The sequence below is a fragment of the Prunus persica genome, chromosome G3 (genome assembly GCF_000346465.2).
Source record: "Prunus persica cultivar Lovell chromosome G3, Prunus_persica_NCBIv2, whole genome shotgun sequence".
In the NCBI taxonomy this organism is placed as follows: domain Eukaryota; kingdom Viridiplantae; phylum Streptophyta; class Magnoliopsida; order Rosales; family Rosaceae; genus Prunus; species Prunus persica.
The window spans coordinates 13,899,609-13,969,568 of NC_034011.1; the positions used below are offsets into that span (position 1 = coordinate 13,899,609).

The 69,960-nt window shown below is 38.2% G+C and overlaps 7 protein-coding genes and 1 long non-coding RNA gene across 28 annotated transcripts; 5 read left to right on the forward strand and 3 right to left on the reverse strand.

Annotated features, from left to right (window-relative positions):
* Window positions 233–22,368, forward strand: LOC18766095 (phospholipid-transporting ATPase 2). Of its 2 annotated transcripts, XM_007198885.2 has the most exons (25): window positions 239–485; window positions 597–817; window positions 1,377–1,590; window positions 4,416–4,532; window positions 6,255–6,347; window positions 6,469–6,643; window positions 7,835–8,001; window positions 9,020–9,124; window positions 10,685–10,782; window positions 10,888–11,030; window positions 11,845–11,941; window positions 12,065–12,174; window positions 12,252–12,416; window positions 14,624–14,778; window positions 14,943–15,023; window positions 15,192–15,312; window positions 15,960–16,066; window positions 16,486–16,617; window positions 18,165–18,318; window positions 19,684–19,801; window positions 19,954–20,127; window positions 20,277–20,328; window positions 20,757–20,884; window positions 21,144–21,294; window positions 21,752–22,368. In XM_007198885.2, the coding sequence occupies exons 2-25, from the start codon at window positions 693–695 to the stop codon at window positions 22,088–22,090; spliced, it is 3,321 nt and encodes a 1,106-aa protein (XP_007198947.1). In that variant the 5' UTR covers window positions 239–485; window positions 597–692; the 3' UTR covers window positions 22,091–22,368. The 2 variants fall into 2 exon arrangements, with proteins under 2 accessions (XP_020416388.1, XP_007198947.1); XM_020560799.1 differs by lacking the exon at window positions 20,757–20,884 and having other exon boundaries at window positions 233–485; window positions 21,752–21,862.
* On the reverse strand, window positions 24,872–26,951 carry LOC18766134 (zinc finger CCCH domain-containing protein 2). The gene has a single exon (XM_007198905.2). It carries the CDS (start codon window positions 26,797–26,799, stop codon window positions 25,243–25,245), a length of 1,557 nt encoding a protein of 518 aa, XP_007198967.2. The 5' UTR covers window positions 26,800–26,951; the 3' UTR covers window positions 24,872–25,242.
* LOC109948285 lies at window positions 47,993–51,698 on the forward strand. 20 transcript variants are annotated; one of them, XM_020560801.1, is made up of 8 exons: window positions 48,000–48,347; window positions 48,588–48,731; window positions 49,131–49,227; window positions 50,313–50,339; window positions 50,513–50,554; window positions 50,634–50,714; window positions 50,832–50,985; window positions 51,292–51,698. In XM_020560801.1, the coding sequence occupies exons 2-7, from the start codon at window positions 48,629–48,631 to the stop codon at window positions 50,935–50,937; spliced, it is 456 nt and encodes a 151-aa protein (XP_020416390.1). In that variant the 5' UTR covers window positions 48,000–48,347; window positions 48,588–48,628; the 3' UTR covers window positions 50,938–50,985; window positions 51,292–51,698. The 20 variants fall into 20 exon arrangements, 4 of the variants coding, with proteins under 4 accessions (XP_020416390.1, XP_020416389.1, XP_020416391.1 ...); XR_002270895.1 differs by lacking the exon at window positions 50,313–50,339 and adding an exon at window positions 49,419–49,501 and having other exon boundaries at window positions 48,004–48,347; window positions 48,582–48,731; window positions 50,637–50,714; XR_002270901.1 differs by lacking the exon at window positions 50,313–50,339 and adding an exon at window positions 49,419–49,501 and having other exon boundaries at window positions 48,004–48,347; window positions 48,582–48,731; window positions 50,513–50,531; window positions 50,637–50,714.
* Window positions 55,367–57,799, forward strand: LOC109948056 (vicilin-like seed storage protein At2g18540). The gene is made up of 6 exons (XM_020559961.1): window positions 55,367–55,807; window positions 56,030–56,197; window positions 56,354–56,488; window positions 56,564–56,626; window positions 56,729–56,791; window positions 56,884–57,799. The coding sequence occupies exons 1-6, from the start codon at window positions 55,367–55,369 to the stop codon at window positions 57,772–57,774; spliced, it is 1,761 nt and encodes a 586-aa protein (XP_020415550.1). The 3' UTR covers window positions 57,775–57,799.
* LOC109948286 lies at window positions 58,245–58,735 on the forward strand. The gene is made up of 3 exons (XR_002270911.1): window positions 58,245–58,422; window positions 58,528–58,614; window positions 58,712–58,735. It is a non-coding gene; the product is annotated as an uncharacterized LOC109948286 (long non-coding RNA).
* On the reverse strand, window positions 60,250–60,984 carry LOC109948057. The gene has a single exon (XM_020559962.1). The coding sequence runs from the start codon at window positions 60,982–60,984 to the stop codon at window positions 60,250–60,252; it is 735 nt and encodes a 244-aa protein (XP_020415551.1).
* Window positions 60,712–62,488, reverse strand: LOC109948058. Its single transcript, XM_020559963.1, has 3 exons — window positions 61,456–62,488; window positions 61,170–61,301; window positions 60,712–61,098 (listed from the first exon to the last, which is right to left on the reverse strand). The coding sequence occupies exons 1-3, from the start codon at window positions 62,486–62,488 to the stop codon at window positions 61,028–61,030; spliced, it is 1,236 nt and encodes a 411-aa protein (XP_020415552.1). The 3' UTR covers window positions 60,712–61,027.
* On the forward strand, window positions 67,015–67,971 carry LOC109948059. The gene is made up of 2 exons (XM_020559964.1): window positions 67,015–67,587; window positions 67,705–67,971. The coding sequence occupies exons 1-2, from the start codon at window positions 67,015–67,017 to the stop codon at window positions 67,969–67,971; spliced, it is 840 nt and encodes a 279-aa protein (XP_020415553.1).

Here is a 69,960-nt window from a genome sequence, read left to right on the forward strand (position 1 = left end):
ACCCGCAGCTCGCCTGGACAAGCTTGGCCTGCTGGAAGCGCGCGCCTGGGCTTGGGCCCTGTCCTGCCAGTGCTGGAGGATGGAAGCACTCTCATACAGCAGCTCGGGCTATCTTACCTTGGGCCTTGCCCGGGCTTGATGGACCCCAACTCTTGCCCAGGGTGGATGTCACCGCTGGAGCTGATTGGGAGACCAGGGGGCCTTTTGCCTGGGTTGGACTGTCCTCCTCGAATCCATTCGTCCAAAAAAGTCCTCTCCGAACCCAATATCTTTCTTCTCCTTTATGCCGAGGGACCAAGAATCAAACGTGGGTTCATCAGTTATTGCCCTCTCCCTCATGTACCCTCGTTTGCTCGTCTGCGGAGCAGCGACCTCGTCTATCATGTGTTGTTCTCGCCTCTGGAACTGAGTCGTTAAATCTTTCGTTCCAGATCGATACCGTACCGTGATTGGGTACGCTCGATCCAGATCGAAATTCGTAGGGGGTGAGCGAATTAGGCAACTCCTTACTTAGTTTCCATCTTAGTGTTTGTTCCCGGTATAAAATATCTGATATTCTTGTTCACAGTCTGATTCATTCATTTTTTTTCTTTCAGTCCCTCGTTTTTTGTATGGAGCTTCTACATGCTGCCAAGCACTGTAGTGAACTTGGAAATAACATTTGAACCTCGCCATGTGCTTGTAATTCAGCAATGAAGCGCTACATCTACATCAATGACGATGAATCATCGCACCATCTTTACTGTGACAATCGCATATCAAATAGAAAGTATACTTTGTTGAACTTTCTCCCAAAGAATTTATGGGAACAGTTCAGGTGATTTAGGAGTTGATACTTTTGTTTTTATATGTGTTGAATAAACTATTGGTTAGTTATATGTTTGAAAATTTTATTTGGGAGGGTTAATTCAGCGGAGTTCATTCAGTTAATTTGCAATGCGTTAAGACTCAGAAAGATCTCTCACTTTATTGGACTTCACTGCAATTAAGCTTTTCTTGAATCCATTATAGCATATATGGAGATATTGGGGATAATATGATGGTTCTTTAATTATATAAAGGAAAATGCGGTGTTCTTTTTTTCCATCAATAATTTCTGGATATTTCATTACTGTTGTGGTGCATGTTATGATATTGTGGATAATATGGGGCACAAGTTTTGCTAATTTTATGATTTGTATCCCCTTGGTTTTAATTGTTGTGGTCTTGCTCTCAGCTCTTTTTTCTTCTTCTAATTTGTTTTGTTTGTCCCTTTTTAAAGTCACCTTTTTTGTTCACAAATCTGGTATATAGGCTGAATGTATAAACATAAAGATTTTGAGATGTCTTCCCGCACCCATCCCCGCTTCTCTAACAATTATTACATTTGTTTTCAGCCGCTTCATGAATCAGTATTTTTTGCTGATTGCTTGTCTTCAGCTATGGTCACTTATTACTCCAGTAAATCCTGCCAGTACATGGGGCCCGCTTATCTTCATTTTTGCAGTCTCTGCAACGAAAGAGGCATGGGATGATTACAACAGATATCTCTCAGACAAGAAGGCAAATGAGAAAGAAGTTTGGGTTGTTAGGCAAGGCATCAAGAAACATGTATTACACTTTCTCAATCCTATTTTATTTTTCAGCAGTTAATGTTGTTTAACTTCTGAAATTAAATAGAATAACAAAGTCAATTAACAGTTGTTGTCAATCTATAAGGTGGGTTAGCTTGCTTAGTATTGATTGGCATTCTTTAATCCTCTTCATGTATTAGCAGTTCCTGAGATTTCAACTACTTGTTGGATTTTCCAGCCATGATGAGTTTCCTAAGCTTATTAGGACTAATAGTCTTGGAGAATAAGAATCCTATTCCTAATTGGTGTTGTTTTCCCAATTGAGGAGGGCTTAAAATACTTGGTAAGCAGATTCCTATTAGTATTAGATTTCCTAATTGATGAAGGCCTTTATCATGGCTATATAAGGAGATCTGATGTGCTAGTTTACAAGCATCAGCATCAACAAGCAAGAGAGAACAATATTCGGAATTCCATTCCACAGAGAGAGAGAGAGAGAGAGAGAGAGAGAGAGAGAGAGAGAGAGAGAATATTGAAGGGAGTTAGAGTGAGAGAATATTAATTACCATTCAAAAAGTTAGAGTGAGAGAATATTGAAGGGCAAAGTGTGTGTGAGAGATAAGAACAGAGATAAGAGTCTTTTTTTGTTGTCTTGTTCTTTCTAGTTGTTCATCAAGTCTTGAATCTAGAGGCTTGATAAGATAATTTGTTGTACCCATTATTCATATAGTGGAGATCTGTTGTTTTGTCCTGTGGACGTAGCCATATAGCCGAACCACGTTAATTCTTGGCGTTCTTATCTTCTTGCTTTTTTCCTTGGGTTTCCTGAGTTCGTTTGTTTTTCCTATTCTTGAACGAGTAGCACAATACTACTGTTTTCTTATAGTTAATTGTGATGGAGGATTCTGACTTAAAGGATGAGAGCATGGTATCAAGCCTTGTTAAATCTAAACCCTAAACCCTTGCCTATCAGCTGTTTTGAATAGGATTTACATGAGAAGACTCCCAATGACTCCAACAACACATTTTCTATGACAGCCAATTAACTCAGTAAGCTACCCCGCCTCCTGATAATTTAGATTTCTTCTAAACCCCAAATCCCAGCTCAAAGGAAAAGGGATAACCTGTGTAAACGAGGAAAGAGATTGCAGAAAGCTGTTTCCCCTCTTTGTCCGTTTCCCATCCCAAATTGACAAAATATGTCAAAGAATGAAGACCTCATCATTCAACCCCTATTTACACCTACAGCATATCAAAGAGCTCTCTTGTGAAAGCCTCCATAACCATTTCTGTTAAAATAATCCACACACTAGATCTTGTTCTTTAATGTAACCGACAGCAATAGACTAAACTAGCAAATATTAGAAAAGTTAGAAACACACAAGAATTATACTGGTTCGGCAGAACTTTTGCCTACGTCCAGTTGTGATTTCTCTAGGTAGAGAAATCACCACTCCTTTGATTAATAATAGAGATTACAGAACTTTTGCAACCCTAGAACTAATCTCAAAACTCTCGGCTGTCTCTGGCTGTTTTTCCTCCCTAGAATAAGCCCTGCCGCACCCTATTTATAGATATAGAGTTTTCTTACATGTCCCAAGGCTGATTGAATTCCTGTTCCTAAGTGGTTAGGAAATTACACTTATCCAAATCCAAATAGACATCTAGAAATCCAAACCTAAATTGAATAAGGAAAACTGAAATTCTTTCCTAATCCCTCTAGGACAAGAATCGGTATACCTCTAATTTTCCTAAAACAATCCTAAACCAACTAGGACATATTTGACGAGCCAAAATCCTAACAATTTCCCCAGTAAAGCTTCATTTTTCCTTACTAAATTGTCAACACCTAAACCCCCCGTTTCCTTCAAATGCATTGCTCAGTCCCTTGTAACCAAATGATCCTTCTTCCCTTCCATTATTCTTTCCCACAGAAAATTTCTCATTAAACATTCAATTCTTTTTGACACTTCAACAGCAATTTGAAAAAGTGAAAGGTAGTAGATAGAAATACTAGTAAGAACAGATTGATAAGTTTTAATCTTCCACCTCTAGATTTACAGTGAAGAACTGAATAAAAAAGAAAAAGGAATAAATGTTAACCATGTACCTCAGGATGTAACCTTTATGAACAGTAGAAAACTTAGTTAGAAGAAAAGATGGAATGAGTATATTTGTACTTATGTATCATTTAGTGGAGCAGATGTCATTATACTAGATGCGGGGCACTGAAAGGAGTTCCCAATACCCAATAAGAGCAATCATGTTAAGATGTAGACACCGAAGAATAATAGATCAATGCTAATGTTAGGAGTCTTATGACGTATGAGGTCATTTAAACTGGTTCATGAAGATTAGTGACCTGTTTGGTTATGGAAGTATTTATTTATTTTTTTGGTCTCCCTCTTTTTTTTCCTTCATGTACTGTAAGAAACTCTCCGTTTTAGGAGTTAATATGGGAACAACAAAAAATAACTCACAGACCAATAAAAGAAAACTGGAAAATTACACTATGCCATACCTGTTGCAAATTCCACCGAAAAAGAAAGCACGTGATTCATATGTGACCTATTTTGACATCCATAATATAGTTGCACACTCGTTTTAAAGATACGGAGTTAGTCATAGGTGGCAGGCACATTTCCAGAAATTAAGGTAGCAAGTGTGATTAATTTTTTTCAAGGTTGCAATTTGCAACAGGGCCCCTAGTCCAGGTGGTATTGATATAATCTTTAGTTCTCAATTTTTTTATTTATTCAACAGTCTCATGGATTAGATATTTGTCATCCACTTTTCCTTAGATTTTGCTGAACTAATAGCTTGATGTTTCTTTTTTCTTTGTCTGGTTTCATCTACTCTCAGATAAAAGCGCAGGATATTCGTGTTGGTAACATAGTTTGGCTTCGAGAGAATGATGAGGTGCCTTGTGATCTTGTTTTGATTGGCACCTCAGAAGCACAAGGCCTGTGCTATGTAGAGGTAATAATCCAACCATTTGTCTGATTCTTATTGTGAATTTGGCAAAGTTCTAAGTAGAAATTTTATTAACTCTCTCTCTCTCTCTCTCTCTCTCTCTCTCTCTATATATATATATATATATATACAATATAAGCTTATTTGAGGGGACACTTTGTAGGGCCCACTCCACATTGTATATCAATGATCTGAACCGTCTATATTTCAACTCTTCATTCATAGATCATCTTTGAAATAAATTAGACAAATCGTAAACCATTAAGATATCTAATTGTGACGAAATAAATAGAAAAACATTGTGTGTCCACAAAAAACACTAAAATGACTACCATTTAATCAAATGGTTATATGTTTTCCGATATATGGGTGACTTTTTGCAGAGATGATATTTGAGGGAAGACCTAAAAAATTGATCATTCAGATCATTGAAATACAATGGATCGTATGTCCTACAAGGTCACATGTGAGCCTAACTCTAAATCCGCTGCAGTAATCCAAACCTCCCATTTGTTAGTATCAATTCAAGGAGCAACAATATAAAACTTCAATAAAATGAAAGATCATTAAGTTATCTTATTATGACCAAATAAATAGGCTAACACAGTGTTCCAATTAAAACTAAAATGTTCATGATAATAATTGAATGGTCAAACTATTTTCCATTTTGTTGGCAGGCATAATTTTTAAATGGGGATGTAAAACTTATGACGGTTCAAATCACTGAACCGCATTGTAGAATGGCTCCAAAAAACATGATCCCTTCTAGATTCTCGTCTAAGGGGACCTATCTTAAGGAGGGTCACCTTTGTAGGGCCCCAAAATGTATTTTATTTTAATGACCCGAACCATTAATTATTGAGGTCTCCCTAAAAGATGGCCTTTGCAAAAAATCTTCCAAACTAGAAACTATTTAATCATTGTAGTGTTTTTTTTTTTCTTTCTGAAAAGCCGTTTTTGTCTATTTATATTATCACAATTAGATGTCTTAATGGTTTACAATTTATCTATTTTTTCTTCTCAAGTATGATCTATGAATGAGAACTTTAAAAATAGACGGTTTGGATCATTCAAGTACGATTCTGACTTGAGGGACGCATTGTGGGGGTGCACCTCCCAGTGTAGTTCTAGGATCTGATTGTCCAATTTTTAAATCTCCATTCAAGAATCATCATTGCCAAAATTAGGCAAATGGGAAACCATTTAAAGAGATGATTTTTTGCATGTATGACCCTTGAATGGACTTGAAAAATGGACGGTCTGGATCATTAAACCACATTTCAAGATGGACCTACAATGCGATCCTTTAATAACATAATTTAAGGGATCCCTCAATATAATGTTTGTGTGTGGACATATATATATGTTCAACATGATCAATGGTCCACATTCAAAGAGAACGTTTCCCGCTATATATGAAATTAGTTAAGACAGTTCCATTGAAAGCCAAGAGGACTCACAATTTTAGAATCTTACCAAATATTCAAGCAAGCATGAAAAACATAATTGGATGAAATTCTAAAAGAGTTTATGTTGGGCTCTATTTTTTTTAGTTTTTCTGAATTATGATTTGAGTAAGTCTAAATGTGACTGCAACTCTACAATTAAGTCATTACATTGTTTTCCTTTTCTTTTACTTTGTTGCAAGTATGATGTCCTTAAGCATTTGAAGGACCTAATATGTTTTTGCTCTCTTTGACGGACCTAATAAGATAGCGTATTTTGCAGACTTCTGCCCTAGATGGAGAAACTGATCTGAAGACCAGGGTTATACCCCCAGCTTGCATGGGGATAGATCTTGAATTGTTGCACAAAATTAAGGCAAGATTTTCACATACCTAATTAATAATCACAAGTAGAGGATTTCTTGTTCTGTTGGTATATTTAATCATCATATTATCATATTTTTTATTATTTACTTGTCAATACTGTTTCCATGCAGGGTTTAATTGAGTGTCCTAATCCTGATAAGGACATCAGAAGATTTGATGCAAATCTGCGGTTGTTTCCCCCATTTATTGATAACGACCTGTGCCCATTAACCATAAAAAACACACTACTTCAGTCATGTTACTTGCGGAATACAGAGTGGGCCTGTGGAGTAGCAGTCTACACTGGCAAGTACTTATAAACAAAATGTCAAGTTAGCTAATCATATGCTAGTTTGTTTTATTTGTGTCCTTTTATCTGGACTTTTTTTTCTTTCTAATTCTTGGTGTAAAATTTACTAAGAATTGAAGTTGTTGAACATATTTAGAATTGACAAACATTTTCTTTCTTGACATTGAGTACTTAATTTCTTGGTACATTTTTCAGCCATTTTCCCCCTTGAACTTTACAGAACTGGTCAATCTACCCTCCACCGTCAGAGTCCTGGCAATTCTTCAAGATGCCATCAAATAAAGTTACATGTTATCACTTTTGAAAGCCTTTTAGTCATTTCATGCCATATCCTTTACAAATAGTGGCCCTAAAAGTCATTAAAATGAGGAAGTGATGAGCACCTGACTTTCCAAAATGACATATGACGCGAAATAACCAAGAGGCCATCAAAAGTGAGTCACGTGTGACCGCATCTTGGATGGATTTTCTAGGAATATGATGGTAGTGGGTATATTGACCAGTTTTGTATAGTTCAAGAGGGAAATTGACTGAAAAAAAAGAAAAGGGGGTGGGGGGAAATTGACCTCTTAAAAGGTGATAAACAGATTTTTGGTTATGAGTTTGTCCTACTTTTTGTTGGTTGACACTGTAAAATAAAGAAAGGGATTTGGGTTGCATGTTGATCCTGTTGGATGCAGTGAAGGAATGCATAGATTTATTTAAGCTATTTAACAATTTAAGTTTAGCCTACCCCTTCAATTGTAGATTTGGTACTACCTGGTGCCAGCATGATAAATATGATTTCTTTTCTTTTCTTTTCAAATTTCGTCCATTTCCTGCTGCGCTTTGCTTACTTGACAAGGAAAGGAAAGTGGTGGGGGAAATTAACTTTCCTATATGTTTCCTGTCTTGCTTAGCAGGAAGGATGTGAGCTATATGCAATACAATTTTACCACAGGACCTAGCTTTCCCACAAATCTTATCGTGAAAATTTGATGGGGTTTTTGAGAAAATAGAAGAAATGTTATGAGTATAATTTTTGTTACTAACTTTTCTGGCCAAACAACCATAATTTTATAAGAGTCTTTATCTTGCGAACCAAATCCAATGAAAGTACTCTTCTTTTATGTTGTTATGCTTGTGATGATCTCATCAGTTAAAGTAGTTGATTTACATCTCTTCTTTAATTCTGTTCTATCTTTTAGGCAATGAAACCAAGCTGGGTATGAGTGGGGGCATACCTGAGCCAAAGCTTACAGCTGTTGATGCCATGATTGACAAGTTGACTGGAGCTATATTTGTTTTCCAAATAGTGGTGGTGATGGTTCTGGGCGTTGCTGGTAATGTATGGAAAGATACAGAAGCAAGGAAGGTATGTCACAACTTGAAAGATTGCAATTCTCTTCGAGTGTTTGACTATAAAAACTAGTTTTGTATGCAACAGTTGAGTGTACATGTTTTAGAGGTGCAGACTATATATTGATCAAAGATGACAGTGAACTAAATGATCACATATGATTCACTGAGTATAGGAGTTTCAGTTCACCTTCTATCATACTAATAAAGGCTTTCATGAATCATGATAGGAAGCGCTTTATGGCCACTGCTTGTCTATCATTAACTAGTTTCAATACATCACCAGCGACTTAAACTACTGGGATTATGGAAGTTGAGGGGGATTGGGAATTGTTCTTACTTTTTGGTTTAATTGAAACTGGTTTTGATGCTCTTGGAAGTTGTCAGGTTATTTATGTTGTATTCAGTGGGCAGCTTGTCTGCAGTTTGCTGTACTTCTCTTTGTAGATTACAAATAAAATATTTGTGTTTCTCTTAACAAAACTATCGAGTCTATTTTAATAAGATAATTTTCTTCAAAGTTGTGGAATGGTCGAATTGAGCTATTCATGAATTATAATCATACTGCCAATTAAACAGTGAACTTATTAATTGCGTGTGTGCATTGGTTTCCTAAGATGATTTCAAGCTTTTTCCGCAGTTACGGGCTAGTTTTGTTCCCTACAAAGTTTTCGCTTGAATAAGTGAAGTAATATGGTCTATCCTGTTAGTTAAGAATTGATTTGACAGACAAAATTATGTTTTGAGTGATTTTGATTAATTTATTCTGGGCGTGTATCTGCAGTGGTATTATTGTGAGGATTGTCATCTTCAATTTTTTAAAGCATTATCTTGTCTACTTGATTTTTTTAGCCGAGAGTGACTCAACTCTGATTTGATTGTTTTTTACATGCCCTATCTGAAAGCACATTGTTCTTCTCAAATTTTCATATACATGTACACTAATTGGTTTTTAAAACGTCTTTTACCTTTCTCGTCTATTGAATCTTATCATCAATCATATACCCAATTTTCTTTTTTTGTTCTTTTTGTAGCAATGGTATGTTTTATACCCAGAGGAAGGTCCGTGGTACGAACTATTAGTAATCCCTCTTCGATTTGAACTACTATGTTCCATCATGATACCCATATCTATTAAGGTAAGCTTGTGAGTTTTATGCTGATAGTTTTGGTTGTCTGCATTGTTGTCCCGTGGTTTAGTATGTTGCCATTTTTTTGACATGCAGCCAAGGCCTGTTTTGGAGAACATGTTTTTTTAAGAGCTTAAGACTCTCTTATAGAAAAAGATCTTAGGACTTTCATCTTTTCTTTTCTTTTGTTTTTGGTTTTTAACTATTAGTTCCCTGATATATTTTTTGCTTGTAAAAATCAGAATATTGGTAAAATGGTTATTTTCTCTGTTTTGTATTTTAAATAGGTAACTCGTGGGCAGTGCAGTAAGTGACAATATATCTAGGGGTTAACTATGTACCTCTCTACCCAACAAAATAAATAAAGTTTGAAAAAGAAATTTAAAAATTCAAAGGGTAAACTTTATACCTCTACCCAACAGCATGGACAACTAACCAAATTGCTACCTACCACAACCAAAATAATGATGATGATGAACAACAAGAAGAGGAAGTACATTTACAAAGACCCCATCTTTTCCTCATTTTGGATGGCAGATGTTTCTGATATGTGTCAATGCCGTGAAATCGTGTTTCCACTGATTGAAAGGACATACTCGCTTTCATGTTACCAAGTTCCCAAGAATATATGTGTCCCAGGGATTGGAATTAGTTGATAGGATAGTGAAAGAATGGTCTTTCTCTCATGTATGGACATAAAACTCTTACAAATCGTAGATAACGCCCCAAAAAAATTTCAAACATGATATTAGGGAAGTAGAACTGTTTGAGAAGAGTTTTTTCAACTGCACTTGTTTATGCATATAATGAGGGAGCCAATCCTTAAAGGATGTACTTTCTTGGCAGGAAATCTAGGTGGTATTGTGAACAATTGATGAAATTTTTGGTTTGGTTTTACCAAATCGGTTTGAATTACAATTCGCCTGGACATTTCTGTTCCTATATAATTTGCGATTTCCAACTCCCACAGTTGACATAGGAAATGTCAATAAACATCTCTCATTCCCATATAAGAACGGCTTATGTGACACCCAAAATCAACTTTTTATCAAACAAATAGTTATAAGAAAGTAAACTTTGAAAAATAAATTCCAATATACTAGTAAATAATGTGCAAAAGATTTTTTCATCATTTTAAATATATAGAGAACAACTAATTTATAAGTAAGAGTTTGTTTTGATCTAATGAAATTTAACTTCTTCTTTTTTAATACTTTATTTGTAGTTGAAGATCAGTTCAAATTAAAAGCATAGGAACTGAAATTTATCAACTCTAAAGAACTGTAGCTGTTATGAGTTTGAGTTCTATATAACAAGTTATTAATTGCTGCAAGAACAAAGTTTTTTAAATTTCAACATAAGTTTGAATAGCAGGCTGTCTGGGGTAGCCTGTTATGTCTTTCTTAGTCTGGATGTATTAACTATTAAGGTGATATTTATTCTTAATAGTTAATGCTTCTAAATCTGTGTTCTTTATAGTAACTGCAGATTATTAATGAATTTTTGCAGGTCAATTTTGTGGACTGCACTCCTTGCTTTTTAAAATAATGAAATGTTTTGTCCTCATAGGTATCTCTCGACCTTGTGAAGAGCTTGTATGCGAAGTTTATTGATTGGGATAATGAAATGATTGACCAAGAAACGAGTACTCCAGCCCATGCAACAAAGTAAGTTGAAGTGGTATTAAAAGAACAAAGCCACTCATTTTTATTTCATAAAATAATCAAGTTAGATTGTGATTGTATATAAGAGGTGTATGTTTTATGTGGCAGTACAGCAATAAGTGAAGACCTGGGACAAGTAGAGTACATTTTGACTGACAAAACGGGTACCTTAACCGAAAACAAAATGATATTTAGAAGATGTTGTATCAATGGAATTTTCTATGGGAATGAAAATGGGAATGCCTTAAAAGGTTTGGTTCTTTCTATTTTTGGAACTTTTCCTTGCTTTCCTGTTTATTGTCATGTGTATTTTTTGTATTTGAACCTCTAGATTTGTTGTAAAGATATTATGTAACATGAGATGGCAAAAATATAACTAAATCATATTTGTTGTAAAGATATTATGTAACATGAGATGGCAAAAATATAACTAAATCATTCTTATCCCGATATATGAGGTAGCTAATAGATTATACGAATGAATTTCAAATATGGGCCACTTGGATATGCCTTTACTGATGAGTTGGCTAAATGGGTTTCTCCCTTAAAGAGTTGACTTCTGGTAGTTCAGAAATATTCATATATCATATATGTAGGGCATGAGTTGCTGACAATATTTTATAAATAAGTCTCCCTTTAATTATTTTTCCATGTTTCCTGGTTGCGTCTCTGGTAGTAGAAGCTGGGATAAATATTGAAGAAAGCCGTCAAATGAGGTTGGACTTATAATTATAATTCCACCCTGTCATTGCTATGAAAATCTAGTGAGGCAGCCTTCTGATATTCTTAGGGGGTCTAACATTTGTTATATAAAGATTTGTTCCACTATTTTATTTTCCTTTTGGTTATTGTAGGATTGTGAAATTGTCGCTCTGTTAGGCGTGTATCCTATCATCAATCTAAATGGAACATTAAGTGCAATGAAGCATATTCTGTTACAAACAGAGGAGATGCTTATTTGTACAGATGGATTTTTTTTTTTTGACAAATTTTAGGACCTCTTTCATATTTTCAGAACAATGTATGAACTTCAGTTTCTGATAAATTCAATCCTTTGACATGCAGATGAGGAGCTCATAAATGCTGTTGCCAGTTGTTCTTCAGATGTTATACGTTTCCTTACAGTTATGGCAATATGTAATACAGTCATACCTATTCGAAGGTAACCCTCACATTTTTCTGTTACTGATTGGATTTGAGGTTCTGAGATTTTTTGTCTAAAACAAAAGCATACATTAATTACTTTTGATGCACTTATTGTATGCACCTCGTCTATTGTTTGTAGCAAAAGTGGAAGTATCTTGTACAAAGCGCAATCTCAAGATGAGGATGCTCTTGTTCATGCTGCGGCTCAGCTACATATGGTTTTTGTCAATAAAAATTCAAATACTCTTGGTAAAAGATTTTGGCTATTGCAGTAGATTGGTTCTACTTGTGGGAAAGATGATATAATTTTCACTAATAAATTGCAGAGATCAAGTTCAATGCTTCTACAATTCAATATGAAGCCCTGGAAATTCTGGAGTTCACTTCTGATCGGAAAAGAATGTCAGTAGTGGTGAAGGATTGCCAAAATGGAAGGATTATCCTTTTGTCAAAAGGAGCAGATGAAGCAATTCTCCCTCATGCATGCGCTGGTAATAGATTTTCTTTTTCTTTCTTTTTAGTAATATGTACTTTGAGAATTCTACTTAGTACTACTCATCACTTTTCAAAAAGTTTGTCTATGAAAAAATGTTAAATGTATTAGTAGGGATGCCCTTCCAAACTAGGTTCCCAGATTTGAGATAAGCTCTGTTGCACCGATATGCCGGATTTTGGGGGTATGCTTGTATCCAATACGGCCCTGATACGGTACGGCATCGATACGTATCCGATACGCCACATGGCGTATTGTAGGCTTTTCTGGGATGTTGACTTTACGATACGGCTCTGATACTCCACTGATACGGTCACGATACGCTGGCTATACTGCCCCGATACATCAAGGGGTAACTTTGACGGCAACCAAAAGTGAAGAAGAAGAAAAAGGAGGAAGAAGGAAGAATGAAGAAGAAAAGAACTTGCGCCTGCAGATTGCAGCTGCTGCGAATCTGCAGTTGCAGACAGTTGCTGAGGCGGCTAACTAGTGAAGAAGATGATGTTGCCCTAATTACAATACGCAGCGTTTTAGTTACATGTTAGGTGGCCTTTGTTAAAAAAATTGTCTTTTACCTTAAGTCTGATGCATTCATTTGGGCCCAGCCCAAAAACTGAAACAAGTCATATATGGCCTAGAAAAACATAAATAACCAGAAAAAATGGCCCAAAATGCTAATTTTACGCACACACATATATAATATATAATTTTACATATATATGTTTGTATATTTATGATTTTTTATTTTTATATTATTTTAATAGCCGTATCGGTGCCATACCCGTATCCACTTTTTAGAGATTTGCCGTATCGGTGTATCGTATCGTATCGCCGTACCCGTATCCGTATCAGTGCAACATAGATGATAAGTCATTCACATGTTGATTCTTATAACTGGCCTTGCCCGGCAGACTTAATATGGATCATATATTATCCTACTAGCTTCTGAGATTTGATGATAACCGACAAGTCAGTCACATGTTGATTCTTATAACCGGTGTTGCCCTCTGCAAGACTTTATATGGATTATATGTGTTCATAGTGTGAGGGTTTTTAGGGTGTCATTTGAATATGTATTGTCATCTCTAGTGATTAGAATAGTCTACTATTGTGGTGGGTAACTGGGAAAGGTAATATTTTCAGAGGATTGTTGGCTGGAGGAAATTACTCTGTAGATGCTGTTTCCCATGTTGCATTCTCTTTCTAGAAAACATCATCAAAGTATTTAAATGGAGATGCTATCTATTTTCCTTATAAAATTGGGATTTAGGCTTTAGGAGGAGTCTTAATTATTTGGAGGTGGAAGAGTTTGCTTCACTGGAAGGTGCTCGCTTGTTTCCTTCAATAGCAGATGTTACGAGTTGGAAGATAGATTGGTGAGGGAGATTCCCTTGCAAATCTTATAATAGCTTCTTATGCATCAGAGCAGTTCTATCTCACTTGCCACCTTATACTCACATTTGGAAGTCAAGGGTTCCACTGAAAGTTAAAGTTTTAGCTTGGTAGGAGGCTTGTGAGAGGGTTAACACCTGTATCAGATACAGAAGAGAAGGCCCTACAATTTTTTTTTCCTCCTTACTGATACATCTTTCATAAAGAGGATGAGAAGAGTGTGGATCAAGTGTTTCTCCACTGTCCGTATCCTTAAATTTGTGGTGGAAGTTGTTTAAGGAAATTAATGAGTGCTGGGTCATTCCAAAGGGGTGTTTCAAGTCTTTGGGGATGGGCAGGATTGGATGTTTGCAATCTTTGGGTAATTTGGATGGACTGTAATAGAAGATTTTTCGAGGATTCCAAAGGGTTAGGTCTGGAAGATCTTTCCGCTATAGTATTTTGATCAGCATTGTTGGCATCAGTTTATGCAGACTTTAGGGGGATTCTTTATTTGTCAATTCTGTTGGATTTGTTAGCTGTGGTCGCGTGATAATTTCTTGTGATTTGTTTAATTGTGGTTCAGTTTGTTCTCTGATGATGTGAAATGTGTTGTCAACTTAGGTTTTTTTTGCTCTAATTATTTCTTCAGTTACCTGTGGTCTTCTCATCCATGTGCATGTACATAATTTTTTCCTTTACTACAGATCGTCTCTTTTCCAAAAAAAAAGGAAAAAGAAAAGAGCAGGGACATGTCAATTACATTGAAAAGAACTTTTTTGTTACTGTATATCAATTACATTGTCATTCAGTAATCCCAGTTTTATACTTCAGGACAGCAAACAAGGACATTTATTGAAGCTGTTGACCAATATGCTCAATTGGGATTGCGCACGCTATGTCTTGCTTGGCGTGAACTAAAAGAAGAGGAATATCAAGAATGGTCTTTGATGTTTAAAGAGGCTAGCAGCACATTGGTTGATAGGGAGGTAAAGTGCACATCTGAATGTGTGTTTCTAATATGTGATTATTTATGTATGTATTGTTACATACATATTTTCCATTACATTTGTGATTGGGTATGTACATACACTAATACACATCTATGTGCATCTATACATTTCCTCCTCTAATATAACAATTTTTTTTGCAGTGGAGACTAGCTGAGGTCTGTCAAAGATTAGAACATGACTTTGAAGTTCTTGGAGTTACTGCCATAGAGGATCGCCTACAGGTGAATGTTACCATAGAGCTTTGAAATATAATTCTTCCTACATGTAGGTTTGCTCAAATTTTTAGTGATTGCTGATTGTGGAAAGATGATCTGCTTAGTGTTGAATATTTTTTCCTGGTAGTTTTTGGATTCTTGAACTGATCATTTTGTTGGTATTTAAATTTTCAGGATGGTGTACCGGAGACAATTGAGACCTTGAGAAAAGCTGGTATAAATTTTTGGATGCTGACTGGAGACAAACAGAATACTGCCATACAGATTGCTCTTTCATGCAATTTCATTTCCCCAGGTAGTTGAAATTATCTCTCTTGGAGCACTTTATTGTATATTTGAGTTTGCACTTGTTCCAGTTTAATTGTGTGTACTTTTTGTGACAAACCATTCAATGAATGAGTAAGGCTGTTTATAGCTGATTGAAAGCAGGAAGGGAGGTGTATAACTATCTTGTTGATGACTCATATTTTAATGCCTCTTTTTCTTGAGAATCTAGGCTAGGCAAATTGGTTAATTCCAATAAAAGCTTTAAGAAGCAATCCAATGAATTCCAACCAATTAAATTCAGATAATATAATTTTTCAAATTGAGCAAAGCACCAACATTGGTGCAATTCAACAACCCCCCACCATTGATCTAGAAAAAAGAAGAAGCAAGAATTGTATAACAATAACAACAACATTATTCACAAAGTTGATGGCACAAACAAGACAAATAAAAAACCCTAAGAACTCATGTATTTCTTCTTAGTGTCAAGCTCATTTCTAATCATTTCACTACATTTGGTCTTTTTATATAAATTAACCAAAAGATAATTTCCGCATGGTGCAAAATTTTCTGGTCCACGTGACGAAGTAGATGCAAATGAAGTATATGGTTTTTCCACTTCTACATATTCTTTGCACCATTAATCTTTGCTTGTTCATCCTCACTCTCTGACAGAGCCAAAAGGTCAGCTTTTGTTAATTGATGGCAAAACTGAAGATGAAGTTCGTAGAAGTTTAGAGAGAGTTTTACTTACAATGAGGATAACAACTTCAGAACCTAAGGTACCGCGTTTACTGATGGCTTATATTATATATAATACATTTAAGTTTCCTTATTTCTTTTGCAATATAAGGGAAGTTGCAGATATTCTATGAGAAAATCTAAATCCTGAATTCGTAATTAGTTAGCCATGCTAGAATTTTGGTGATTATTCTGTTCTGCTACAATTCCAGGCATTTTAGGCGATTGAATGTGAATATATATATTTTTCTCTGAATTACTTCTGCAAAGTGTGTGCATTACATTAGGCATATATGTGTGTATATATATTTATATTTCTTTTTGGTACAAATGTGTAGCGGTTACACCTTAATTTGTTCTAATGACTTCTGTTAAAAGTTTCAGGGAAGAACTTTCTTAATTTTTTTTTAATCTCCCTATTTTATTTTATTTTGTAGTTTATATTTTCCCTTCTTAACAGGATGTGGCATTTGCCATTGATGGCTGGTCCCTTGAAATCGCACTGAAGCATTATCGGAAAGATTTTACTGAATTAGCAATATTGTCAAGGACTGCTATATGTTGTCGCGTAACGCCATCACAAAAAGCTCAGGTGTTCTTTAGCTTTTGTTTCTTTGGTTTCATTTCATTTTTCTTTCCTTATGTTATTTTTTCTTTTGAAGCTTGATCCATAGATGCAGAATTTTAAGTGTTGTAAGTAGTTTTGTTTTTACTTAATCTCAGATAGTTATGTATTCTACAGTTCTAAAAGGGAAGTTTCCTATGCAAGAAAATATGCACTGAATAAGAGCTGGGCGATTATCCCTACCCTCAGTAGTTTACGAGTTTACAGCAGTCTCCTTTCAATATCTCCCATTAAGCCGTGTTGTGAAAAAGAAAAGGAAACTGAGACAGTTTTTGGCCTTGGACATAGATTTGTCCCAAAGATAATTAAAATGCGTTTTAGAAAAATCTTCTCTTATGGTAGCGTGCTCAGTTCCCTTGGAAAACTTTCATCGTTGGGATAGCCATACACATTTACAGAGCAATTCACATTTTTTTTAAAAAGAGAAACATAATTTTATTAAGTAAGAAAGCTAATACAAAGAGTGGATAAGGAATCCACAATCTGAAGAGAAAAAAGAAAATACAATAAAAGACCACCCAAAGAGGTAAATTAGAAAGAAAGAAAAATATCTAAACTGGTCTCACTTCACAGCTGCTAACAAATCCAACATTATAGAAGAATTCGAATAATCCCTAAACTCAGTAGAAACCAATGCCCATAAAGCTTCCCAAGACCTCACTCTGTCCCAGAGTTTGTAGCAATTCATCTGGCATCATCAAATGATAGGGACCTAGCACCAAAGAATGGGTCTTTCCTTTTGTTATCACTTCACCTTTCATAGGTTTTCCTAATCAATGAAGTCCTCTTCTAGCAAACTCATAACTCTAGTTTATACTGAACGGAAATGGGCTAGGCAAAGTCATGGGTCCAAATCATGTCATTTCTACCTATTACTTCAACTCTCGGAAGTAATGAGGCACCTCGAAATTAGTCGGTTTTATTGAGATTGGGGCAGATCTACATGAGCTTATCCCATTTTCAATATGTTGATCTTGTAAACTTGACTTCTAGTTCATTGCTTAATAATTAGATTTCTCTAATAGAAAAGGCTTGAAAAATAAGAAAATAGACGTTGGTTCCTTTTTCCCTCTTATATTGATGATTTGCTGCCTGTGCATCTTTCTAGATGTGTAACTAATGTTTAAAGTTGACATGCATCACAATGAACAGTATTCGTGATGAATTCTAGGATTTATTTGGCCATGGTACTTTCATTTTCTTGATATAGCATCATCGGTACACGTCCATTTCTTTAAGTGGTTTTAAGGGGCATCTGAATCGTGCTGGTTATAGATTCTTACAATTCTACTTGATAGATATGCTATTGAATACAGAATTCTTTCGAAACTATGAACATCTTTCTGCAATTGTAGAAGCTCTGTATTTAATATACTGCAATATGTGTCATATGAATAATTAATGTTCTTTAATTGTATGATGGAACTGACTGGTATTTGATATTGTCTGTGTGATTCTGTTCAAAAGGAAATATTGGAAGACCATTTGATTTATGTACTGCTTATATTCTGCAGCTTGTGGAGATTTTAAAATCATGCGACTATAGAACATTGGCTATTGGGGATGGTGGAAATGATGTTAGGATGATACAACAAGCTGACATTGGGGTTGGCATTAGTGGGAGAGAAGGACTGCAAGCAGCTAGGGCAGCTGATTATAGTATCGGGAGTAAGTTAACCGATACCTTTGTGTTTGTGTGGGGTGTGCATTTGTTTTCTGCGCTCTAAAGATATATTTTGTTCTGATTATATTCCTAGAATTTGGTTTGGCTATAAAGTTTGGACGCTAAGTGGAATATTTATGTACCTAGAAAAAACTTCTCCACAACCCTTCCATTTTTTGATATCTGTTGTATGTCTGAAGGACTCAACATGATTCTTGCACATGAACATCTCATGTTTGTTTGCAGTCAAAATGTTAAACAAACATGATTGGATCATGTACATATTTTTGCTTTTTTGTTTTTTGTTTTTGTAAAAGCTTTTGTTTAGTATCAAGAAAAAGAAGCAACTGTTTACACTTGTGGTGTATGGTAAGCTATTGAAATTGAGTTCATGTAAAAGATTTTTATTAAAAGTTGTAGATGAGAGACCTTACAAAGTACTTTTCTTGTAAAAGGCTCTACGATTCTTATTCAAAATGTGATTGTCATATCACAAATGTAATTCAACTCCCCTAAGCATGACCTTTCCTTGCTTGGTACCTTTCAAACTTCTTTATGGGAAAATCAAAATCTTTATATAGCATTTTGATTATAATAGAGAAGGTTGAACTTGATGAAGGTGATAGTTATAGTATCCTAAAATCTTTAAAATCTTGTAAAATTCTCAATTCAAATAATTTGAATGCTAGGGAGTTAAAGATTCTCAATTCAAATAATTTGAATGCTAGGGAGATGTTTCTCTCTCTCTCTCTCTCTCTCTCTCTCTCTCTCTCTCTTGTTTTTGTTTTTGTTTTTTTTTGTTTTTTGTGGTTCTTAGGAGCTGTTACTCTTTGCTGTCTGTACTCTTTCTGGGTAGGGGAGTTAAGAATACAGTAGTAATTTAGGTGGTATGGGAGGAAAGAAACAGAAGGATCTTCGAGGATAGAGAAGATGTGGACTCTCTGTGGGACAGGAAGACATTCCTGGCTTCTCTTTGAGCTTCCTAGTCCAAGCACTTTAAGGATGTTCCTTTTAGTTTGGTCCATTTGGAGTGTCCTTGCTTTGATTTGGTGCGGGTCTTTGGGTTGTATTTTTAGGTGTTTGATTCTAATGGACTCCTTATCCATTTTGTTATGTACTTATCTTTTCTCTATTCAATAAATTTATTGTTTCTTATACAAACAATTAAAAAAAAAGGGCACATGTCTGGTTAATTCTAGGATGAACACAACCTACGAATGAGATCAGCATTCTTTTCATCATATTGAATGCAGTTATCAATTGTGTAACTGTAACTATGTTTCCTGTCCAAAACATAAAGGAGAAATAAAAAAATTTAAACTCTGTAATTGCAAGTCCCTGACAGTATGACTGCTTCTCCTCATTTGCAGAGTTCAGGTTTCTGAAAAGGTTAATACTTGTGCATGGGCGTTACTCATACAACCGTACCGCATTTCTCTCCCAGTATTCTTTTTATAAGTCTCTGGTTGTCTGCTTCATCCAAATTTTGTGAGTTTCCATGTACAATGGTTCTTATTTACAGCTTATTCTCAATTTCAGCTCTTCTCGATAGCATTTTTTGTTGGAGATTTACTGGAATCTTCTCTTTGTCTTCAGCATCATCACTATTTTCTGGTACACTGACTTTGGAACAATGTCAGTTTTTCTTTTGTTTCAGGTGTCTCTGGAACCAGTCTTTTCAATTCTGTTAGCTTGATGGCTTATAATGTTTTCTACACCAGTGTTCCTGTTCTAGTCAGTGTTCTTGATAAAGATCTTAATGAAGATACTGTGATGCAGCATCCACAAATTTTATTTTACTGCCAAGCGGGGAGGTTTGTTTTTAAGCTGCACTGTCCTTGTTTTGTTTGCAGTTTATATGTGCAAAACCTTTTCACTTGAAATTGTAGTGGGCCATCTGCTGTGCCTGCTAACTATTACTTCAGTTTGGTCAATGTGAGTGAACTTTATGTTCTTGAAACAGGCTTTTGAACCCTAGTACATTTGCTGGATGGTTTGGGCGATCCCTTTTCCATGTGAGTGTTTGTGAACATAGTTTCATTCTTTCTGCAATTATTGTCACTCTCTTGGTTTTAAGTCCAAAGTTTTCCCTTGAAAGTTTTGTAATCGCAACTGAACATAGAGGTTGTTCCAGTGACTGTTCATAATAGATAGATAGATAGTTGAAGCCCACTGTTACTCATAAGAAGCTCATTAAAACTGTTAGAATTTTATGGTTACCTTGGTTAATGTGGAATATATATTTGACTTGTTAAAACTGTTGGATGTAGCAGTCAGATTCCAAAGACAATCTATCTGAGGTCACTGTGGCATGTCAATAAAAGGCTTTGTAACTCATGTCAAATCAGCTCTAGTTCCTATAAATTAGTTGTTCTTCTCTGGTTTAAAATTTTGCCCCTGTTACTTTTCTCCATTGATTCTAATACCAGTTATGGGTTGTCAGGCAATTGTTGTGTTTGTGATCAGCATACATGCCTATGCCTATGAAAAAAGTGAAATGGAGGAGGTTTCAATGGTAGCACTTTCCGGATGTATTTGGTTGCAGGCATTTGTATTGACATTAGAGACAAAGTAAGTTACATCATGACTGGCACTTGTATGGTGTTAACTTGTTTCCAAGTAATTATCTATCTTTCTCAGTCAAGGTGTGAGTGTCTTGGTAATCGCTAGATAATTGTTCAAGTCATCTCCTGGTAAAAGAATTATAGGAACCTTAAATGTAAACTGTTGATTTTTCTTGACTAGACGCTTCAAAAGCTTAACTAAAAACTTCCGAGCAAAAATGATTTTGAGTTTGCTCTGACTGCCTGGGTTTGTTTGATTTCTACAGTTCCTTTACAATATTGCAACATCTTGCTGTATGGGGAAACTTAGCTGCCTTCTATATCATCAACTGGATCTTCAGTGCCATTCCATCATCAGGGATGTATACAATTATGTTTCGCTTGTGTAGACAGCCATCTTATTGGATGACAATGTTGGTAAGTTTGCCTTTGCTATTTTTGCAGTTATTTGTTGTGTGGCTTCTTTCTAAATATCATCATCATTAGTTTCTCAGTTATGTAATTGCATCATTCAGAGTCATGTTATGTTGGGGTGTGTGTAGTCTCTCATAACTATTTTGTTTTTCTGGGCAATATTTTGTAAACGTGGCTTCTTTTGGTTGAAGTGGCGGGTGGTGATATGGAACCACCAAAATGGTCTACTGAGAGATGAACCATTGTTCACTCAGTTACCCTTGACTATCCAACGGATGATTTGATTTCTACTTACAATTTCATGTTCTCATCTGAGTTTTGAGGTACCACAACAGTACTGAATCAAGGAACGGACCAACTGTTCGTCCCCCTTGATGCAACCTGTGGTTGGTAACCTGGAAAGCCAGAATATGGTGCGTATAGTTCCTAGGAGCTGACAGAAACTTTACGTGCATTGCAGCTCATAGTTGCAGCAGGGATGGGTCCGATTCTAGCTCTGAAGTACTTCCGGTATACTTACACACCAAGCAAAATCAATACACTTCAGCAGGCCGAACGGTTGGGAGGGCCTATCCTGTCGATTGGGAGCATTGAGCCACAACCAAGAACCATAGAAAATGATGTTTCTCCGTTATCAATAACTCAACCCAAGAACAGAAATCCAATTTTTGAACCTCTACTATCAGATTCACCAAATTCTACTAGAAGGTCTTTTGGTTCAGGAGCACCTTTCGATTTCTTTCAATCGCAGTCCAGATTGTCTACTTCCAACTACTCAAGAAATTGTAAGGACAATTGAGTTGTATAATTCTTTTAGAGGCATTAAATCAAACACAACTCATTATACGTGCGAAAAGTTGAACTGTAGTGTCAATTTTTTTGGTAAATCAAGCATTGTACGTAGCAGGTATCGATGTGAATACACCTCAATTAAATTAAAGAGTAACCTCTTCCTTTTTTAGGGTAGAATAAAAGATAATTCAATCACTGAAAATCGTGTCTGCTTACTTCTCTTGTAGAAATTATTGTATGGTGTTGGAATACATCCACGTGGTATAATCCATTCACGTTTTATAACATGCGTGGACAACATGGTTTACATTTCCCATTTTTAAGGAGGCATAATTAATAAATATTAACTTATAACACATGACATAGACTAGTTATACTACGTGGTCATATTCTAATACCTTCATATTTTGTGTTCTTGCATTTAAGAGCAAAATGGAATTGGGCACATTATTGTTTGCTTATTATTCGCTCAAAACCTTACCAATGTGATTACAAAAAATAAAAAACAAAAAATCTTACCAGTTTGACTGCCAAGAAAACCAAAAAAGTTACCAATTTTGGAAGGAAAATGCCGTACTTATTTTTTTGGTTGTTAAATTTAGTGAAGTGGATGAGGAAACTCACATACAGCTTGAACTCAGGATCAATCCAACTCAAACCCCTTCATATTTAGAATATTGCAAGCTAACGTTGTGAGGTGGCAATAATAAAATATAATTGATCTTGTAACAAAATAATTGAACAAAAATACCATTTACAGTTGCAATGCACTGATTGGTCTAGACTAGAGGTATGCACTTCATCTTTTGGAACAAAATTTATTTTTGACACAAGAAGTTTGGATCCCAAAACATAATAAAATTAAACACCCTCATATATTATTCTACTTGCAATTCAATTCATGTCATGATGAGCTCACAAGTTTGATCTGTCCATCTTTATCTGCATAAATGTCAGAAAGATTCACCATAAAAGTTCCTCTGTCATCTGTCCATGCAGAAATAGATGGATCATAAATGGCTGGGCCCACCCTCTTCACAAAAATGTACCCATTCACACGTGTCAACCATACCTTAGCCATAAGCATTACTTATCAGCAGCATGGGCCTTTTGTCCCCAAGCAAGCACAGCTTTTAATTTGAACCCAAAAAAAAAAAAAAAAAAAAAAAAAAAAAAAAAAAAAAAAGCCAAGAAAAAATAAATTAAATAAAAATTGCAAATTGTGACCCTTTGGGGTGGTCATTTTATCATGGGTTGCTCCCCCACACCCACACCATTTATTTGTGAGGGTGTTCCAAATCATCACCTAATTCAGCAGCAGCATTGCACCTAGCCAACAACAAGAAGAAACAAACAGGCCCTACTAGAATTTAAAGCTGTGTATATTTTCTTTTTTCTTTTTTCTTTTTCTTTTCTTTTTCTTTCTCCTTTTGGGTGCAGATGAGAGAAAAGTTGTATATTCCGAACACAAGCTCATGGGGCATTTCCCTACCATCCTAGCTGTGTTTCAGATAAGTAGCCCTCCTAGGAAACAAATAGTATGCCATAATAGAGTGGTACATAATTCCCAGTACTTGTAATCTAGTAGTACTGTCATGTATCTTAAGATTCTCACGCTCTATGTGAGATTTCAGTACTGAATTTCATGCTCATATCATGGCCGTTGATGATCTTCGGGCTGTCGGAAAGAACAACCATGTTCGCAGACGAAAGGTAATAATGATAACAATACTCTTCAATCACTTTGTTTTGCCTCAACTTCAATTTAGCCATTGTGATTTTCTCAATTTGATCATTGTGTTTGAATTTGAGAAAAATAAAATGTCGTGACCAAAATTGAAATCGAGGCAAAACAGGAATGACTAAAGTTGACTTTTACCCTAAATTGGATTTTGAGAATGATAATTCCTTATTAATTTGATCTGGAACATTACAAGATCAGAAACTTTAGACTATATGAAATTTGAAAAAGTAGTATATGCTAATAACTTGTAGTCCTTTTTTCGATTTTAGAATGTAAACTACACATTCAGAATCATTAACGAGTGTTATACTGATTAAACTCTTGAAGTCAAAATAATTGACAAATGACAATGTGAACTTAAAATATATCTATACCTCATCCCTCCGATGTCATTTGAATTAGGACATGCCAATTGAGTGATTGGACTCATGGTGACAAATCGTTCATGTGAATGGGCTGCCGACACTTTCTCCTTGTGCCGTGTTTGGAGAACACAGGCGAATTCTTGTGTTCGAATCCCCTCCAGAATATCGCTTATGTAAGAAAGAACTGAAAAGTCAAAACAGAAGAAAATAAATGAATAAAGCCCAGCTCCTCTCTTTCTGTCTTCCTCATCCTACCCTCGAGCAAAGCCTTCGGATTGTCGAGAACTTGAGAGAGAAAAAGAGGCGGTGGTGGTCCGGCAATGATGCCGATGCCATTGACGGCTGGCTGTTTTGTGACTGCGAATTTGTTGTGGAGGGGTGGAGGAGATTATGTTTTCTTTCTAATTAAAGCCATTTTTAGGCAAAAAATAAAGTGCATCTTCAGGTACCAATAAAATTCCCCATATAGAGCACTTGAAACACAAACCGCCGAAAGATATGAAAACTTCAAATCAGGCCAGGCCAAAAAAGAACAAGTACTGCATGCTTGCCACGTTGCTAATGATGAATCGCCATGCCACCTATTCACACAAAATCTCACCCAAAAAAATAATAATAATAATCTCACCCATATATCTCAAGGCTAATTAGGTTGGACACGCAAATATTGTACGATATTTATGCAGAAAACAAAATTAACTCAGTGAAAAACAAAAAATAAAGAAACAAAAAAAATAAAATCTCTTAAAGAATCCCAAATCCATACATCACATTCCTGTTCTCTAACTTCCTCTCCAACTTACAAAACAAACATCACAAAACAAAACATAGTAATCAACAACAATGCTTAAAATTTTCAAACAATAACATCAAAAGCAATAATAATTTACACCCAATCCCGTACATATATGTACACATATATATACGGCTGGTGCAATATATATACACTTGCAGATGGATGGATTGATCGATCACCATCTTTTTATTCTGTGGCAGTGGCACATAATATAAATCATCAGAGCGCCATGTCTGTCGGATCAGAGTCTTCCTTTACATCAAGAGCTCATTAACCCATCCAAGATCAGGGTCTGAGGAGCCAGATCCAGACCCTCCTCCTCCATCGATGATCTCATCATTAATATTGTTGAGCTTGTAATAATTGTCATCAAAACCCAACAAACTGCTTTTTCTCGATGAGCTATTTTCATCCCCATCCGAAAAATTAATCCCACGTCCTCCAAACGGCCTGCTTGGGCTTGGAGTAGACGGCGAAAGAATAAACTGTTGTTGCTGATCGACATCATCAGTAGAATTGAATGAAACATCAACCCACCTCGGCGCATTTGGGTTAATAGGTGAAGAAGCAGCAGCTTCACTGAATTTCACGGCTTCCAAAGAGTTCACCAGCTCAGCTAGCACATCCTTGTAGCTCATCATTCCGCCCGTGCTTGCATGCATCTGATCCAACCCCAACCCCAACCCGCTACAGCGAGACATAACCGGTGAATTATGAAACCCGTTCACAGACGAGCAGTGGTTACCTGCGGGCGACAGAGGTGGCGACAAATGGGACATACCCAACAGAGTAGAAGTTGGAGAGGACGTCGTCACGGCAGAGTGACAGAAGAGACAGCAGTGCTGGTTCGAGCCCGGCGAGCCCACGGAGTTGCTCAGGTGGCCGTACTTCTTCTTGGGAGTGGGAGAGAGCGCGGCCGCCGTATGATCTGCCGAAGATTGAACTGGCAAAACCCGGAGCTGATGTGGCGTGTGTGCGAAAAAGCACACCTTTCTCTTGCACTGCTTCCCGTCTTTGCAAGCCTCGGTTCTGTACCTGGCCGGGTGGAGCCAACACTCGAACACTCCGTGCGCGAACTCGCAGCTGTCGCCGCGGCTGCACGACCCACGGCGGTAGTCCGCGCACACGGTGCCCGAATAGTGGTAGCGGCGAGGATCCCTGCGGCGGGCCTTCTCGCCTGGGTGGGCGAAGGGGCAGTCGGTCCAGTCGTGGCTGCGGCTGCGGGTGCAGCGGCGGACTTTGAACTCGAACATACGGAAGTGGTCGGAGGAGTAGGGGTCGGAAGAGTGAGCGTCGTCTTCATCGGAGTCGTCAGCTGCGGCGTTGTAGGGGAGGAACTTGCGGAGGAGGGCCTCGTCGGCGGTGGAGAAGCGGGGGGAGTACATATCAGGAGAGGAGGAGGGGAAGTCTTGGGTTTGGGTGCGGCGGGTGAGGAGCTTTCTGGGTGGGATGTCAATGGTGGTGTTGTGGAGAGACTTCTTGGATGAGAGGAGCTGGTGGGAAGGGTGGAACTTGTGCTGCTGCTCAGCGCACACACTAGTCATATAATTAGGTTGGGTGTGCAAATTATATTCCGGGAAATAGCAGATCAGAAAGAGAGAGATATTTGGGTGTGCAGAGTGATAATGAATGTGGTGGTGGTGGTGGTGTTGATGAAGAGGGGAACAAGGTGGGTTATATAGGTGTTTTGAGGTTGAGGGAGAGAATTTTAGTGAGAGAGAGAGAGAGAGATGATGATGACAAGGATGGAGAAAGGAGGGGCATGGGATGGGCAGAGAGATACGTGGCTGCATAGCATTTGGGATCAGCATGCAAAATGGGGTATGTGGCAGCTTCACAGTTCACTTGGCACGCAATACTTTGGCTATGTGTTTCCTCATTGGGACATCCTCCATCTTTTTTCTTCTTCTTTTTCTTTTTTATTTTGTTTTGTTCTGTTTTTTCAAGAGGACGTCATCATTTAATTTATATCTCAGAAGAAAAAAGAAAAAAAAAGAGAAAAAAAAAGAAAAAAAAAAGAGGGTTTTTGGATTTTGTTTGGGTAATGTTGGGATTGGAGGGCTACACCTTACGCCTACTAATAAAATACATGGTCATATATATCACCAATCTCTGTGTAGGGATTTTTCACTCTAACCTTTTTCTTAAATCTTTTGACCAAAACAAAAAACAAAAAAACCTTTTCTTAAATTTGTCATTTCCGTTTTGGGTTACCGACTTCCATGATCGACATAAAAAGGTTCTAAATTCCTTCTATAGGGTCGGACGTCCAATTGGGTCATTTCAAAAATACGTTTTTAGTTTGGGTCAATTAAGTTATTTACGCTAATACTCTCTCATATATATTTTTAACTTTTTTTCATAAAACTTCTTGTGGTTTTGTAAATTACACAAACATCCTTTAAGGATTCAAATTATTTTCAAAAAACTAATTTTCATTGATTGTTCATCCAAAACTTGATTTCATTTTAAAAAAAGGTTAATTACATTTTTTTGTCACTGAGGTTTGGCTTGAATTCAAATTTGATCATCATATTTGCAGTAGTTAACAAATTCATTCCAATGCCTCAATTCTGTCAGTTTGTTTAATTAAAAAATATTTAATATTTAGTTAAAAAACAAAAAACTTAAATATAATATTTAATATTTAAAAAAAAAAAACAACATCAATCATAGTCGCCTGTCCACTGCCGACGAGGCCCGACCCCCATCCCCACCCAACCACAATTGCAAGACCACCATCAGCCACCATTTTTCCACTGCATCGGCATCACCACCATCCCTCCCACCCCAAAATGAGTATTAGCCACAATCCTTTTTAAAGCTTTGACATTCTGACATAGAACATCAAAATAAAACTTTTACAGAAATTGAAAATCTCAACCAACATTCTAGTGGGATTGAACTTGCCCACCCATTGCCCAAAATCATCAAAATAAAAAACTGAAACAAGTCTCATACCAAACACATACTGTTCGAGTAAATATCCACACGGGAAATATTCGTGGGTTGATTTTTCACCCTTTCAGATTCCTTCTCTCTCCTCTTCTATGATCCCTACGAAAAAGATTATAGTAAATAGACCACAGTCGGGGAGTGTTGGCCAAAGGCCATCCGATGCATAAGTCAGTTAGATGATCTTGAGAAAAATACGAAAATAACAGAGAAGGTCAGAATTTTCTCTACAATACAAGAGAACAGGGTGGTCGGAGCCGTGTGTGAGGATGGGCGGAGCCATATGTGAGGGTGGCCAGAGCCGTGAGGGAGAGAGGAGAGAGTGGCGTGAGAGAGAGGAGTTTCTTGGGTCAAAATTGGATTACCCCATATGTGTGATGTAGCCGTGTATTTATAGTGCTCTTGGCTTCTAAGGTTTAAAGAATAATCCTACTTAATTATGATTATTCTTACCCAAAAATAGGAGATTGGAATTAATCAAGGAGATTTGTTGGAAATCTCATCCTTGATTTAGCCATATTCTCATCTTAAATCAATTACAATTTTCCTAATTAAATAGTATTTAATTAGGGTAACTAATTGACCTAGGGAATTTCCCTTTTCCACGTGTCACCTACTCATTGGTTTCCGAAATATATGCTCCAACAAATGTCCCCCAGCTTCTGCATGGGGCGTATGTGGTAGGGAAATACAAGTCTACTCTTTGGGCTTTCCAACCGCGTTTGGGCTTTTGACTTTTTCTTGGAGTTGGGCTCTCAATTGGAATAGGCTTGTGATTCCTTCTTGACATAGGATGCCTAACCATTATAAATATAAGGCTTATCTTCACTCCTCTTCAAATTGCAAACTTGTCTTCCTCTACTTTCTAGCTTGTGAGAAAGATCTTGGAGGAGTGTACTACTTGTCAAGGAGAGAAGTTGCCATGCACACCAAGGTTGGTCACACTTGGTTTTTGTATTTTTTTATTTATTCTTTGCGGCGAGGACTGGCTAACCTTGGTCGACTGGTTGTCGTCGTGATACGGTGGTTGCTAGCGGCACTGGGTGCTGTCATCACAGTTTTTTCTTTTCCTCAGTTTGGGCCAACTAGCCTACGCTTGTGTCTACTGATTGTTATCGCAGTGCGGCTCCCTTTTTTTTTTTTTTTTTTTGCTGTGCTAAAGCTTGGGCCGCATGGCTCCTTCTCTTTTTTCTTCAACTGCAAATTACGATTTTAACTTTCGAATTAATTTATGAATTTATCTTTATTTTGCACTTACTCAACCATCGTGTCATCTAACAAGAAAAGCCAATCTTCTGGTTCCCAAGTACCCATGTATTTGTGGGGTGGCTCCAAGGTGCATAAGAGGATATTCATGGCGAACTTGCATCGTATCACGATCGAGTCCCAGTTTCAGAAGTGGCGCACCACCTTTGCTTCTGCCATATCGGATAATGTGCATGTCAGGTTGGTAGAGCCTTCGACGGACAATATGGCTTGCACGGACTCTAATGATCTGGATGCAAGGATCATCACTTTCTGCCCATTCCACTTATCTTTGTCGAAGGTTCGTCAAGCTATAAACATTCCTACGAAGTTTCGCGAATGGCGTTGGCTGTTGAGCAACACCGAAGGAAAGTAGGTGGTCAGCCCCCGGCTGGAGACATTGAAAGGTGGAAGCTACACGGCCCTGACTTGGATGATCGGCCTGACGAATGGGAGAAGTCCTCGACCGAACTCTTTGGAAAAGGGAAGGCTACTCCCAAGCTTTCCAAAGATGATGTTGCGACCTCACGAGCAATGGATGTGTCTTCGTTAAGAAAGAAGTCGAGACTTCCTTCTGCTGTGATCAAATCTCCTTGGAAGGAGGTCTCGTCTGCTAAGAAAACCCAAGTGAGAACTGTTCCTTTATCATCTGCCAGGATCAAGCACACTGTGGGCGTTAATAGCAAGAAGGTGTGCAAGACCCGTGATCTGCCCTGCAAAGACGTCTGCCCTCGAAAGGGTTGCTCCTCTACCCTGGCAAACGCGCGCCATCTGTCAAATCACGAGCAGTCAAACATGGAGCTGATCCAATGTCGTTGACTCCGTTGGAGGCGAGGGTGGCTGTGGCTAAGAAGGTTAGGGAGTCGTCTCCTCAAACAGGTGTGCAAACTGAGAAGGTGACAAGCTTGGCTTTACTGGGGATGCATGCATGTCTGATTTGCTCAAGACGAACTTCTTGTCAAGCCCATCTGCTTGTGCCAAGTTGGCAGATCACATACATCAAGCTAGTGATATTGGCACGTTCTCGAGCCTTTCTTCGAAGAAACAAAAGGAAGCGGCGAAGGTTTTTGGAGTCAAATTGGTGAAGTTCGGAATTTCTAGAAATTTAATTTTGAATTTTTGGAGTTTATTTTAATTTATATTAAGTGTTGGAGAATTTTTCCGAAAATATTTTGAAGGATTTTGGAGAAGTAAAGGTTACAAAAAAATTGTAGAGGTTGAGACGAGTCCGTAGGAATTTTCAGGGAATTTTTCGGAGCTTGGAGCTATTTCTAGTTGATTTTAGAAGTTCTAGAAAATAAGAAAAATTGGAAAATAAAAATTAAATCAGGAGGGACACGTGGCGCAATTTGGAGCATCGAAGGTGCGCTGATCCGACGAACGAGTGATGTTAACAGGATGCTGATGTGTCGTGACGCGACTGGAGACAGATGCTGACATGGCACAATATTAATTACCCACGTAAAAACCCAACTTGAATTAAGATCCGCTCGTCACCAAAATGGGTTGTGCTGACCCCAGTTCTCTTTTAATCATGGAGCGATGTGAGTTAGTGATTGTATATGACATGTCATGTGCCACCGTGGTGCAGCCAATTCTTCATTGTTTTCTTCGATATTTGGCGCAATCTGGACCCTTCAATCAAATTTTTGGGTGAGATCCAACGGCCCTACCACCCATCTCCTATGATCTAAGCCTTCCATTTTCTCCAAATTTTGTATTTCTTTCCATCCTAGCGCTTCATTTGCCATTCTTGCCTATAAATACCCCATTTCAACCATTTTTTCTACCCCCTTGGCCGATGGCAAGTTTGAGAGCCTCTCTCTCTCCTAGTTTTGGTAAGTCTTCTTTTCTCTCTCTAGTTTCTATTTAATTTTATATATTTTAGTTTAAGTTGTTTTATTTAGTTTTAATTATAGTTTATTTTAGTTAATTTGTTATAATTATTTTTTTGTTCAATTAATTAAATTAAATTAGTTTAATTTTATGTTTTAGTCTAATTTATTGTTTTTGTTTAATTAATTATCTTAATTATTCCAAAAATAATTAATTGTTTAGTTAATTAATTTTGTAACTTCCTAATTATGTTTAACTAGTTTAATTTTGTAATTAATTATTATTTTAGACTTATTTAACGACTTTATTTCGTAATTAGACTTTATTTAATATTTATTTAATGTTGAATTATTATATTTAATTTCTGAAATTACTTAATATTTAGTAAATAGTTGTGTTTTATTATTTTAAATTAAGTTTGGGCTTTTGGAAAATAGTTTTAAATTTTCAAATTTTGTTTTAATTATTCAAAAATTATTTTGAACCTTCGAAAAATATTTTCAAGTACTGAACCAAACGCTAAAGCTTTGGACCACCTCTAAACCTGTTCCTAACCTAAAATGCGATTAGGGTTTTTGACATAACCCAACCTGGGGTTTTAACATAAGGTTTTCACGTTAAGTTTCTGACAACAACTTAGGATTCCGAACTAGGGTTGTACTTCGACCTAGGGGTTGTAAATTGTGTTCGGCCTAACCCTAGCACGTTAAGAGGTTATTTTCGTCTTGGTTTAACACGTTGGTTGTGGTACGATTAGAAGCTCGAGTTAGTTGAATGTGTACGTGATGTGGTGTGAACCTGATTTGGCAAGTAAAATGTAATGACCCAAACCTAAAATTCATATTTAATTAGTAATTTATTTTGCGGAAAGACAATTTTGCCCTTTGACTAAATTATGAACTCAAAGTTGACTTTTTGACCGAAAAAGAATTTGACAATTCCACATACACCGTTGCGTAGAGCACGATGACACGAGTTCATAGACACGAAGTGAGCTCGAATCGGAGTTTTAATGAAGAAAATACGATTAAAATATCACGATAGGCAAAATGGTAATTAGGAAAATCAGATTTTTTTTTATAACCTCAGTTTCTTCCTCTCTCTCTCTCTCTCTCTCTCTCTCTCTCTCTCTCTCTCTCTCTCTCTCTCTCTCTCTCTCTCCCTCCCATCGACATTCCTCTCCCGTCACCTTTCCAAGCACCATAACTTCCGCCACCGACCACCTCTGCCCCTGCCGTCGGCGCCAACAGAACCAGCTCGGTTCCGTCTTCAAGCCCCGACCACCCTCCGCTGCTAGCCGTCGCTGTAGTCGCCGGAATCCGTCCAAAAACGAGTCTGTTTTGTCAAAACTTCAAACCGTTCGTTCTCCTTCAATTCTCCTCCAAATTTGTCGAGTAAGGTATGGATTTCTACCTATTTTCCATGCTCTAGCTGATGATTGGGTAGGTTTGCGTTGATTTTGACCGTAGCTAGCTCAGTTTGCAAATTGAAATTCGGCCGACTTTCGGCCTCCGTGTTCGGCCACTTCCGGTCAGTTTTTGGGGTAGGTCCAAGAACAAAAGTGGTTCCAAATATGGTGTTATACCTAGGATAGGAGTTTGGAGCCTTGATTTTGAGATTTTCCGGCGAGGCGTTATCGCTTTGGACACCCATCGCTGCCGGCGCGTGCGGCGGCGCGTGGGCGAGGGTGGTGCCATGACACTGTAATCTGATGCGATCCTTAGGTCGTCATGAGCGCATAGGAATTCGCAGATCTCAATTTGGATACCGTTTGAGCCTCGAACGGATTTTCCATATTGTGCGATTATCGGGTTCAATACTGTTGAGCCGTTGGATCGTAATCACTTTTAGATATGTTATTCGAGATAATTTTAGAAATGTGTAGGATTCGACGGATTGTGAATCGGAGTCCCGGATACTCCGAAATCGCGAACCCTAGGGCTAGGATTTAGAAATTATGCGATTACACGATCGTGATTAATCCGACCGTCCGATCGACATCAATACCCTCAGGACATGTGTCCTAGACATATTGGACCTTCTAGCGGCATCCGGATCATATTGTGAGGTCATGGACCCGTGGGGTTCCGGATTGACGTTTTGGACTTTAGAGCTTTTTGAGTCCCAAGATACCGCTAAACTATCTCACGTGGAAGGAAAGCTGTGATGGGCATAGGGATCACTTTAAATTGACGCACGTACTTTTAGGAGCCGGGGTTAGGGTTTTTAATTTAATACTATATTGTATTAATAGACTATTATGGTCATTGAATCAGGCACCCGGGCACCAGTTGACCCGCATGAGGGACCTTCAAGAGGTCTAGCGAGCTCAGACTATCAGTGAGTGGACTCTTTATTTTAATAAATGAATTTAAACAGTTCAGTTTCAGTTAGCAGCTGTTTATTCTGTTAAATATTTTATGTTGCATGCTGCCGAGTAAAATTTCCGTTAAAGAATATAAGAACAGATATTCTCGTTCATTATTAGATAAATGGCAGTAGAATTTTAAATGTTACAGAAAGTTATTTATTCATAAGATTTTCTTCAGAAACTTTATATTTTCTTAAACCACCTTGTACCCAGATATGACATGTTGCCTTCGGATTATATTTGTTGCCTTCGGTTTAGTCAGCATGCTTGACAATTGCCCCACGAGTTCCTTGGTACTCGAACTCGTGTGGAGCGAGTAATGCGGATAAAGGTGGATTACGGTCCCCTGAATCCTGCGAGTTGCGGCTCGGACTGACCTCGTGTCACTGAGACCTGCGAGTATGTGTCACCCATGGTGATGCAAGGAATTGACGGATATAAGGATTTGACGGAAATAAGGGTACACCTAAGTGATAGTTTTCAACTGTTTTCAAATGTATAGTTATATACATGCATTGATTTCAGAAATAAAGAAAATAAGCTAGTTTGTATAACTGTTTTTACAGTGGGGTTAGTATGTTCATATGGTATTTTCTAAACTTTGTTTTTGGGTCCACTCACCCTTATTGTTGTTTTGCACCCCCAGGCAGTAGACATGCACAGGAATCCACCACCGGGCCACTTCCCATCTTCCGCCCCTTTCTTTGATGTAGGATTTGTATTTTGTACAAAGATTCACTCTTTTGTAAATTCTTAGTAGTCGCTCTGATGTTTTGCCCTAGATTGAGCTTTGAACTCTTGGCATGTGTATATATATGTATGCTAGCAGTTGGTTGTATATATATACTTGTTTTGACAGGTGTAAATGTTTTGGTATTGAGCCAGTTACAAGGAAAACTCTGCCGGTTTTTCGGTAAAAGTCAACCTTGTTATTTTTATCATGTTTTGTATAGAATGGCAAATAGGTCATTTGTGCCCGACATTCGCCAGGTGTCAGACACGCACAGGGTCTGGCTCGGATTCCAAAGTAGAATTTGGATCGGGTCCTGTCATAAAATGTGTGGGACCAGGCCTCAACATTGGACTCTAGGTAGGGGGACCGCTAAACCCAGACTTGTATTTTACTGTATGTATGAAGTAATAAATATGATTGCATGAGAACTCTGCATTGCTTTTGGTTGGCATATCTATTGTATGGATTTGTTGCACTTTGGGCCCGGTGGTTTGTTCAATTGCAATGTTCTGAGATGACCTAAGAGTGAGGGGGCATAGCGACCACCTTGGGATTCGATACCCTAACCTAGCCGAGGGTTATACGAACCAACTAGTCCTGCAGTTCGTGCGGCTGTGAGGATAGTTCTATGAGGTATAGCCATGAAATGGACACTCTCGCTACCATGCCACCTGAGCTAGATATCTTGTGGTATGGGTAGTTGGCCTACGAGGATCGATCATCAAAAGAATCTTACTGGATATCCGAAAACTTGGTATTAAAAAGTTGTATAAGCATCCATGTTTTATCTTGACATCCCGATTTAGTGGGAAGTAAGTGAAATATTTCTTTTATGTTGTTGTGCATTATGATTTTGGTTTTAGGATAAACCACGCCTGGGCTATATTTAATAATTATTTTCATTGTCTACTTTTAAACCTGGCAGTGTGTGTCCCTACTAGGGGCAAATGAGCGTAAGTAATGCTCACCCATACATTAGTTCTTACAGGTACTATGTACACAACTCGTGAGTTTCTTGGACGATAATGTTGTGGTAGCTTGCTTCTTGTCAACTCCATTCTTGTTTCCAAGTTGCTTTCCATTGTGGGAAAGTCATTTATTTTTATTCTGCTCAGAAACTTGTGTTGTTCATTAGTTTGGTGATTTGTTTCAAACTTGTAAACTATGAGTTTTCTTCTGTACCATGTTGGGGTTGTAATATGAAGTTTTTGAATTTCACTTGTACTCAAAGTTACTGGAACTTCATTGCAACCTTGTGGGTTTGTTTTTAATAAAGTGTTCCCACTTTGTGTTTTAAATTTCATTTTCCGTTGCTAAGTACAACTCTGATCCAACCCGTTTTAACTACACAACAAGGCTTAATGTGTTTTGGGAGTACTTGGGATTATGACGCACTGGTGATTGGGCGTTGTATTCTCAGGTTTCTTGAGGCACGTGTTGCTGTCACGTGACCGGGTTTCTGGGGCGTGACAACTCTGCTTCAAAAGGAGATGATTTTTACTGGTGAAGCTTTGTAGAGCTCGTCTGCTGGTAAGCTCGAGGAGTTGGAGAAGAAGGATGTTGACTTGACCGACATGCTCTCGGCCGAGCAGGTCTACCATGAGACGTAGGCAACTGACTTGAAGAAAAGCGTGTCATTGTTAAAGATTCCTTTGCCATGAAAGATAAGGAACTTGACTCCTCTCCTGCCGCCCTCCATGAGAAAAAAGAAGCCTATTTATGTCTTGAGTATGAGTTTGCTGACATGACCCACAATTATGATAAGCTGTTGGCCAAGTTTGATGCCTACCATGAAGCCGTCGTGTCCCTGCTGAAGAATCCAAGTGTGAAGTCGTCATTGATGCATACAAGCTGGGCTACTTAGATTGCAAGGAATGAGCCACTCCTTGTCATTCCATGGAAGATGAAGATGTCCAGCTGTTCTATCCTGAGATGCCCCTTACTTAAGATGAGTATATTAACGCTATGAACATAGAAGAAGTTGAAGAGCAGTAGGTGATGAGATTGCGACTGTTGAGCTTGTAACTGAGGAAGGAAACATTAAGTTAAACTCTTGCTAGTTGGTCATTTTGCTATGGAAATTTTAGTTATTTAACCAAAATTTGTGTTAGGTCTTGTGAACTGCTTGAGTGACCTGTTAACGTCTTGGTTGTGCATCTCCGTTATGATGCTTGAATGTTTACCCACCGCTTTCTCCAATGGTGCTTTTCTGTATCTCCCTTAGGGTGCGTTGGCTGTGGCCTGTATCTCCTTTAGGACATTTTGGCAGTTTACCTACGTCTCCCTTAGGACATTTTGGCAGTTGACCTATGTCTCCCTTAGGACGTTTTGGCAGTTAGCCTATGTTACCCTTAAGACATTTTGGCAATTGTCCTGTGTCTCCTTTAGGACTCTTTAGATCTTCTATCAAACACTTTGTTGAATGAAAACTCAAACTGATTACATTGTTTTATTGAATGGAAATAAATGGATGAATAGCTAAAAAAATATAAGAAGTAGATTTTGTTCAACTATGGTGGAGAGGGCTCGGTTGTTAGCTAGGAACCAAGCAGGTAAGCGGAAGCTTCACGAGTAGTATCTTCGGAGGTGATGCACATTCCACTATCTCAGAACTTCTTTTCCCTCCATGGTGTCAAACATATAGCTTCCTCTGTCCCCAGATCGGCTAATCATGTAAGGTTCTTCCCAACTGGGTTTCATCTTCTTTGATCCTCGCCTTTGTGCTGAAATGAAGGCTTTTCTAAGACAAGGTGCTCATGTTGGAATTGTTTAACTCTTGCTCTCTTGTTGCAGTCCATCAACTGCCATTGACATGTTGCAACTCGAACAATGACATTTTCTCGTTCTTCCTCAAGCATGTCAAGGTTGACCTTCATCTGCTTGCAGTTTGTTGAGCCTATTCTTAACAACTAAAATGAGTTATTAAAAACAACAACTTTAATTCTCGCAAGTGCACGAACCGTTTATAGTATAGCTTATGTAAATCCGAGGTCGATCCCACGGAGAATGGTAACTTGGTTCCAAGTTAAATTACTTAGAATGCTAGAAAAACATAGAACAAAGAAACTGACTAACTAGCTAAAGGCAAGGTCGAATTCAACAATGCCTCTTCCTAATTACTCAAGGTCTAGGACAGAATCCTAGCACCACACACGCACTCGAAAATGGGGGGTTTTGTTGTTGAAATGAAAACAAGAAAGTGAAATGAAAGTGCTCGAAAGTAAACACTGGCAGCAATCAACAAGTTGTGAAACAATGATTGAGAGGTGTTAGAGCCTTGGAATCCACCACTAGTTTTCCTATCCAAGTTATGAATGCATAGAAATTGACTCAAGCTTCATTAACAATAGATTATCGCATACAAGCCTATGGTATCTAGGTGCAGGATGCATGATTCTCCTAAGGCATGTGATTATGCATGGTATTTACACAACACGTGATCTCTAATATGCAACCTAAGCATGGTATCTACTTAGAATAAAGCATACAAGAGTCATTAAGCTCCTTGAGAATATGATAATCACACAAGTCCTAGAACATGGTATCTGTCCTAGTCAACCTATGGTTATTAACCCCTTGAATGGTTCTTAGGCCATTCATGTGTTGCTTGTGAAAGGAGAGTAGAATTGGTGAATCTAAACCCCTTCCCAACCTGTGCTAGATGCATAAAATTCTAGTTAGCTACTCCAAGAAAACATACATCAAGCACATAATAAACTGGAGATTAACAACTTGATAATAAAAGCAAGGAAATCAATTAACTATAAAATCATCCATAACATTGAATATTCATGACTAGGGCTTCATCCTAAGCCCTAACTAAATGGATTAGTTAGACATAACTATGAATACAGAAAATAAGAAATACATAGATAGGATAAAGAGAGGAGAAGAACTAGATGATGGCAGCAAGGAAGTTCCCAGGACAGCTCCAAGCTCCCTTGACAGCTCCAAGCTCCCTTCTCTCTTTGTGGTGAATCTGAATGTGTGTATGAGAGTAATGGATGAAGTGAATGTGTGTGTCTGCCCTCTCTTCTTAAATGAGTGTGCAACTCTCTATTTATAGAGTGCAATTTCGTGCTTCCCTTTGGCTGGTGAAGCACACCTCTCTTAGCTGCTCCCAACTGCCCAGCTGCCCATACTTGCCAACTGCTCCAGCTGACAAATACATGCTTTGGTATGGTTTCTTTATGGAAAGCTTGACTTTTGTTCATCTTTCTGAGCTTCTGAGCTGATTTGACTACCATGTGTGGCTGCCCATGTGTAGCACATGGCTCTAGGGATGTAGCCACATTATATGTGATGGCAGCCAACATGACATTTCTGTGAACTTGGTTCAGTCTTTGACGTGTTGAGGGCTCCAGAGTTATCCAATTGGGCTGAAATTTGGATATGTTATAATAGACACCCATTGGAACAACTTCTATGAAGGATGTCTCCTCATCCGACCTGTGTAAGTTACTGAAATGAGGCCTGCAAGATGACCTACGAAACTCGACTGACAAGGAGTGTGGCACAAATTGGTTTTGTCTTTAAGCTCATATTCCTCTTGTGCCACTCAGCCCTTAACATGCATGAATTGTATCAAATGTCATCCCCTTGCTGTCTTAACCTACAAAGCACACAAACATAGGTAAGAGACTCAAAATAAAGAGAAGCTAACAAAATTACTAAGGAAAGAAGGCATGCAAATGTGTGAAATTATGAGCTTATCACAGTTCTAATTAATAATGCCCACCTAGATACTCATGGATGGAATAGTGAAATGAGGGGGAATGCCCACCTCGATACTCAGTTTCGTAGGTGAGGGAAAATGGGATTTTACCGGTTGATCTTCTTTTGGTAGTGCTACAAGCCCATAGGACTCCTGGCAGCTCATCGAACCATTTTCCTTATGCGCCTTCTGGTTTCTTCTTTAGGCAGTCCAGTACGATCTTGTTGGATGACTCTACTTGGCCATTGCCTTGCGGTTATCTTGGAGTTGATAAGTGCTGCTTGATGTCATACTTTGCAAAGAATGCGATGATCTGCTTGTCAATGAACTGCAGACCATTATCAGTGACCAACGACTGTGGGCAGTCGACAGATGATGTTCTTCCAGATAAACCACTCCACGTAAGCTTCTTTAGTAGAGGATAGAGCTTCGGCCTTTATCCATTTGATAAAGTAGTCAGTAGGGATAATCATCATGTCTTTCTTGGCAAGTGCCGGCCCCCACTAAGTCAATGACCCATTGCATGAATAGCCATGGGCTATTCTGCGGGTGATGCACTTCAGCTGGTAAGCTCGGGATTTGCTTGTAGCGTTGGCATCGATCACATCTTTTGACATACTACGCAAAATTTTGGCATATGGTAGGCTAGAAGTAGACTATATTGAGAGCCTTCTAGGCAAGTGACCTACCCCCAGCTTGATTTCCACATTAGCTATCGTGGATTTTACAGAGCACTTGATGCAGGTGAGATGAGGACCTGAATATGATATGCGAACAAGCTTGTTGTCCTTTATGTAGTATCTTGCAGCTTTTTACTTGATTTTTTTGCCCTTGAACTTTTCTCTTGGCAAATTTTCATTCACCAAGTAGTCGATGATGGGGTCTTCATCGATCTGCATCATGTTTAGCTACTTTGCCTCTTCAATGATTGGCTGATCAAGATGCACGATCGGAATGGAGCGCCTAAACTAGGTGTCCAGCACTGATTCCATGCTTGCCAACACATCTGCATGTGTGTTCTCTACCCAAGGAACTTGTTGGATGGTGAAGGTGAGGAATGCCTTCTAAGGATCTTGGACTTTGTTTAGGACTAGATCATTCTTGGGTGCTTCGCCATGTATTCCCCCGAAGCTTGATTGGTAATCAGCTGGGAATCTAAATAGATGGCCAGCCTCTTGATCGACAACTCCTTTGCTACATGCAGGCCAACAAGCAATGCCTCGTACTCTGCTTCGTTGTTTGAGGATGGAAAGCCCAGTGTGATGGCTTACTCCAACAATGTTCTGTTTGAAGGAAGTTGAGGTTCCACCCCAAAACCAATTGGCAATAGGGGGAGGAGCCCAACTCTATATAAGCCCTTACTAGGTTTCTCAACTTTTCAATGTGTGACTCTTTACCTTCACATTCTCACACCCCCCCGCACATGTGGCGAATTTTCAAGTCTAACGCGTGGACAACACATTTTAGGGTTTATAAGGAGTTGGGCTACTCCCCTAATTGCAAATTGGTTTTGGGGTGGAACCTCAACTTCCTTCATGGTATCAGAGCGGGTTGTTCACGTGTGAAAGCCCAATGGCCACACGTGCTCCACGTTACCCAAAATGTGTTGTCCACGTGTTAGGCTTGAAAATTCGCCACACGTGCGGGGATGTGTGAGAATTTGAAAGTCAAGAGTCCCACATTAGAAAGTTGAGAAACCTAGCAAGGGCTTATAAGGAGTTGGGCTACTCCCCCCATTGCCAATTGGTTTTGGGGTGGAACCTCAACTTCCTATACCATTTAGGATGATTATGACGACGTTAGCTCCAGCTCCACTGCAATTTGACACTATCTACGCTCAACTACCAAATGTGTTCAGGTAGGTTAGATTCGGCGGAGGAGGCGTCGTTTGCTCTCGAACTTTCCTTGTTTCTATTCACCAACTTCCCTTCTTCGGCTACGAATGGAGTGAATTATGCAATGAAATCTGCTAAAGCCTAGGCTTTTATAGCACTCTTCGGTCGGTAAAGGAGGTCATACTGACTTAATTTGATAGCCCACTTCATGAGTTGCTGAGAAGCGTTGAGACTATGAAGAATTGACCTCAAAGAAAATTATGTCATGACGATGATCCGGTAGGCTTGGTAATAGGGTCTTAACTTTCTCGGGGAAACTACAGGGCACAAAATGAGCCTTTCCATTTTCGAATAGCAAGCTAAGCTGACGATGATCTGGAGGGCGTTTTTCGTGTAGAATGTTAGAGGTTGTGCCCCCACCTCTTCTTGGATGAGAGCTGAGCTGACTGCTGAGTTTGACACCGCTAGGTAAATGAACAAATCTTCTCCTGGTACGGGTTTTGAGAGCAGGGGAGGTGAAGTGAGGTAGGTTTTCAAGTTTTGAAAATATACTTCATACTCTTCGTTCCACTTGTCACTTTGTCCTTTCTTCAAAGCTTTGAAGAATGGCCTGCATTTGTCAATAGATCTCGAAGGGAATTAGTTGAAAGCTGCTGCTATGCTCGTCAGACTTTGTATCTCTTTCGTTATGGCAGACGACTTCATGTTGAGGATGTCCTTGATTTGATTGAGATGTGGTCTGATTTGATTGAGATGTGCTTTGGGTGACTAAGTGTCCCAAAAATCGGTCAGATGACAGTCTAAATGTGGACTTGCTCGAATTCAACTTCATGCAGTATTTTCGGAGCAGGCTGAAAGCTTCAACAAGATTCTTGATGTGATCTACTCGTTGGGGAGTTTTAACTAGCATGTCATCTGTGTAGACCTCCATAGTCTTGCCTATCTGCTCCTTGAAAATCTTATTCACGAGCCTCTGGTATACCGCTCCGGCATTCTTTAGCCCAAAGGGCATGATTTTGTAGCAGCATGTGCCTCTTTTGATTATGAAAGAAGTCTTCGCTTTATCGTCTTCATCATGATTTGATAGTAGTCAGAGTAGGCATCTATGAAGTTGAGCAGCTGGTTACTGGAAGTTGAATCTACAAGCTGACCAATTATTAGCAGTGGAAAGTTGTCCTTCTGGCATGCGTTGTTAAGGTCGGTGTAGTTCACGCACACTCTCCATTTGCCTAAGACTTTCTTTTCCATAAGAACAACATTAGCCTGCCATTCTAAGTAGGAGACTTTTTCGATGCAACCGGAAGCTAGGAGCTTATCAATCTCGACTTCTATGATAGTGACTAGCTCGGGAGCGAAGTTGCGCCTCTTATTCACTACTGGCCTGCTGGTTAGGTTGACATGACGTTGATGGCAGATGATTTGCGAATCGATCCTTGTCATGTTAGATGGTGATCATGCGAACATGTCTTTGTTGTTCTTGAGGTAGGTGGTCAACTCCACCTTCTCTTCTGGGCTGAGGCGCGAGCTGATTCTCGCTTTTCTTGCTGGCTTGTTAGGATCAAGGGGTACTAGTTCGGGGCTCCATCCTTCTTTGGGTGAGTCCTTTGGGCGGATTCCCTTATCTTGGTCCTGGCTCTTTGATTGCTATTGGGGCATGGCTATTCCCTTTTCCTTCTGGTCTGCTCGACTGTTAGGAATGCAATCTGCTTCCTCCCCTGCTTGTGTTGTCCAGGTTACTTGTATGAACTGGCCTTGCTTGGTCTTCTTCAGCCCTTGAGGTGACCATCTTCTCGTCATCGCCTGATTGTTGTTGATCTATTAGATATATGCCCTAGAAGCCAATACAAAAATGAAAAATTCTAAGGATATAATATAATATGTATACAACCAAAGGGGTGTGAATTTTAGTTTAAGATACATAATGTACACATAGTTACAAGTTCATGGTTAAAGATATAAATGGAAAGCAGTCTGAAGAAGTTAGATTCACGTGACCTTTCTATCAGAGGAATATAGTATCCTAAAATGTTCCTGGTCATAGAATCACTAGCTGGACAATGGTGAACTAGACTAGTACACACTCTGTCTGCTCAAATTAAGAGGTTGACTAGTCTCGAGTCATTCATATAGAGACACTGAGACATGTGTGTAGGTGCTCTATAGAGATGGAGTTCACTGAACACAATGACTCAAGAATTATGGTATGAAAGTCTTATTCACAAGTGTGAAACAAAGAATTCTAAGTTATGGTAATGCAAATTAGTCCTCAGACACGAGACATCACAGTTATCTTGTATATGAATTGTTTGTCTTTGAGAGCACTATACAGTCCTATCAAAAGATGTGACTTAAAGGTGTTCCTCAGGATGCTCAGCATATGCATAAAGGCATGTGAATGTACAACAAAGAATCTCTACTTTTAATAAGAAGTGAGAATACTCTAAAGTTATGATTCGTTGAATCTTTGGCCAAAGTATAGGATGAGAAATGAAACATGAATGTTTGTAATACATCCAAGTGAATCATATAACCTAGAAATGTCATGTTAGGGATTTGACACAAGTTAACCATATTCCAACAACACGACATAGAGTATTGTGTTAGAGAAGAGCCGAATTGTATTGTAATCACAAACTAACTAGGTTCTCTAAATGAATTCTATTTAACTTGGGTAGCCATGACATACTGCTAGGTGTCCCTCATGGTTTGTGGAAGCCCTATAAGGACTAATTATAATTAGCATTCGCCAATAGAGAGAATTGTATGGAGGGATACGATTCATATTCGATTTAGAAGAAATCATTCTTACCCACGGCCTCGCTAATTAGAACCTATAAGATCACACACTGAAAAGGTATGTATCAATAATTAAAAAGAGAATAAATGATTTTGTGACTGGGTCAAAGTCAAAGTCAAGGTCAAACTGTTGACCCGAGACTTGACGCGGTCAACATAAGGTTAATTAGGACCAATGCTTGTTAGACACATGTGAGTTTTCGGGTGAAAATTGAAGTGAGCTAAAAGCTAAAAGTCAGAAATTACATACAAGCCTTTTCAACTCGAGTGAGTAAGTCCTTCAGGATGTCTTCACATTTAGTGCCCTTAAGTTATTTGATTTGGGAGTCACTGACCTAAAGCTCGTTACATGGGTTGATTGGAAAGCTTGTTCCGAAAAAAAAAAAAAAATTTCCTTTGCTAGTTGTTTGCTAGGTAGTCCGTATTTTATAGCATAAAAGGTGCTGCATACTTGAGTTGTTTGTACAAAGAAGAGTCATGTCTGTTGTGTGTTTATGTTTGTTTTCTTTTTTTCTTTCTTCGTTCTTTATTTTTTGCTTGAGGACTAGCAAAATCCAAGTTTGGGGGCATTTGATATGTTCATAATTTCACATGATTTAATATCATTTTTACCTAGTTTTGTGAATTAATTTGGACTAAAGATGCTGAGTTTAGTTATTTCCTGGTGTTTCAGCTTATGAGCCACAAAATGTATAAATTCGCCAAATATTCATTATAGCAGAGTTTGATATGATTCCAATTGCATATTGCAAGGCAGCATCCTGAAGTTTATCCATGAATATTTTCATAACTTTTGAAGACTGCGAAGTTGCCCAATTTAATTAGACAACTCAACATAAATCAATTCCCGGAGAATACTGAGTCAGCAGGGGTATTTTGGCCATAACTCACTCATATGATATCGAATTGAGACACACCATATATGGCTGAAAAGAAGACATCCAGAGCTTTCAAAAGAGTGGTTGTACGCAATTTTTGGAGGTCAGGAAGATGTCCAAATCACATTCGAAATGAGGATCACATGCAGTTTCATGGAGGTTTTAGGAAACTTAGTTTAATTACCTTTTCTAGTTAGGAACTGACTTGGAAATCAAGTCTTTGTGAAAGGCCACTTGCTTAGGCCCATTCTAACTAGCTTTCAGGTTCTTTTAAGAGGGGAGGTCATAGGACCTCAAGAGATATACCAGAATTCAGACTTCAACCATGGAGCAAGGAAGAGCGACCGTGCCTCTAAACTCTAAGGGTTTTTCTTATCTCTTTCTCCATGTTTTATTTTTGCTTTGTAACCATGATTATGAGTAACTAATTTTCTTTTACTAAGACACAATGTAACCATTTTCTAATTATTCAAAGCTTAGTTATGTCATGCTATTAGAATTTCCATGTTGTTGAAATTTAATCACTGTGCCTATTTTCTGAACTAATGATCTTGATGCTTAGCTACAATCTAGGGTTTTGGTTAAGTAATTTGATGCATGTTAGGGTATACGCCATGCCTAATACGAGTTTTGCTTTTTGTGATTAAATTCATGAATGCGCCTAAGGTAAACACCATACTCTTAGGGGTTTGTGTGATTGTGTCAAGTTCTCATTGAACCTAAGGTCTTTTTATATGTTTATATTTATGACTCATGCCAAGGATAAATTGCGTGTAAGAAGAAGTAGTAATTGCTGTGAAAAGAGTTAATCATATTTTTGGAGAACTAATCATCAACATAACTTGGGAATTTTGATAGTATGCATGCTAAGGTTTGGATAAGAGGAATTATGGTGAAATTGTTGTCCTGGTAAGCTTCTTTAAAATCTTTCACAAACTTATTTAGTTCACGTTTTTCTTCGTTATGTCTTTTAATTTTCTTGTTTTCAACGTTCTTTTAAAGAAAATCCTTCAAAACCAACTCTCAAAACTCCTTTATTAAGTTTTAGTTGAGTCATTAGTTTTAAGTCTATTAATTAGGGTGTCTAGAGTAATTTAGGATTTAAATTAGTTTATAATTCACAACAACTTGAGAATTTATTCAGTCTCTGTGGGAACGACCTTGTACTTGCCTTGGCTATATTGCATTAACCTTGTACTTGCCTTGGCAATATTGCATTAACCTATCTGATAGCGCGTCTCGCGCGAACTTAGAAAGGGAATCGGGTTAAAATTCCTGAACCAGGACGTGGTGGTTGACGGCAACGTTAGGGAGTCCGGAGACGTCGGTGGGGGCCTCGGGAAGAATTATCTTTTCTGTTTAACAGCCTGCCCACCCTGGAAACAGCTCAGCTGGAGGTAGGGTCCAGCGGCTGGAAGAGCACCGCACGTCACATGGTGTCCGGTGCGCCCCCGACAACCCTTGAAAATCCGGAGGACCGAGTGTCATTCATGCTCGGTCGTACTCATAACCGCATCAGGTCTCCAAGGTGAACAGCCTCTAGTCAATGGAACAATGTAGGCAAGGAAAGTCGGCAAAATGGATCTGTAACCTCGAGAAAAGGATTGGGTCTGAGGGCTGGGCACGGGGGTCTCAGTCCCGAACCCGGTCGGTGGACTGCTCAAGCTGCTCCAGCTGCGAAAGTGGGTCGCCGCGTGCCGGTTGGGGGACGAACTGGGAGCATTCCTTCGGGGACTTTCCCCAGGCGTCAAACAGCCGCCTCAGAACTGGTACGGACAATGGGAATCCGACTGTTTAATTAAAACAAAGCATTGCGATTGTGCCTACGGATGCTAATGCAATGTGATTTCTGCCAAGTGCTCTGAATGTCAAAGTGAAGAAATTCAACCAAGCGCGGGTAAACGGCAGGAGTAACTATGACTCTCTTAAGGTAGCCAAATGCCTCGTCATCTAATTAGTGAAGTGCATGAATGGATTAACGAGATTCCCATTGTCCCTGTCTACTATCTAGCAAACCACAGCCAAGGGAACGGGCTTGGCATAATCAGCGGGGAAAGAAGACCCTGTTGAGCTTGACTCTAGTCCGACTTTGTGAAATGACTTGAGAGGTGTAGTATAAGTGGGAGCTTCGGCAAAATTGAAGTACCACTACTTTTAACGTTATTTTACTTATTCCGTGAAATGGAGGCGGGGCATCGCCCTGCTTTTTGGACCCAAGGCCAGCCTCGCATTGCCCGATCCGGGCAGAAGACACTGTCAAGTGGGGAGTTTGGCTGGGGCAGCACATCTGTTAAAAGATAACTCAGGTGTCCTAAGATGAGTTCGACGAGAACAGAAATCTCGTGTGGAACAAAAGGGTAAAAGCTCGTTTGATTCTGATTTCCAATACGAATACGAACCGTGAAAGCGTGGCCTATCGATCCTGTAGACCTTTGAAATTTGAAGCTAGAGGTGTCAAAAAAGTTACCGCAGGGATAACTGGCTTGTGGCAGCCAAGCGTTCATAGAGACTTTGCTTTTTGATCCTTCGATGTCAGCTCTTCCTATCATTGTGAAGCAGAATTCACCAAGTGTTGGATTGTTCACCCACCAATAGGGAACGTGAGCTGGGTTTAGACCGTCGTGAGACATGTTAGTTTTACCCTACTGATGACAGAAGCATACATTGAGAGGGGTGGCAAAGAAGGGAACAAATGTATTTGCTCCACAATCGGGCCATAGGTAAGGTGACGGTCAGTGCTGTGTCGTACTTCGCGACGTTGCCCTCGTGTAGCGCCTTGGATCCAGCCATGAAACTGTGGGCATAAAGGCTATTGGAACCGGTTGGCAGCGGGGCAATGCAGTGGAAAGTGGCAGAACGGTGATCACGACCACGAGGCCAAAAGGAAGGATAACGGTGGCTGCTGGAGCCGTGATTGGAGCCACGGCCTCGTTAGTGGAAAGTGTTGTCGTGAAGGCTCAGATTTGTCGTGGCGTCATGGAGGCTTGGATCCGTCACAGATTGGGTCGTCGCGGCGGTCTTACTTCTCATGCGCTTGCTTCCAACCATGGTTGTTTGGAAGGTTTTGGTTGAGTGATGGATAGGAGGAAACAAATTCCTTTGATTCAAGAGCAACGCGTTGAGTATAACTCAATGCTCTCAATGAAAGCACCAAAATATTTTAGCAAATTTCCGTAAGGGGAATATTAGTGGGTTGATTCTTTAGTCTTCGAGTTTCTTTCTCTCTCCTCTTCCACAATCCGTGCGAAAAAGACTAGAGTAAATAGACCACACCCGGGGGTGTTAGCCAAAAGCCCTCCGATGCCTAAGTCAGTTAGATGATCTTGAGAAAGATACAAAAATATCATAGAAGGTCGTAGTTTTCTCTATGGTACAAGAGAGTCGGGTCCACTATGCCAAATTTCACTTTCCGCAACACTACATAAGCATCAGTGAAATGAAAAACCGATGCTATTAGTATATTAAGCATCGATTTTATAAATAATAAGATTAAAAGTGTATAAAGGCATTAGCACAAATTTTTGATTTTTCCTACCGATGCTGTTGATTATACTTTAGCATCTATAATATGAATATACTGATGCATAAAATGGTTCTGCCAAAAACAAATTTAAGCATATCATTTTTCACCGACGCCAAAAGCATGGTTGACTGCTACAGTAATTTTTCGCTAAAATTTTTCGCTCCCTCTCATATTTTTGGCTGAAAACTAAATTCCCTCTCTTCTCTCTCGCAATACCCACAGTCAGCCTAAACCCTCTATGGCTATACCCATAGTCACAGTCACTATCTCATCCCTCTCACCTTCAGCATCTCTCTTCTTCATTGATCTCTTCTCTGTCCTCTATCTCTACCATCATCTATTCCTAAACCCTAAAAGAGAGAGCCATAGACGTCCTCCTCCTCGTCGAGAAGAGCCATCAGAGTCCCTTCGTTTACCTCTGTTGTCGTTGTCCTCCACGTGAGATTATTTCAGTTAGGGTTTCAATTTATTGGGTAATTTCTCTAATCTTACTCTGTCTTTTTCTGTGTTCCATGATTTTAGAGCTACTATTTGATGGGTTTTGTTTATTGTGGCTAATATTTGATCGCCTTGACATATGCTTCTCCGCTCCTCAATTGTTAGTTTCTCTCTCTAGGAACACACCTTCTCATGTATTTTCTTCCACTTTCTCACCAATCAAACCGACGGAGGTCATTATAAAAAGTTTAATTTTTTGGCTGCTGCAGGGATAGATCAGTCGCCGGTGACTCTGTAACTGTTCGTGAAACAATTTATGTGTCTTCTTCTCAAATCAACAGCGCCACGTCTTTTGAAGTCTCTGGTAATCTCACTCTCAGTGGCTCGCTCACCCCTCGCTCAGTCTCTCTTCCTCCATTGTAAGCCCTAATTATGTTTTTTGTAATATCTATTTTCGAATTATACAGAAGTTGGAGAAGTTTATGAAAAAGAATTTCTAGATCTTTTTCTGGGAATATGAATTTTTTTTTTTGGTTTAATTTTTTAATTTTTATGGATTTTAAGTTGAAGAGTGTGGTAATGGTGATGCTTGTTATTCTTTTCTCGATCATCCAGCTTTAGATGAAGCCATTTTCACTTATCTAGCCTTTGCTCTATCTTTTACTTATCTGAATTTGTATACATCCAGTTCTTTGCATAATTTCTACTTTTTTAGGACTCTTATACTGAAGTGGAAGAGCCCATAAAATGTTTGGTCTGCTTTCATTCACTGATATGAATTCGATGTTTATGGGTGTTCAATTTTTTTATGCATCCAGGGTTCTATTGCTTGCAAAAGGGACTGCTGTTCAAAAATCATTTTCTTGTTCCATTATTTGCTCTACAAGCACCAGCTACTGTAATCTTGTGGTTTAAGTAAGCCTTTCAGTTTTTCTTTTCTTGGTATTCTATGGATCACATTTGCCATTTAAGTTTAAATGCATAACTTTGCTTGATGAGAAGAATATGTGAATATTACTCTAAGGTATTTTCTTTAATTAGAAAACCTACTTTATTGAGATTGATTTTGGAAGCTTGTTATGATTGATTTTTTTCCTTCTTGTCAGTATTCTACTAAATGCTTGTGAAGGTTGCCTCTTTTTGGGGGGTTTAATGAAAGCTACTTAACAACCAAACTATAAAAGCCACTGTTAGTTTCTTTAATTTCCCTTTAGTCTCTGCAATTTTTGATGTTATATTGGTTCTCTATTTCTTTCTAGTCTATAGAATCATTCACCATTTTTTTATTTTGCTTTGTTTGATATTTTGGTTGAGCCATTGGCAAGTGTTATTGCTAACTAAGTGTTATTGTTTTCTAGTTGAATTCCATAACATGTGGTCAAAATGTAGGTTTTTTAATTTGTATGGAGATTTGTTTTTAATAGCCAATTTAGTCCTTGTAGTGGTGAGGAATCTGGATCATGTGGATAGCCTCTCCCTCTCACCCCCTGCTTCTTACCATTTCCTTTTCCTCAAAACAATCCAAGACTATGTTTGAATACTCTAAATTAGTATAAGTGACTTTATGTTTTTTTGCATGTATAAGTTTATGCAAATTTCTATCTCGAACAAAGTACAGGTTGCTTGACATCTATGTATTTGGATAGAATCCTTGGTAGAAAGTCAATCAATGTGCTCATATTCGACATATGTTTTTGGATCCTATAGGAAAGAAATAACTAAATGGGTTGGCACTTGGACTAGCATAATCTCATAGTTTGGTTTAGTTTGGATTTGTGCATTTGTTATGTTCTAAGGGCGTTTTGCTGCTGCATTTGATATATTTTGAATGTTTACGTATTTGTGATTTCCATTGCCTCTTTCTCTCTGTCATGCGCCGCCTCTTTCTTAGTCCTTCAACCCCTATTCTTTCTTCACTCTTACTTTTCCTTTCGACTCTTCTTGATTCTTTAGTGTTTTCTGTTGTCTAACACTTCCTATTCTTCTTTCAAATCCTTCAGCTCCTTGGCATGTACAATCACAACAACGTAACCTTCATCGGCCTTGACCTCACTTCCCTTCTTCTTACTTTAGTCTTCAGTCCTTCTCCTTTTTTTTTTTCTGTGTTCATGTTTATAGATCTTTTTATTTTTATTTTTTATGTCTTCATGTTTATATAACTAATTTTTCATTTTGATGCATGTCTCTTCTTGATTCTAAGCGTTTTGGACAGAGTTGGGGTTAGATTCTTCTTTTCATGCTGGTACTATTGTTGTTGATATATTTTTCATGAATTTCAGTTCTGTTATTTATTTTTTTAATTTCCAAGGTCTTGATGATAGCAGGTTCTACTCCGATGCTGTGGCTGGAGCTAGAGAGGCATTAATATGTGGTGTATCATCTCTGTACATGTCATTGAATTGGTGATCACTACATTTTCTCTCTCTAATAATCATAATATGTAAATGGTTTTGTCTCTTCTTTATACATTGGCATTGCAATAGGTTTAACTTTTTTTCTTTTGTCTTGGATTTTTTTAGGAAGAAAGATGTAAGCTATGAAAGTGATATGAAGGATGCAGTTGGTGTATCCTTGCCATTAATATATGCAGTTGTAAAAAGCATCCAGGAGGGAGTTTGCCCCTAAAGTTGCTTACTGAACATTGAGATTCGTAGTTCTCCTTTGACAAATAAGGTTTGTTGTTTACAGCTAGTTTAATTTATAAATGAAGTGAAGGCATGTTGGTTTTTCATTTGTTATTTTCTAGTTTTGGGTGAATCATATGTTATTGTTGTTGTCTACGCATCTAGGAGTTGAATTGTGCTAGATTGCCCATATTATTGATTTTTTTGTTTTTGTATCTTGTACTTCAATATCTGTTATCCTGTAGAATTTTGGACTCAAGCATAATTTGATGTATGTAAGATATTTCTTTATCTTATATCAACTCTATTTTAAGATTATCATGCATACTTTGTTCTTTTTCTGCTTTTATTGTAGGTTCTTAGCAGCATCGCTTTATGGTTATTTATAGCTGCAAAGGCTCCCAAAGACAAACATCCATATGGTCACTCTTGATTTGTACCTACACGGTACTCCATTGATCTCACATTATGCCATGTAGCTGGAGCCGTGAGGGAAAGAAGAGAGAGTGGCATGAGTGAGAGGAGTTTCTACGACCAAAATTGGATTACCTCGTATGTATGATATAGCCATGTATTTATAGTGCTCTTGCCTTCTAGGGTTTGAAGAATAATCCCTATTTAATTAGAATTATTCTTACCCAAAAATAGGAAATTGTAATTAATCAAGGAGATTTGACGGAAGTTTCATTCTTGCTTTAGGGAGATATTCCCATCTTAAATCAATTAGTAACTAATTGACCTAGGGAATTTCCCTTTTCCACATGTCACTCGCTCATTGGTCGCTGAAATATATGCTCCCACACACACACATCCACACACACACACATACATATATATATGAATACATGGAGGTTTTGATGACTTACGAGCTTGTCATCTTCGACCTAATCGCTCTCTCCCTCTCCCTTTTTAAATCATCGAAGTCAGATCCCATTCTCAATTGTAGAAGTCGGATCCCATTCTCAATCAGGTGTCTTGTGACAGGAGGTGGTGTGGCTAAGCTGGGTTGTCGGCGCTGTGTGTAGGGTGCGAGTTGCTAGGTTTGGGGTTGGGGGAAGGTTGGGATTGATGCGTCGTCGAGGATAGACTTCTGGGGTTTTTTCAGCGGCGCTTAGCATGGGACTATGATGATGACTGTGAAATTGTGGTGGTGTACAAGATTGGGGTGTAGTTAACTTCTTCTTTTTTGAAATATTAAATATTATATTTAAGTTAAATGGTTTTTAACTAAATACTATATATATTTTAATTAAATAAACTGGCGGGATTGAGGCACTGGACTAAATTTGTTAACTACTCCAACTACGGTGATCAAATTGGGAAAATTGAGATTACGGTGACCAAATTTGATTTCGAGCCAAACTTCATTGGCAAAAATTGTAATTAACCCTTTAAAAAATTTGTGTAATTAACCTTTCAAAGGCTAACTTTGTCATTAGGAGAAATTTTATATATATAAAATCTTCAATCTTTGGATGAACAATTAACGAAAAGGGATTTTGTGAAAACAATTTAAAACTTGAAGGAGTGTTCGTGTAAATATTAAAACCACTAGGACTTGTGAAAAGGCCAAAAACCTGAGAGGTTGTTCATGTAATTATTAAAACCACTGAGACTTGTGAAAAGTCAAAAACCTGAGGGGGTGTTAATGTAATTAACTATTTTCAAATTCATACACAAACTCGCATAGCAGTCATGGCCAGACCCATTTTTGGTAATAGGCTAAGCATCTGTCAGCTTTTTATCTTTTAGATAATAGGGGATGTACATGACATACTTGCTGTTAGGGAGATGTTATCTGAGCATTCAAAATCAAAATGTTCATCAACATTCTCTTGAGCATCTATTGTTTTACATGGTATCAAGCCTTCTTGTCTAATGACTTGATTCAATTATTATTTTTTTCCTGTTCTCAAACACGCAACTATCTTCCATGGCCAACCCTGATTCCCCCACTCCAAATAATGCCCCACCTGCTTCCACCGTCATTAACCCCTCTGCCATCAACACCACCATACCCACCATCATCAATATCAAGCTTGATCGATCGAACTATCCACTTTGGCTAGGTCTGATTGTTCCCATTTTGAAGAGTCGAGACCTTATGAGGTTTGTCAACGGCACCAGTGTTTGTCCACCATCAACTATTGCTGGAAGCACTACTGCCAATCTTGCATATTCTACCTGGATTCAACAAGATCAACAGCTCACTTACACACTCTGTTTTGTCAATTGTGTCGAGAAAGTTTTGGAGAGCCCTTATGCTTCCACCTCTTAGAACAGAATTTTGCATCTGCGCAATGAACTGCTACCCACAACCAAAGGTGATTTGTCTGTCAGTGACTACCTTGATCGTATAAATGCTATTGTTGATAACCTGGCCCTTGCTGGACAAACAATGAATGATCATTAGTGCAGTCCAAGCCCATGATACACCTATCACATATGATGTTTTTGAGGCTCTTCTTTTGACAACTGAGATACGAATGCTGGAACAAGTGGTCCCTATGCCTGACAGTAGACCTGTGGCGAATATGGCTGCTCGAGGACGTGGAAGTACTCGTGGTCAGGGCATTGGGCGCAGTGTTGTTTTGCCCACTTGTGGAGGCTTTCCTAATCAGAGAGGAGGTGCTTCTCGAGGGAATTTTAATACTCAACGTGCTGCAGGTTCTTTTGGGAAGTCTTCTACTTTAGCTACCCCAAGACTTATTTGTCAAATCTATGGAAAAGCTGGTTATCTTGTTGTGGACTATTTCTAGCGTATGAATATTGCCTTACGAAGGCAAAATTCCGGCTTAGCGCCTCACTGCTATGGCCTCATCTCCTACCACCATCACCCTTCAACCAAAGGAGTACAATGGTAATTGATGGACATATTTTATATTATATATTTAACCTCATTTTTAGTATATTTTGGTTAATATTTTGGAAGAATTTTAATATTTTGGATTATATTTCCAATATAGGACTTTCGAATCTCTCTGAAGCAAAACATAATCAAATGGACGAATTTTGGAGTAATTCCAACTGGAGGACGTTCATGAGTCACTTAGCTTGATCGTATAAAAATTTCATATTTTCTACCAAGTGGTTACTTTCTGGCAATAAAATAAAGGGTTCTTTAGTTTTAACCCATAAAAAACTTAACTAATTTGGAAGAAAGATACTGAATTTTGCTTAATTAATATAAAACCAAAGCCACCTAATTTTACCAAAAGGACATCCAACAACCCTAAAATTACTACATGTGCCATTGTGCTTAACTGTCAAATACAGTTTATTTAATTATAAACCAAAACTTAAAACTGTCAAAACGACATAACATTCCCACAAAACACAACACAAAATGACACTACTCAAATTTAATCACTTCAAAAACTGGTTTCGCGCGACCTTTCATATCTCACTCCAAAAACGCAACCGACGAGCAAAAACGAAGACGAGAACGAGCAGAAACGAAGACGACGAGAACGGCGACGGCGACGACGAGCAACGACCACCGACGACGAGCAACGACCACCAACGACAACCGAAGCTAAACCGTAAGAAAATGAATCAGTACTCTCTTCGATTTTAGGTTTTACACCGATGAAGGTTTCAGTACTGTTTCTTCCTTTTGTTTTCTGGTTATTTGTAGCAGATTTTGACCAGAAACTGCAGTGCAGTTTCTGGTTCCATAATTCAATTTCAGAGTGCTTTTTGCTAGGGTTTATGGGAATGTTATAACTGCTCATGAAGTTAAATGTGTTTTGATATTCGTTTTTGCTACTGTTTTTGCCTTTTGGTTTCTGGTTGTTTGTAGCAGATTTTGACCAGAAACTGCACTGCAGTTTCTGGTTCCATAATTCAATTTCAGAGTGCTTTTTGCTAGGGTTTATGGGAATGTTATAACTGCTCATGAAGTTAAATGTGTTTTGATATTCGTTTTTGCTACTGTTTTTGCCTTTTGGTTTCTGGTTGTTTGTAGCAGATTTTGACCAGAAACTGCAGTGTAGTTTCTGGTTCCAAAATTCAATTTCAGGGTGCTTTTTGCTAGGATTTATGGGAATGTTATAACTGCTCATGAATTTAAATGTGTTTTGATATTCGTTTTAGCTACTGTTCTTGCCTTTTGGTTTCTGGTTGTTTGTCTTCGATTTTGACCAGAAACTGCAATGCAGTTTCTGGTTCCATAACTCAATTTCAGAGTGCTTTTTGCTAGGATTTATGGGAATGTTATAACTGCTCATGAATTTAAATGTGTTTTGATATTCGTTTCAGTACTGTTTTTGCCTTTTGGTTTCTTTTCACATCAAATTTTGAGCAGCAGTTTCTGGTTGTTTGTTGCAGATTTTGACCACAAAAACTGCAGTGCATATCAAAAAATGGAACAAGAAATGTCACCACAAAAGAATGAAGTTGAAAACCAACCAAAGCGCAGAATCAAAATGATGGCTCAAAGGATCAAAACAAAGCCAAAGTCAAACTATGATCGGAAAGCAAAGCACCCGGACTATGTCCAATTTCGGTGCAATGCCTATGCTTTCAACAGCATCATTAGAGACATAAAGGACAAGCTCAATGAAAGGCAGAAGAAGCTTCTCAAGAAAACCCCTTTCTGGAACTTGATCGAGCTGTTTTACCACCAGAGAATTGACATGAATAACATGAATAAGTCGGACATTGACTTAGCACAGCTGCTCAAGAAATTTGATCCGGATACAAAGTCCTTCAAATTTGGAACCAAATCATTCCAAATCACAAGCAATGCAGTGACTCAGATTCTAGGACTGCCAAATGAAGGCAAATCTGTCAAACTTGTCAATGATAGGTACACTGCTACCTTCAGAACAAGGCACTTTGGAGAAAAGGGAAAACCTTCAAAAAACCAGGTAGAAGCAGAATTACAAAAGACAATTGCCTTGGCAAACCAACCGAAGAAAGAAAAGGCAAAGACAGAGAAAAAGAAAAAAATGAACAAAGGAAAAGAAAAGAAAGAAGCTGAAGAAGAAGAAGAAGAAGAAGTTGATTACGACAAGGAGGTGGTCAGCCTAATATTGATTCTGCTGTGCATGACATTCCTTTTTGCCAACTCTTCATCTACTTTGCATTAGAAATTATTTGAGCACTGTGTGAATCTAGACACACTTTCAAGCTATTCGTGGGCAAGAGCTGTTTCAGCCTACATGAATGAATCCTTGACCGCAAAAGCAAAAGCAAAAGCAAAGAAGGGAGGAGAAGCCTCTATAGGAGCTGTTTCGGGTTGCACTATCCTAATATTGGTAAGTAAACAGTGGCTTATGCAATGCATTTTGAGTTTTAGGCAATGCAGTTTCCATTTACTGCAATGCAGAAATGGAAACTGCAACGCAGTTTCTGTTTTATCCTATGCAGTTTCCAACCTAATTTCTGATATATCTTGTTTTTGAACTGTGCAGTTTCTACTGTGTGAGAGGACAAACATCATACAACCAATCCTTGGCAAGGAGAAAGAAACTCCTGCCATTCTTAAATGGAGTCTTGTGGAACTCCACACAAGATTCAACCAAATAAAGGACTTGAATGACATCGAGGTATGCAATTTATCGCATGTTCTGTTTTAATGTATCTTGAATGTGAATCCATGCTAAATCATTCTCATTGTACAGGGTATTTTCAAAACTCCTAAAAAGCGAAAAACTACCAGGGAAGAGGAAGACACTGTTGAGAAGGTAATTGAAATCTGTATACAGTGCATTGCAGTTTGTGTTTTCTACATTGCAGTTTGCATTTTATCCAATGCAGTTTCTGAATCATTCAATCTCATTGAACAGGGTATTTTGAAAACATATAAAAAGAGAAAAACTACCGGAGAAGAGGGAGACCCTCTTGACAAGGTATAAGAATCTCTAAACAGTGAATTATGCATTTCGGTTTTCGTTTCCTCCAATGCAATGCAGTTTCTAATTAGTTTCTGTTCAATATGCAGGAAAAAGAAAAAGAAGATGATGAGGGAAAACCTGATGATGCAATTCAAGACCTCTTGGTGAAGTCCATGACAGACCAAATCAACTACCGCCAACAACAAGATCCTAGCTTCGTTTGCCCGGAAAGATTACAACTGTGGAAGGATGAAAAAAATGAAGACAGTGAGAAGAAAATGAAGGAATTGTGGGATATATTTATCCAAGCAGAAAAGAGATCAAAGGAGCTGGAAGTGGAGTTGGCAACATACATAGAGAAATTAGATAATGAAGAATGTGTGACTGCCACCATGACAGTGGAATCTACAGTTCAGCTTAATGAAATACAAAATCTGAAAAGGAGGATTGCAGAATTGGAAGGCAAGGAAACTGGTATTGACATGGAGAAGATTGCCAAGAAAAAGGAGATTCAAGGAAAGTACAAGGCAGAAATTGAAAGCTTGTTGTCAGACCCAACAATCTTTGAAATGGAGATGGATCTGCCAACACAACCAGTTGAAGAGAAAGAAGAAGAAAAGAAAGAAGAAGAGAAGCAACAAGAAGAGAGAGAAGAAGAAAATAAAGAACAAGAGAAGCAACAAGAAGAGAGAGAAGAAGAGAAGAAGCAAGATGCTCCAACACCTGATGTTCCTTCAAGAGTACAAAGGGTGAAGAACAGAGAAAGAAAGAGGCTTCAAGCATCTTGCTATGTGTACGAAAAAAATAAGAAAACAAAAAAGGAGGCAAAAAAGGATGATGAAGAACTACCACAATTCAAGCTTATCTCTTCCGAGGAGGTATGCAATTACTGCAGTTCAAGCTGCTGCTTTTTTCTATTTTCTGCATTGCAGAAACAGAAACTGCAATGCAGTTTCCATTCCCTGCAATGCAGTGTGTTATCTGCTTTACAGAAATAGAAACTGCAATGCAGTTTCCATTTCCTACAATGCAGTGTGTTATCTGCTTTATAGAAACAGAAACTGCAATGCAGTTTCCGTTTCCTGCAATGCAGTGTGTTATCTACTTTACAGAAACAGAAACTGCAATGCAGTTTCCATTTCCTATAATGCACATTATAGGAAATGGAAACTGCATTGCAGTTTCTGTTTTATCGAATGAAGTTTCTAATTAGTTTCCTTTCAATCTGCAGTTAACACAAGAGGCATCTCAGCCCGATGCCATAAATCCAATTCCTGATCCCCCAAAAGGAACGAGCCTTCATGATTCAATACCTGTGGATCTGTAACAATCAAGTGATGAAGATGAAGGACAAAAAAAGCCAACAAAGAAAAAACTAGAATGGGGTCAGAAGAAGGTGTGGCAAAAAATTCCAAAGGCGGACAGGGAAAGAATTGAAAAATACTACTTAAGTACTCAACTTCGGTAACATCTCTATTCCAAAATAACAATTCTTTCATCTTTTAATTACAATTAAACTAAAACTAATCTTGTGAATTTCATGTATTCGAATCCGCAGTGATATCTTTTGGGCAGGACTCAATGATGAGAAAGTGACAAACCATGATCTCAAAGATATTGTATGGGACCTGGAACTGTCACAAAACGTAAGTATTTACCAATTCTATAACACACACTGCACTGTATTTTTTATTTGTGCTACCTATATTACCCATTTATAATTCCATTTTTCTCCAATCAATGTGAAACAGGTTATTGAGGCCTATATCCAAATAGAGGAGGATAAAATAGAGCCCATGCAGACAGAGAGTCCACAGTACATGTCCACATGGACTTGGGTAAGTATTATTTTGAAAATTCAAAATTGTTTAAACAGACAATGCACTGCAGTTTTCGAAAAATATATACTAACAAATTGCCATTCTGTGATATCAGGCTTACATGCAAAGCTTCCTAGAGCCATCTTGGCACAGGTTCCTGTATGAACCCTTACTTGAAAAACTCGGAAAATGTAGTGTTCTTTTCTTCCCGATTATTTCACAAGAAGAGTTCCACTTCACACTTCTCACATTTCACAAAAATGAACGAAAGTGGAGACACTACAATCCACTTAGATCGTTGGGACGTAGAAAAGAAGAAAGGTGCATTGACATTGCTCGAAACTTTGTAAGTGGAATGAAACTGTCTTAATTTCTCAGCACAAACACAAACAGAAACTGCATTGCAGTTTCTGTATTATACATACTGCCTAATTTTAGACCAAAATTATAATATGCAATGCACTGATTACCATTTCTTTTTCTCTTTTTTTCTTCTTCTTTAAACAGGTTAATATTGTTGAAGGGTGGCTAGAATATATAAGACCTCAAGCACGAGTGTTCATAGAAACAAAAAAAAAACCAACACTTGTGAAGCAAAAGGAAGGGCCCCCGACACTTGTACAAAAAGATTTGACTCCAAATGAAGAACTCACTCTCAAATGGATTATGCAAAATCCATTGCAGTTTCCATTTGAGGATGACATGGAATGTGCTCAACAAAGTGCATCTTCGTAAGAATTGTGTCTACTCAACTATTCATTACAGTTTGAAATCATTCAAAAGCAAAAAAAACTAATCTCGTATTTCATTTGCAGATTGGATTGCGGCATGTTCGTCATGTTCTATATGGATAAAATAGCACAAGGACAGCCCATTCCAAAAAGCGTGGACAAGAAATTCATGAATGAATATCGAGCACAATATGTCACAAAACTCCTACACCACAAAAACTGTGTAATTAATCGTCTCTAGTGATTTGCCTTTCGTTAACTCAAGACAATATGTATCTTAATTCTTGTGGATGTTTGTAAATATTTCTAGTTATGGTATGTGAGAACATATTTCCTATACATATAAACTGTAATATAATCTTGGAACAGGATGCAACAAAACCAAAAGGAAACAAACAAACTGCACTGAATTTTCTGGTCAAAAATACTGCAACAAATTAAAACTGCGGTGCAGTTTATATAAATAAATAAAAATAAAAAATCAGCTCAAAAAATGTGAAAAGAACCCAAAAGCCAAAGCCATAATCAAAGTACTAAAACTTTGTTCAAAACACATTAAGTAGGTCAGCATTGAAATGTAGTTTCTGCTCATAATCTGCAACAAGTAAACAGAAACTGCACTGCAGTTTCTGCAACAAAATCTGAAATAAACAGAAACTGCAATGCAGTTTCTGCAACAAAATCTGCTCAAAATCTGAAAACAAGCACTGAATGGCAGTCGAAAACGAATATCCACTCATTAAACAATTGTATAATTTTCATTAACTTCAAAAAAGAATCACAATATCCAATTAGACGCTGTGTAGCCAATTACAAGCAACTAAAACTGCAATACAGTTTTACAAAAAGTGCAACGCATAAACTGACTATACATTCGCTAAACCATATCTAAAATAAAAAATTGTCAAATGAGAAGGAGTGTTCATATAATAGCCTTGCAAGTCTTCCTATTGTGCCCAGCAACACTGCACCGACTGCATTTCAATGGCCTTTTAAATTCACCAAAAACTTTTATCCTCTTTGTTGGTGGTCTTCCGGCTGGCCTCTTTGTAATTGGCGGAAGCACAACTCCAGCTGCAGAACCATTGCTGCCCAATCCTTTCCCAATATCTGGAATAGGAAAAATAGGACTCTCATAGGCTTTTCGAAAGAAGTCGGTTTTGTAGTAACATTCCACGTAATCATAAACTGAATCTCTCTTTGCTAGGATTGCAGCCACCGCATGTGTGCAAGGAAAACCGTCAATTTGCCAAAGACGACAAGAACAAGTCCTTTGCTCGAGATCAACCATCACAGAATAATCAGCAAATACTTCAAAAACAGTGCAATTAGAACGACGAACTGCCCAAGTCCTACCGACCTCCGCATTTTCACAGAGTCTAGTCTCCATCTCCGGACACAAAACTGTTGTCCACTTCTCCGCTTCAATTCGTCGTTGAGAATTCAATACCATCAATTTCTGTCGAATCCCTTCTATCAAAGGTAGCACCGGCAAATCTCGAAACACACCAACCCAATTATTAAAGGACTCCGCTAAACTGTTTGCCATCTCCCCATAACGCATTCCTTTGAAAAATGCGTTGGCATAGTGATCTCTAGACAAATCAGATATAAATGTCTTCACTTTCGAACTCCCAACAATCACCAACTCCTCCATTGCTACCTTAAACTCTTCCTCCGTAACAGCATATGCGCATCTACTAAATAAATTGATAACACGGTCTTGGAGCAGTTTCCCATAACCTGACTTCGGGTACTTTGATATCAAATTCTGTTTGAGGTGATAATAACAGTAAGAATGAGGCCATCCGGGAAACACAAACCCCATTGCATTTAGCAAACCTTGATTGCGGTCCGAGAAAAAGGTCACCACTCTCCCCATCGGTAGCAATATAGAAGCCAAATGTTGAAGAAACCAAGTCCAATTCTCCTCTGTCTCAGAATCAACAACTCCAAAAGCTAGAGGATAAAACCCTGCAAAACAAAACCAAAAGCACCAGTATAAGCAAAAAAGGGAAACTGCAGTGCAGTTTATGAAAACAAATCTGCTCAAAAAAGGGAAACTGCAATGCAGTTTCTGCTAAAATTGCAACAAATGAAAATCTACAATACATTACAGTAACCATACCTTGATTTCCATTCTTTCCCGAAGCACAGAGAAGCTGCCCCTTGTACTTGCTCTTCAAAAACGTAGCATCAATGAACAACAAGGGTATGCAATATTGAAATCCAGCAATGCAACCGCCAAAATACACAAAAAACCGTCGAAAGTGATTAATTCCAGCTTCACAATCAAGAGTGCAGAGAGAACCAGTGTTAGTTTCCTTTAGGGCGTCCGCATACCACACTAACTCGTTGAAAGACTTCGACTCATCACCGTGAACGTCCAATTTAGCTAACTCTTTGCCAAACCATGCGTGGTAGTATGAAATGTCTATACCATAATAATCTTTGAACTCGTGTATAATCTCAACTGGCTTCAGCTCTGGTTTTGCACGAATTCTGTCCACAATGAGGGAGGACACCACACGAGACCTCATCATCTTACTCTTTGATTCCCGTATCCGACCCGCACATGTATGAACATTATTTAACGTCCGAATTACAAAACTGCCAGTAGCTTCACAACGAGAAGCATAAACACGCCAGCTGCAACCCTCCAATTTCTTATTCGAACAAACAGCAACCACCCGCTTCTTGTCATTGCCGGCATATAAAAAATTAAATCCTACTTCAAGAGCGTACTTGCACAATTTCAACCGGAACTCCTCTGCACCACCGTCAAACTTCTGCCCCACATGATGTATGTATGTCTCCCACTCATTCGACAACAAAGGCTTAGCACTTGCTCTCTTCGACCTGCCCAAAAACTCGTTTCTGTCTTCGACAGTACTAGAACACGACGACTCGCCCTTTTCACATGCTATCAACTCCTTATTTACACAAAAATCACCACTATATTCACTGCTCCCGCATAAATCCTTCACTAAAATATCAACAGTCTTCTCATTTGATATCAACAAAAATGTCCTCATCAAGTCCAAATCGCTATCCGTTTCTAGAAAACAACTCGGATAACTGGGCACCGAATACCGTAATGTGAAACAACCCAATTGCAAACCCCTAAACCTCAGACACAAAGTCTTCAAAATATCAACCATGGATGACTCTGATGAAACTGAAAACATGATGGTTTCCGACTTATATGTGCACTTGGCAATGACACACACCTCCATTAGCCTTGAAAATGCAAACAAAACAACAAACAAAAACAGAAAACAATTAAAATCACTAAATAATGTACATGAGCAGTTGTAACATTCCAATAGAAATCCAAATATTAGTATGAAATCGAATTATGAAACAAGAAACTGCACTGCAGTTTATAGTCAAAAACTGAAATAACAGAAACAACATTGCACTTTATGTGATAACATACCCTTAAATTTGAATAGAAACCAAAAGAAAACCATGTTCAAAGTACTAAAACTTAGATAAAAACACATTTAACTCCATGAGCAGTTGTAACATTGCCTTTATGAAACCAGAAACTGCAATGCAGTTTCTGCCAACACTCCAACAAACAGATGCAGTTTATAACAGAGGAGGCAAAACAAATCGAATAGAAACCAAAAGGAAACCACGTTAAAAGCACTAAAACTAATATCAAAACACATTTAACTCCATGAGCAGTTGTAACTTTGCCTTTATGAAACCAGAAACTGCAATGAAGTTTCTGCCAACACTCCAACAAACAGATGCAGTTTATAACAGAGGAGGCAAAACAAATCGAATAGAAACCAAAAGGAAACCACGTTAAAAGCACTAAAACTAATATCAAAACACATTTAACTCCATGAGCAGTTGTAACTTTGCCTTTATGAAACCAGAAACTGCAATGCAGTTTCTGCCAACACTCCAACAAACAGATGCAGTTTATAACAGAGGAGGCAAAACAAATCGAGCCACAAAACTAAGCCACAAGATCGCGCCACAAAATCGAGCCACAAAACTGAGCTCGAAAAACCCAAAACTGACAGATTCGGCATGATAATCGAACGAAAGATTATCCAATTAGAAGGAAACAAACAAACTGCACTGAATGTTGGAACAGGATGCGGCATGATAATCGAACGAAAAAGATTCGGCATGATAATCGAACAAAAAAACTGACAGATTCGGCATGAAAATCGAACGAAAAAGGAAGAAATAAAAGGAAAACCAACCAGAAAATTGAGCTCCAACGGCGAGAATGAAAACGAAAACGAACGAAATCTGCTTGCCAAACGAACGAAATCTGCCTGCCAAACGAACGAAATCTGCCTGCCAAACGAACGAGGACGAAAACGAAACAGAGAAGAACAAGGCGCTGCTGCCAAACAAACGAGGACGAAAACGAAACAGAGAAGAACAGGCTCGCGCCTTGTTTAAACATTCAGGGGCAAAAGCGTCATTTACTTTGTGGGTTTACAAATGGGCCAGGCTTTTTAAGAAGAAGGGTAGAATTGTCTTATCAGTTATTATTTTTTACCTGGCCCAACGAATCTGGGCCTCTCTTTGGGCTAATCCAAAATAGTATTTTTTCCTAGGTATTAAAACTAAAACCAAAATATCCAATATCTTACAAACTAATTAATAAAGTTAATTATGTCTAAAACCTAATTTTTCTTAAAATAAAAGAGCGGTGCGCGGTGCTGGAATAGTGACGTTTTGGGCTTTTATTGAGTTTTTGGAGCCCAAGATGACCTCGGATGGGTTCGTGGCCTTCTGGTGAAGTGTTTAGAATATTTTTATCTTTAAAACGGACCATCTTGGGCCAGATTTGGATGAGATTTGAGGCCAAAACGTGGCTGGGCAGATTTTGGGCAGATTTTCCTATTCCAATTTGGACTTTATTTCCAGTATTATGTTATTTTAATTAGTTTCCTTGTGGGGATAGAAAAGCTTTACATTGGCAGCTAGGTTTTAAGGGGTATTTAAGCTCTTTCTCACAAGGAATTTGGGGACTTCTTTTTCACTTTTGAACTCTGCATTGTGGAGAGCAATTGCTAGAATTTTGGGTTTTCGCAACTTTCAGGTGTTTTCGTTCTTTTCTTCTTAATGATATTTTCTTGGATTTCAATTATGAGTATGCGTAACTAAATTTCTTTTGCTAGGGTGAAGCCTTGAACCTTAGCATGAATATGTAATTTTTATTTAATTGCTTATGATGAGTGCATGCCTACTTGAATTATTAATCACTGTTTTAAACTATCTAATTGTCTTAATGCCTGATTACCATTAGGATCTTTAGAAAAGTAATTGGATGCAATTTTGGTCGGAAGGTTCCCTGAAATTGATGCTAGCTTTTTGTGATTAATAATTGTAATTTCACTCAAGATGAATACCACGTCTTAAGGGTTGCATGGTTTTTCAATGGGTTTTCACAAAACTTAATGAATCTTTCATGTTCAGATTTGATCCGAAAGTCCGGACGAGTTGCATGTTAAATATACGTTCTGTGTTGGAGGTTCCAAGTAGAATATACATTAGGAAAACCTAACCTTCAAAGTGGCATTTTCAAATCATAAGTAATTGGTAAAAGTTCATAGGATTGCTAGGTGATGGTGAAACCCTAGTGCTTTTATAAATTAATATTCAAAACTCTTTCCCTAAATCATATTTGTTTTTGTTTAATATTTGTTTTTAGAATCAACCAAATTCATAGTCATCTTTCTTGACCTTTTATTTTAAGTAGTTTTTTAGAATTTGTTTTTACTTAAATTGCTAATTAGTCCTTGAGGGAAACGACCTTGCAGGAGCATCTATACTACAATAGCCTTGTAATCTTGCAAGTATTTTATGTGATTTTAACCCTGTTTACACAGGTACTAAAAATCCTATCAAGAAATTGGCACCGCTGCCGGGGACTATTTTAGACAATTTTTGTTTAACCTTTTTCTTATTTATTTTATTTTATTTTATTTTTAATTTTCGTAAAAAAAAAAATTGAAATTGAACAATTTTGTTTCTGTTGTAGATTCTGCAGACTGCATGGTCCAGACCAGATCAGGAACTGCATAGATTGTACAATTTGATCTAGAGCCAGAGCGCACACTGCATAGACAGCGGAGAGAAGTTACTTGGGCTTGGGACTGTTCACTGCAGGGCACTTTTCTGCAGAATCTATTTGAAAACGAGGGTAACATGGCGTTAGAATTACCTGCAGCATGTAGACCACTCAGGGAGTCATTGGAAGCCCATGCCACTGATGTTCCCAATTGCATTGTGCATCCTGAACAAGAAGAGGGTGATTCTTTCGAGATCAGGCACCATATGCTTGAAATTCTACCTACTTTTCGGGGGCTGCCTAATGAAGATGTAAACATACATATTGCAAAATTTATTGTGGGTTGCAAGAATATTTTGATTAGGGGTTTTTCTGCTGAGGCTATTAAGTTACGTCTTTTCCCTTTCACTTTGAAGGACAAGGCAGAAACTTGGTTATTCACTCTACCAGCTAATAGCATTACTACTTGGCAGTAGTTATACACAAAATTCCTGAACAAATATTATCCAGCATCCAAGACATTGAATTACAAGAGGGAGATTTTGACATTCACACCGAAGCCCAATGAAGAGTTTCATGAAGCGTGGGAGAGATATACAGAGATGTACATTAAGTATCCACATGTTAAAATTGATTCAGATACACAAATGAATATTATCTTTGATGCGCTTAATCCTACATCTAAGAGCCATGTGAATGCATCAGCTGGAGGATCATTGTCAAATAAATCTGCAAGAGAGGCATTTGAACTGTTTGATATGATGGCTATAGAATCTCAGCAATGGGTAGCAGAACATTCACAGAAAAGGGGCATTTTTGAGTTATCAGTAGGTTCTCCCAACATGTCTGCACAAATGGAAAAAATGGATAAGAAAATTGATGTAAAGTTTGATATGCTTCTACAACATAGCAAGTTCTACACAGCAGCCACCTACATCAATAGTTTGCACTATATGCAGTATGGCTACACATGACATAATGGGCTACCCACATAGAGACTCTTACCCAGAGCTTGTTAAACAACATGTCAATATGATGAACAGCTATCAAAGGCCTAGGAATGATGCATATGCAACTCATTACAATCCTGGATGGAGGGATCACTCTAATTTCAAATGGGGTGACAATCAGACTAATGCCAAACCATTTCAGCATGCACAAAAACCTTTTGTTCCCTCCAAACCATCTCTGGAAGATCAACTTGCTAAACTGACAGCAACAACTCAATCATTCATCGAGGTCAACAATCAAAGATTTCAAAATGTTGAAGCATCAATTAAAAGTTTGGAGCAACAATTTGGACGGCTAGCTACACAGATTTCAGACAGAGAAAAGGGCAAATTTCCTAGTCAAACAATTCCTAATCCAAATGGACGTGAAGATTGCAACGTTGTTCGGACTTTACGATGTGGAAAAAGCTATGACAATCGTGAAAATAGCACTGAAAAGGAGTAGCAAGCAGTGGAGGATAATACATAAAATTTTGAAGCAGCAGAACCTGCCAAACCTGCAGAAAAACATAATCTGGCAGAAGTAGAAACAGTTCCAAAACAAGTTCTTGAGCATGTTTATGAGGCCCCAATTCCATATCCAGAACGTTTGAAGCTGAAAGCAAAAGATTAGCAACTCAAGGACTTTATGCAGATATTATCCAAGGTTCAAATCAACATTCCATTACTGGATGCAATCAAGAAAATTCCATCATATGCCAAAATTTTGAAGGAAGTTTGCAGCAGCAAAAAGAAGCTTTCAGATTTGGACAAAGTTATTTTGACAGAACAGTGCAACGCAGTTTTGCTACACAAACTACCACCTAAGAAAAAAGATCCAGGGAGTTTTAATATTTCTTGCACTATTGGAAATTCTAATTTTAAAAGTGCTTTAATTGATTTGGGTGCAAGTATTAATTTGATGCCTTTTTCTGTTTTCCAGCGATTGGGGCAAGGAGATTTAAAGCCTACATCAATTATACTTCAACTAGCTGACCGTTCAATCACTTATCCAAGAGGTGTTATTGAAGATCGAATTATTAAGGTTGATAATCTTTATCTACCGGCAGATTTTGTGGTTTTAGACATGGATGAAGACCTTCAGACACCTATTATTTTGGGGAGGCCGTTTATGGCAACAGCTAGGACCTTAATTGATGTGGAAGCTGGAACATTGACTTTACGGGTTCAGGACCAATTTGTGGTGTTTAATTTGTTTGAGGCAACAAAACATCCTGCTGAATAGCAAGATTGTATGCGTATTGACATGGTAGACAGTATGGTGCATGACAGATTTTATGCTAATTCAAAAACAGATCAGTTGCTGCATGTTTTACAGGGGGAACTTGAGACAGATTCTGACGATGAAGGTGTTCATGAGTACATTCACGCATTGAACAGTCTGCCCACAGTGTTGCCAAAATTTAGGAATGTGTACGAGAGTTTAGGGGAGCCCAAACAACCCCTTAAACCATCCAGACAACAGCCACCAAAATTGGAGTTGAAGCCTTTACCACAACATCTTAAATATGCATATTTAGGAGCTGCAGAGACGCTGCCAATTATAATTGCAACAGATTTAACACACACCCACAGAAGAGGATAAATTGCTTCGTGTGTTGAGAAAATATCAAGATGCATTGGAATGGACAATTGCGGACATCAAGGGAATCAGCCCAGCACTATGTATGCACAAAATATTAATGGAAGACGACGTGAAGCCAACAGTTGATACTCAACCCCGCCTTAACCCAATTATAAAAGAGGTGGTTAGAACAAAGGTTATGAAATTACTTGATGCAGGTATGATTTATCCTATTTCTGATAGTAAATGGGTTAGCCCGACTCAAGTTGTGCCTAAACAGACCGGTATTACAGTGGTAAAAAATGATAATAATGAGTTAGTTCCAACACGATTGACTACGGGTTGGAGAATGTGTATAGATTACCGGAAGCTTAACATAGGGACGAGAAAAGACTATTTTCCATTGCCTTTTATTGACCAGATGTTAGAAAGGTTGGCTGGGCGGGCTTTTTACTATTTTCTTGATGGGTATTCTGGGTATAATCAGATTCCAATATCACCAGAGGATTAAGAGAAGACTACTTTCACTTGTCCATTCGGTACTTATGCTTATCGGAGGATGCCGTTTGGATTATGCAATGCACCTGCTACGTTTCAACGACGTTGTATGATGAGTATTTTTCTGGCTTGGTCTAAAATATTGTGGAAGTTTTTATGGATGATTTTTCTATTTTTGGGGATTTATATGATCAGTGCTTACAGAATTTATCATTAGTTCTTCAGAGATGTTAAGCGACGAATTTAGTGCTAAACTAGGAAAAGTGTCATTTCATGGTTGAACAGGGAATTGTCTTGGGTCATTCAATTTCTAGCAAAGGCATTGAGGTTGACAAAGCAAAGATTGAAGTTATTGCAAAGCTGTCACCTCCTACATCAGTAAAAGGTGTGAGGTCCTTCTTAGGACACGCAGGTTTTTATCGTCGGTTCATCAAGGATTTCTCCAAGATTAGTCGACCTTTGTGCACTTTATTGGCTAAGGATGCACCATTTGATTTTGATAAGGCCTGTTTAGAAGCATTCAACAAGTTGAAAGCACTCCTAACTTCGGCACCCATCATTGCTGCACCAAATTGAGATTTACCATTTGAACTAATGTGTGATGCATCAGATTATGTTGTCGAGGTAGTTTTAGGGCAACAAAAAGATAAGCTTCCCCATGTCATCTATTATGCAAGTCGTACTCTCAATGATGCACAGCTTAACTATGCAACTACAGAGAAGGAATTGTTGGCAGTTGTGTTCGCACTAGAGAAATTTCGGTCTTATTTGGTTGGGGCTAAAATAATTGTCTATACGGATCATGCTACACTAAAATACTTGTTGTCTAAGAAGGATGCAAATCCTAGATTGATTCGTTGGGTTCTTTTACTTCAAGAATTTGACTTAGAGATTAAAGACAAGAAGGGCAGTGAGAATGTTGTGGCTGATCATTTATCTAGATTAATTATTCCAGCAGCTACAGATGCAGATTCTCTACCATTGAGTGAAAGTTTCCCAGATGAATAGCTATTTGCTATCAAAATTGACACACCTTGGTTTGCAGATATTGTCAATTATTTGGCTAAGGGTGTGGTGCATCCAGATTTTTCCTACTAGCAGAAAAAGAAGTTTTTATCTGATGTAAAGCACTATTTCTGGGATGAACCGTACTTATACAAGTATTGTGCAGACCAGATTATTCGCAGGTGTATTCCGGAGGCTGAACAGGAAAGTGTTTTAAAGTTTGCTCATCACTACGCTTGTGGAGGACATTTTGGGCAGAAAAGGACAGCAGAGAAAATCCTACAGAGTGGGTTATTTTGGCCAACACTTTTTAGAGATTCACAAATTGGTGCAAGGCATGTGATAGGTGTCAAAGGGTTGGCAATCAATCTAGAAGGAATGAGATGCCCCAGCAAAGTATCCTAATTGTTGAACTATTTGATGTTTGGGGTATTGATTTCATGGGACCATTCCCATCTTCTAACAGGCACCAATATTTTTTAGTGGCTGTGGAATATGTTTCAAAGT

What these genes read in the sequence shown, in the direction of transcription:
- LOC18766095 (XM_007198885.2), top strand. Translation starts at nt 693, where the DNA reads ATGAAGCGCTACATCTACATCAATGACGATGAATCATCGCACCATCTT. An exon ending in AATTTATGGGAACAGTTCAG is followed by an intron (nt 818 to 1,376) that starts GTGATTTAGGAG and finishes ATTTGTTTTCAG; the next exon opens with CCGCTTCATGAATCAGTATT. An exon ending in TGGAGTAGCAGTCTACACTG is followed by an intron (nt 6,644 to 7,834) that starts GCAAGTACTTAT and finishes TCTATCTTTTAG; the next exon opens with GCAATGAAACCAAGCTGGGT.
- LOC109948285 (XM_020560801.1), top strand. Translation starts at nt 48,629, where the DNA reads ATGTGTCTTCTTCTCAAATCAACAGCGCCACGTCTTTTGAAGTCTCTG. An exon ending in ACTGTAATCTTGTGGTTTAA is followed by an intron (nt 49,228 to 50,312) that starts GTAAGCCTTTCA and finishes CAAATCCTTCAG; the next exon opens with CTCCTTGGCATGTACAATCA. An exon ending in GCATGTACAATCACAACAAC is followed by an intron (nt 50,340 to 50,512) that starts GTAACCTTCATC and finishes CTTGATTCTAAG; the next exon opens with CGTTTTGGACAGAGTTGGGG.
- LOC109948058 (XM_020559963.1), bottom strand. Translation starts at nt 62,488, where the DNA reads ATGGTTGATATTTTGAAGACTTTGTGTCTGAGGTTTAGGGGTTTGCAA. An exon ending in GGGAAAGAATGGAAATCAAG is followed by an intron (nt 61,302 to 61,455) that starts GTATGGTTACTG and finishes TTTGTTTTGCAG; the next exon opens with GGTTTTATCCTCTAGCTTTT. An exon ending in TTTCTCGGACCGCAATCAAG is followed by an intron (nt 61,099 to 61,169) that starts GTTTGCTAAATG and finishes CACCTCAAACAG; the next exon opens with AATTTGATATCAAAGTACCC.
- LOC109948059 (XM_020559964.1), top strand. Translation starts at nt 67,015, where the DNA reads ATGCAGATATTATCCAAGGTTCAAATCAACATTCCATTACTGGATGCA. An exon ending in TGGTGTTTAATTTGTTTGAG is followed by an intron (nt 67,588 to 67,704) that starts GCAACAAAACAT and finishes CATGTTTTACAG; the next exon opens with GGGGAACTTGAGACAGATTC.
- LOC109948057 (XM_020559962.1), bottom strand. Translation starts at nt 60,984, where the DNA reads ATGGAGGAGTTGGTGATTGTTGGGAGTTCGAAAGTGAAGACATTTATA.
- LOC109948056 (XM_020559961.1), top strand. Translation starts at nt 55,367, where the DNA reads ATGGCTCAAAGGATCAAAACAAAGCCAAAGTCAAACTATGATCGGAAA. An exon ending in AGGAAGACACTGTTGAGAAG is followed by an intron (nt 56,627 to 56,728) that starts GTAATTGAAATC and finishes CTCATTGAACAG; the next exon opens with GGTATTTTGAAAACATATAA. An exon ending in AGGGAGACCCTCTTGACAAG is followed by an intron (nt 56,792 to 56,883) that starts GTATAAGAATCT and finishes TTCAATATGCAG; the next exon opens with GAAAAAGAAAAAGAAGATGA.
- LOC18766134 (XM_007198905.2), bottom strand. Translation starts at nt 26,799, where the DNA reads ATGCTGATCCCAAATGCTATGCAGCCACGTATCTCTCTGCCCATCCCA.